General features: G+C 40.7%; 1 protein-coding gene across 2 annotated transcripts; it reads right to left on the reverse strand.

Moving 5' to 3' along the window:
* Positions 1 to 630: 630 nt before the first annotated feature.
* Positions 631 to 59,995, reverse strand: cabcoco1 (ciliary associated calcium binding coiled-coil 1). 2 transcript variants are annotated; one of them, XM_055647200.1, is made up of 8 exons: positions 59,562 to 59,989; positions 53,234 to 53,340; positions 42,156 to 42,325; positions 39,161 to 39,305; positions 18,792 to 18,864; positions 8,592 to 8,711; positions 6,807 to 6,938; positions 631 to 954 (listed from the first exon to the last, which is right to left on the reverse strand). In XM_055647200.1, the coding sequence occupies exons 1-8, from the start codon at positions 59,673 to 59,675 to the stop codon at positions 880 to 882; spliced, it is 936 nt and encodes a 311-aa protein (XP_055503175.1). In that variant the 5' UTR covers positions 59,676 to 59,989; the 3' UTR covers positions 631 to 879. The 2 variants fall into 2 exon arrangements, with proteins under 2 accessions (XP_055503175.1, XP_055503176.1); XM_055647201.1 differs by lacking the exon at positions 18,792 to 18,864 and having other exon boundaries at positions 59,562 to 59,995.
* Between the last annotated feature and the right edge of the window lie 12,094 nt (positions 59,996 to 72,089).

A 72,089-nucleotide genomic window follows, 5' to 3' on the forward strand; every position in this document is an offset into this window, starting at 1 on the left:
ATCATATTCAACATGGGCATGGTAGTTTGAAGTGCCTCTTCCTATGTTGTACTGTTCTATGTCTATCTAATAATAGTTAGGCTTGAACTATTGGTCTAGAGAATGTGATAGTTCGAGAATATCAGCTTAATATTTATGAATAAAACTTGTGTAAAATTTACCATATGGTAATGGGGAGGTGGATTATTATCCTGTGGGGCAGGATAACTGTTCATTGTTAATGATTCTGATCCCACATCAACCTGTGTGATCCGTAGCTACGCTTCACTGAAGTAACTTGGTTGAATCAAGCAGGATGGGCAACCTCTGCACAAACCAACAATATTTTTTTTTAAACCTATTTCCTTTTCTTTTACATTTTCTACTGTAACCGTGCCTTACCAGTCCCTCTCCCTTCCTCTTCATTCGGTAGTTCCCTTCTCATTGTAAGTTAGTCTGAGATTATGCCCTGCACATAGAGACTGTTGATGGAGCCTGAATGCATCTTGTTCTCTCGGCTGGAGCTGGTGTGTGATATGTGGTGGTGTCAGGGGATAAAATAACATCAAATTTCCACCGAAAGTACAGCTAAAATGATTATTAGTGTTTACACTTGAGCAATGAACGAAACAATTAACATGGGCCCAGCAGTATATATGATGGGCTTTGTCATCAGGACCCTTTATTGTCTACATGCACTACGTAGGAACACAAACCATGAGGAAATAAAATGCATTCTCAAACAAAACGTTGAATATTTCCTCATAAACACAAGGAACATTGTTGAGATTTGTCCTCCGAATCACCTACTTTCCAACTAAATAAGTGGCTCAGCAAGCAGCAACCTCCGCAGGGCTGTGGTTTACTGGGGAAGTTCAGCAGTTGCTCCTGTCTCAATGCTCAGGGCTTCTTCAGTTTATTGATTCTTGTAGTGAAGGCCTCCTCTTGCTTCTGCAGTTTTTCACTTATCTCGTTCTACGGAGATGACAGGACAGGGTTAATGAACAAACCGTCCTATACTTCACTGTCTCCTTCATGTTTAAGTTTGCCATTAGGCAGACCGTGGTTGACAAGCCTTGCACTCCTAGCTTCCTGTTTTTCACAAATGGAGGAGATATCTCTGCCCCTATGTGATAACTGTTTATCTTATAGTTTACAATTTTGCCCACGCATCCTCCCAATATGTATATCTATAGCAAACAGAAGGTGTAAGGAAGTGAATACCATGATTAACTATAACGCATGAACTGAAAATAGGAGATATGCTTATGTTAACTGTTTGCTGAAAATGCCTGGCACCTCACAGACAACAAATTACAACATTTTGTTCGAGATAAAGTGTCCAAATGCAAAACGTCTTGATAAGAATTAATCACAAGTATTATGTGCTTTTAATAAACTTTTCACAAATATGGGAGGAACCGTGCAAGGTATTTATTTTAATGTGTAGTTACTTAAATAAATTAATTGTTTATTTGAATTGAAACTGTGCAATATAGGCCCTCCTGTGCTATTCTATTCAATTTACAACTGAGCTACAGGATATTTGACTTTTATGTTTAAAGTTACAAAATATATTTCACCAGAACCATATGTTTCACCAGAACCATAAAGCAGAGCATAGAGATGGTTCAAGAGAATCAACTATGGGCATTGTGAAGAGAGCATGTATTTATCTAGTTCACATTAAAGTGGAGATCACAGGGACGATATTTGTGTGAATCTGTAGGTCTTCAGAGGTTCAAATTCTGCTCAATGGTACTGGCTTTGAATCTGACTGAATGTGTGAACTAACCCTCTAGCCTGCCCCCCAGGTGCAGTGTACAAGATCACAAGCGACTTGGCTTTTTAATTCTCCAAATGAAACCACTTTAGTAGAGTCTTACCCTACGGGAATGGAATGAAATGGAATGCTTTGAACATATTGAATGGCGGTGCAGGCTCGAAGGGCCTACTCCTGCACCTATTTTCTATGTTTCTATGCTTTATTGTCACATGTGACAAGGCACAGTGAAATTCTTTGCTTGCAAACCCAAGGTATGCAAATAGTCGCCACATGGTAACAAAGTAACCCCCTCCCGCCAGCTCCACCTTTGTGTGTCTCCCCCTCATCCCCCTCCCCTGCTCCGGGTCCTCCATTCCGGTGCTCCCCCCACGCCAGGTCCTCCATTGTTCATTGTTCTATGCAGGTTAGGAATCAGACTAGAATGCTGAAGTGCATATCCTTAAACCCAGCAGTATGAATATTGATTTCTCTAATTTTGAGTAATCCTTGCATTCCCTCTCTCTCCATCCCTCCCCCAGCCTGGTCCTCCTGCTAGGCTCACTGTCCGTATGTCTTTGCTATCGCCTCCTCCACAGCCAACAATGGACCATTGTGGGCTGCTTGCCATCAGTGCCGGCTCTGATTTGTTCTGTACCTTTTCATATCTCTAGTTTCCCTCTCCCTTGACTCTCATTCTGAAGAAGGCTCTCAACCGAAACATCACCTATCCATTTTCTCCAGAGATGCTGCCTGACCCGCTGAGTCAATCCAGCATTTTGTGTCTATCTTCATACGACCTTAGCTCAGTTCGAGTGCAACCCCTGACCGGGAAATGCTGACTCATCCGTCAATTTCCAGTCATCGGTAAAATGACAAAAGGTCAGACTGACTGTGGTGACAATTTCCAATATCCTGTTCACCAGTGTTCTTCGGTGCCTTCATATTTTAACCCAGCTCAAACATGAACATGAGCAGAATTGTAGAGACAAGATGAGAATGATCATATTTTTGACAACAAGGCAACATATGACTCGGTGGCGTGTAGGAACCCTAATAAAATTGACATCAAAGCAAATGAGGCAAGAACTCTTGACCAATAACCCAAAGCACAATGGGGAGTATATTTTTAAAATCAATCATGTCAGCCCCAGGGCATCAATGCAGGACGTTACACCTTCAGCAGCATTTACAGTAATCTTACCGAAGAGGTCTTCAGTTGGAAGCATTGATGTAGCAGGGCCTGGATAATATTTAGGCTTGAACCAATAAGTGGCAGGTAATATTCAAGCCAGGCAATTACCTTCTCTACAAGGGCAGAGTTTAACAATATACTGTTCATATTCAATATCAGTATCATCATTAAATCCTTCAATATTGTTATCATTCCAGAGGAGGGGTGGCTTATCAATCATACGTTGGAGATATTGGGACCAATCACATAAATACTGTACACACAGCAGCAAGAGCTAATTGAAGAAACACAATTTTGTGGACACTAACTCACTCCCAATCTCTCAAAGTCCTTCTACTATTTACTACAAGGCTCACACGTGTGTATTTGATAACTCTCCACTCCCCGGATGAATATAACTACAAAATCGCTCCAAAAAGCTGTACATTGTTCAGGCTAATACAGCCAGCCTGATTTCTCCCCATCTACCACTATAAATCTTCATGTGCACCCCCACCACAATGTGTACCATCTTCAAGGAGTTTCTGTGGCAGCATGCCTTTTTCGATAACGGCTCTCAATTTTTTAACATTAACCAACAAGTGTATGAACACACCACCATCAAATTATCCTTCAAGTCGCACACATCTTAACTTGGCAATATTTGCCCTATGTTTATCCCAGTTAGGTCAAGTTGCTCGAACAACCGCATCATGGGAAAAACGACAACTCATGATATGTCGAAGTTCAAGAAACAAGCTTACTACAATTTTCTTAAAGGAAAATCAGGTAAATCAGAATAAATGTTAGCCAGCAAAGTTCATATTGCACAGGATAATCGATATACAAGCAACATTAAATCACTGCTTAAAAATTCTATATTAATAACATACTGGTCTAAATGTATTTCGGCATGACTACATGAATCGGTAGGTTTGTGAGATATCAGTAACCCGATACAAGCCTGATATTTACATTTCAGCCTGCTTTCTTAAACTGCTGTCTCTGATATTAATCTAATTTGGTTCCCAAAATACCACAATCTTAGTTTATATTTTGTTGTATCTGAGAGTTTTCAACAATCTTGTTTTTTTAATTTTCTCTTAGGAATATGAATCTGCAGTCTGGCATTTATTCTCCATCCTGATTTTCCCTTTAGAAAGCAGTTTAAAGAGCGGCTTAGGCTTTCTTAATTAAATTAATGATTAAACGCAACATGTTATTTAAATGCAAATGTAAATCGCAGCCATGAAAATGGGTTTCTGATATCTTTGTTTAAAGAACTACAAATATTTGAGCTAATCTGCACTCTTGAAGTCCCCCGATTTATAATGTACAGCACTAAATTGAAGAATTTGTGCTTTCAGTTTTAGCCGTTTGTAAATTTACCATTTCAATCCACAGAAGCCCACTTACTTCCAATGGAAAACATGATGTGACTTGGGTTGTAGGAGGCTGGAAATTTACAAAACACCTATCAACCCCTTGACACATTTCTCTAGTTAGTCTGCAGTTGGAAACTTTGTGTAACATTTAGTTGTCAAGCTGGTCTGCCCTTTTAATAGCACTGTGCAGTTGCGGCAGATAAATGGTGAACAGGGGTCTCTAGTTTGATTAGGGGTGAGCTGGTGTTTCTCAAGGTTAAAAGCTTTTTCTCAGCAATCCTACTTGGTTACTTTAATATGAGCCCCCGAATTGTAAGAAATCAGTTTACTATTCATATTTCAGTATCTGCCCATCACTGGCTAGGCCAACGTTATTGCTCTTGCAAAATGTGGTGGTAATGGCATTTTGGAAGGAGATTAGACGAGTTTGCTAAAAGGAAGTAACATTTTAAAACATCGCTAAGAAGTAATGGGTGTCTTAAATAGTTTTGTGCCAATAACAAATTCCATGTCAACTGAAGCTTGTTGTTATTTTGAAATTCCATTCAGTTGGAATAGAATTAATTAATTGCCCAAAAATATTTAAGGCACCCATTACTTCCCAGTTAGTAAACAAACAATCTCCTTCCAAAATGTCATAATTTGTAAACAGTTTCAGTTGAAATTTAAAGAGGTGAAATATGGATGCAGTAAATAATTTCTGTGAACTAGTTATACCTGTACCTTAGTTGTGGAATTCCACAACAAAAACTTAAATAAAGGGATTACTCTGGTCACTTTTCATCCATTTGTGGTGCAAAATTGTGGGCACATAGAACTATGTGGAAATGGGAACATGATAAATATGCACTAACCATTTCATACTTTTCAGCCTTATAAACAACATGCATACCCTGTCTTTTCTCTGTAACACTGTTTGACATTAACAAACCTGTGGCAATTTATGAAATGCATTATAAAAAAAATAACATATCAATTGCTTCCTGGAAGGACTCTTCAAAATTTCTTGAAACTATTTGAATTTAGCTAACAAAAAGCTTTTTGAAATTATTTGAATTTTATAAATCCATATTTGTTGGCCTTAACAACTATGTATTTTGGGTGAATACAAATTTTATCCCATGTTATTGAAATTGGCAATTCCCCTATATTCGAGGGTGTTTTAGAAAATTATGGTCATTTCAGAGCTTTGCTATTTCCTGCATGATTTTAGCAGAATTCATGGGTGCATGCCAACATAGCCTGGCTTCCTTTCTTGACTGAGTGCCACTAATAGTTTTTATAATTGCCCTGTCTAATATATAATTATAATTGCCCAGTCTCTCTTGTATTCTTTCTTTCCCAATACCGCACTCTTCTGCGAACACCAAAGCTATTCAGTAGCAATGTTGTCCTCAAGATTTATTTCTTAATCTCTAATTAACTAATCATTGGTTATGTAGTTATAAAATCTTTTACCCATTCCCCCTTACTTGAAACACCCGTTTTCTTAGATTCTTCCTTTTGACCTACCTTGTTCTCGATTTGTTTAGTAAGTAAGTAATTTCTTTGTATTATTAGATTTATTATGACTCATTTTCAAATCAAATTTTAAATTCTCCAATCAAGTTATGAACTGGAGCTTTTTATTGCACTCGCATTTCTTATTATGGGAATACTGTATGTGCAATCTATAGAAAACATATCTATGGTTTTCATTTTGTTTTCATTCTTTCTGCAGTATTTAAAGAAAACCGGCCATCTGCTGGTATCCAGTCAATATTCGTCCTTTGTTTAAAGTAATAATAACAAAATCATTTTGCTGTCTGTGAGATCATGCACAACATTAATGCTGTACTCTGCAACACAAACTTGGTGTAAGAGCTGTGATTACTGGCAGCAAGGGCTGCATACTGAGATTCACAGGGACTAGAGCCATCTACAGGCTGCATGAGGTAGATATAAGATGTTGCCTTCTCTGAAAAATGGCAGCGATCACGAGATTTTGCAAAAATGCATTTTCATTCATGACCGCTATTTAGTGACAGCCCATAAATGACCATTTTCCCCCCTAAATGTATCCAAAAGCATTTCAAAGAGTTGTTACAAAGTGAAAATTGTCACCATGCCTCAAAAGGATGCTAACAGAGGCAAATAAAACGTTAGGTAGACAAAAAAGCTGGAGAAACTCAGCGGGTGAGGCAGCATCTATGGAGAAGGAATAGGCGACGTTTCGGGTCGAGACCCTTCTTCAGCGAAAACTCAGAGGTAGATTTTAAAGGGTATCTTAAAACATGATTTAAAAAAAAGTGATTTGGAAAGATAATTTAAATCTGAGGAACCAACAACTGAGACCATAACTATTAGTGGCAAGATGAAAGAAATCAAGGATGAATCTGGGGTTGTGTTCCAGTGCTCATGATCATTCAATATTTACCTCACTGTTTTTTACTTACACGTTTCCTAATATATAAATACACGTTGTTGATTAATAAATTTGAATTTTAAAAAGTAACAAACTGCAAACCTGAATATTACTGAGCATTTCGCCTGTTACTTGACTCAGCATTGATGTGACATCATCCATGTTATAACATGCCAGAGCATCCTCAGTTGTGGAGTCTTTAACTTCCATCTCTTCTTCAGTCTCTTGCACAACCTAGAAAAATATGTCTTTCGTTTAATTTCGAGATACAGTGCAGAAACAGGCCCTTCGGCCCACCGAGTCCATGCCGCCCAGCGATCCCACACACTCCCACTATCCTACAAACACTAGGGACAATTGGCAATTAAACCAAGCCAATTAACCTACAAACCTGTACGTCCTTGGAGGGTGGGAGGAAACCGGAGATCCCGGAGAAAACCCACGCAAGTCACGGTTCACAAACTCTGTACGGACAACACCCGTAGTCAGGATCAAACCCGGGTCTCTGGCAATGTAAGGCAGCAACTCTACTGCTGCACCACTGTGCCGTGAATCTATACATAACTAAAATCTCTGATTTTGTGCTCATCCGGTTTGCGCAGTTTTTCTATTTGCGCAAAAATGGTACGGGATAGCACTACGATTTTTTGCCAGGTTCCTCGCCGTTCTCCTGTGCTGTAAGTGCAACACATTTTGTTCTGGTCGGTGGTATATTGTAAATGTTATCGAGGTTTAAAGATCTTTACAACAGCGTGTGCGCAGATTCCTTCAGTCAGCGTCACGCAGATTGGTCGCTTCTCCTGTCAGTCAATGCCACGGCTGGGATGGCAACGCCCCTTCCTGCCCCACAGGTGGTGGCTTGTGCCACCTCACTCATAAACTCCTCTCTCCCCTCCTCACAGTAACTTGTCTATCGTCTCCCCCACCACTGGCGGCGTCCGCGGGGGTCAGTGGAGGCCCAGTGGAGCCCCTGGTCCCGTCTCTCTCTCCCTCATCACTCACCCCTCTCCCCTGCCCGCTGCGGCAATGGCGGTCCTGTCTACCCGTCCCCCCCGGGTCCGTCTCCACCTCCGCCGCCGCCTCCGTTGCGGTAACTCACCCTCATGGCCCTCTCGGAGATCTTCTCCACCAGCTCATCGAAACATGTGGTGCCCACCGTGACGAACACCGACTGCATCCCCCCTGCAGCCCGGCGGTGGCAACGAGCAGGCAGGCAGGCAGGTAGGCGGGTGGGCAGGATGGAAATGGGCTGAGCAGCAGCAATGGACGGGCGGGCAGGGCGGTGACAGGCTGAGCGGCAGCAGCGGGCGGTCGGACAGGACCGGGACGGGCCGAGCGGTGGCTGAGCCGGAGTGGGCAGAGAGAGGGAGGGAGAGTCGGGTTGCAGGGTGGGCTGAGCAGTTTGCGCGGACACACACACACACAATGCAAATGGGTCCAATCGTCAAGTCAACGGGATCTAAACCACAGCTACCAATGTACGACCCGTGGAGGAAAGAACTGCAGATGCTGCTTTTTATCGATGGAGGGACGGAGGGAGGGATTGGCTGAGGGTAGGGGAAAGAGAGGGAGGGAGAGGTGAGGGAAGGGAGGAGCAGAGGGGAAAGAAGAGGGAGGGTGAAGATGAGGGGGAGGAAGTGTTGGGGGATGAGGGGAATGAGCCGTGCCTGTGCAGTTGGGGCTATGTGTGAGTGGTGCAAAATTGCATTGGGGAGATGGATTGCGTTGGGGAAATGGGTAAGTGGTGGAATATTGCATTGGGGAATGGGTTGTGTTGGGGGACCAGACCAGGAACCCAACAGGTTCCACTTAGTTTAGTGCTTTATATAAATGTACAGTTGTGAACAAATTCTCATTTAACTGTGAACTTAGAAAATGGGGCCATACCTCAGGTTCTGCTTCCTCTGTTGGCTGCTGTAGAATGTAGGATGAATAGATATCCCAAAATAAACTCTCCTCCAATGGTGAAGGGAACGGATCTGCTGACTTGATAACTTCAACCTCAAGCTAAAACAAGGGGAAAATTATTTTGCATTAAGATACTGTGTCCAGTACTCCATGCTATGATAAAGGTAAATAAAGACAAAGTTCAGGAAAAACAAGTTACTAAACATATCTCCATATGAAAATAAAAAACACACATTACTGATCCTGGAAATCTGAAATGAAAACAGAAAATACTGGAAGCACTCAGCAGGTCTGGCAGCATCTGTGCAAAGAGAAGCAGAAGTAATATTTCAGTGCGTAGGTGCTGAGGAGTGGTGCACTGTCAGATGTGTCAATTAAGTGGCTTCACTATATTGAACCAAAATCACACGGTACAATTCAGAACATTCTGCATTGTGGTCTGGTAAATATTTATACCAAAAACAATATTTCCAAGTGGATTATCTGATTGTTTATCACAATTCCGTTTTTTGGGATCTTGTTGCGTGTAAATTAGATGAATTTCCAAGATTACAACAGTGACTAAGCCTTAGAAATATTTCAATGGTTTAAATGCACTTTGTGACTTAGCTATCTAAATAGCTATCGAATACAAGTAATTTGTTTGTGTAGGAGGAACTGCAGATGCTGGTGTACACCGAAGATAGACACAAAATGCCTGAGTAATTCAGCAGGACAGGCAGCATCTCTGGAGAGAAGGAATGGGTGAAATTTTCGGGTGGAGATCCTTCTTAAGGTTAGACTCTTTGTTCGTATTGGGACAGTTATGAAACATAGAAACATAGAAATTAGGTGCAGGAGTAGGCCATTCGGCCCTTCGAGCCTGCACCGCCATTCAATATGATCATGGCTGATCATCCAACTCAGTATCCCGTACCTGCCTTCTCTCCATACCCTCTGATCCCCTTGGGCACAAGGGCCACATCTAACTCCCTCTTAAATATAGCCAATGAACTGGCCTCAACTACCCTCTGTGGCAGAGAGTTCCAGAGATTCACCACTCTCTGTGTGAAAAAAGTTCTCCTCATCTCGGTTTTAAAGGATTTCCCCCTTATCCTTAAGCTGTGACCCCTTGTCCTGGACTTCCCCAACATCGGAAACAATCTTCCTGCATCTAGCCTGTCCAACCCCTTAAGAATTTTGTAAGTTTCTATAAGATCACCTCTCAATCTCCTAAATTCTAGAGAGTATAAACCAAGTCTATCCAGTCTTTCTTCATAAGACAGTCCTGACATCCCAGGAATCAGTGAAGAAGGGTCATGGACCTGAAACCTTAACTCTTTGTTCTTTTTTTACACAGATGCTGCCCAACCTGCTGAATGTTTCTAGCACCAACTGATCTCTTATTTCTTTTCTTGAATCATCAAATACATCCTATAATTTGTACCGAGACAGAAAATGCTAGAGTAACTGTGTGACAGCCAGCATCTCTGGAGAGAAGGAATAGGTGACGTTTCGGGTCGAGACACTTCTTCAGACAGGTATAATTTGTACCTACCTAGCTTGCTTCCCTCTTGGGGCCTCTGGTTTTCCTCAATTTCTGCATCCAAGATATTTTTTTACAGGATTTCCTTCGATTTGTTCAAATTTCCAAGTTCCAACTCTGGGCTGTTGTGGGCCAGGTCATTCTTCCAGAGTTACAGCCCTATTCCCCTATCATTTCTTGCCTGCATGTGTATATTGAAATGCAATCTGGTACAAGATGCTTCAAGCAGTTCTGAACGCAAGTGCAGAGCACCTTGCTCCAGTTCACAATCCCATACTGCCCTCCATGAGGAGTCAAGTGTCAAGTTGCAATCAGTAGCCCATTGGCAAACTGCTGACATGCCTACTATATGTTGCTGTGCAGAGTATGTTTTATATATACTCCTCTGCAGATGATTTCGTGATTTGAGTTCCTCAGTCAGTTTTTGTTTCACTATCTATAGTTCTTATATCGCTGTAAATAATAGAAACATTAGATTAGATCATCCCCATTTTACGAACGCCCAACCTATGTAAAGCCTTGAAGCTCAGGAGGCTGAGGATGATCTGAGAGAGGCGTTTAAAATCATGAGGGGAATAGATAGGGTGATTGCACCAAATCTTTAACCCAGGATAGGGGAATCAAGAACCAGACCACATAGGTTTAAGGTGAGAGGGACAATATTGAACTGGAATCTGAGGAGGTAGTTGAGACGGGTATTAGAACAGCATTTCAAAGACACTTGGACTGGACTGGAATAGTTTAAAGGGTGTGGTGGTGCGGATGACGGCAGGTTGACAATGACGACACCGATAATCACAGTGATCACGCATGATGTGGTTTATTCATAGTGAAGGACAGTAATGACGAGAAGGTCAGGGTATCTACAGGGGCACAGTCCCTCTTCATCAGTGTTCATGTGTGAAGACGCTGCCGATCTCGGGCTTGTTCCAGCAGCTCGGTCTTGACCTCACAGAGCAGATGCTGGTGGCTCAGTCTTGGCCTTGAAGAAGGCACTGGCAATCTAGAGCTTGCCCTGGCAGCTCAGTTTTGGCCTCAGAAGAGCTGCTGGCAGTCTCATGCTTGTTCCAGCAGCTCAGATTTGTCCTTGACAAAGAGGCATGGTGATTTCAGGTTTGTCTCCGCAGATCACTCCTGCCTCAAAAGGAGGTGCTGGCGGTTCTGGGCTTGTCCTGGCAGCTCAGTGTTTGCCTCGAGAAGCATGCACAGTAATCTCAAGCATGTCCTGGTGGCTCCGTTTTGGCCTTGAAGGATTACCTGCCTACCTTGTGCTTATCCTGGCAGTTCAGTCTTTGCTTTGAAGAAGAGACCTTGGTGGTTGCCTTGGTTTTTAAGGAGGAGGGTGATGAGGTGCAGATGGAACAGCTAATTGGACACACCAGTTGCTTCTTTGGCCTCTGCTCAATCTGGATCTGTATTTTCCAGCAGCCAGGCGTTGTTTGTGGTGCTGATCATTGATTTCTCCTGGTCTTTCTGCTAGTGAAGGGGATCAGAGCTTGGGAGAAGGGCTGTCACAAAGGATGTGGACCAAAGGCAGGCAAATGGGTCTTGCTTAGATATAGCATCTTGGTCGGCATGAATCATTTGGGCCGAAGAGCCTGTTTCCTTGCTGTATGGGTTCCATATATGGAAACGTGTTTGGGAGACGGGCAGGATGGATTTGCAGGCAACTATCCTTGATACTTTGCCACATTGAACCCAGGTAAAATACATTCTAGTAAAATACAAAACTTTTTCACCCAGTGAGTTGTGAATGTATGGAATACTCTGCCCCAGAAGGCAGTGGAGGGCAATTCTCTGGATGCTTTCAAGAGAGAGTTAGATGGAGCTCTTAAAGATAGTGGAGTCTGCAGATATGGTGAGAAGGCAGGAACGGGGTACTGAATGTGGATGATCAGCCATGATCACAGTGAATGGCGGTGCTGGTTCGAAGGGCCGAATGGCCTACTCCTGCACCTATTGTCTATTGACAGTCTATTGTGCTGTTGTGTTTAATGTGCCTGCAAAGCTGCAACAATTCAGGAAAGGTCTCGACCCGAAACTTCACCTATTCTTTTTCTCCAGAGATGCTGAGTTATTCCAGCTTTTTGTGTCTACCTTCGGTGTAAACCAGCATTTGCAATTTTTTCCTGTACAATTAAGCAATTAATTGTGGTTGTGCATGTGACAATCACTCACACATGGCTCTTGAATGATCACATTACAATTACTAATCAGAGATCTCCCTGCAGCAGATGTGTGTTTGTTCCAGTGGAGAATGGCTACACTTAGAAACATAAATGATCAGTTATTATCAGTCTATCACCATCACCAATTTAAATCTACAAGGCACATTTGCGTATAATGAAATTATTACTAAACCCATTGCACTAAAACCATCTGTAACAAATATATGTTGGAATAAACATAATCGTGATAATTTTATCTCAATCTTGGTATTGTTCTAATAAACATCACGGACAAAAGGCATGACTATTCCTATTCTCAATGTTGCTGACAATGTGCAAAGAGGTATTTCACAGCACTTAACCATTAAGTGTGTGCCAATCCTCAAACTGGGGTTAAAATAAAAGCATGGGTTAAAGCTAAATGTCTTGTAGGTATTTTAGTAAAAGATTTTGACAGTTTCATGGAACATTTCAAGAATTATTTTTTTCCAAATATGATATTTTGCCCTAAAACCATTTAACGTTTCCTGTGCACCTTGTGCATAATATTTAATCTGGAGAATATCCTAACATTTGCTCAATAGAAGTGTTATTTTTAAGATTTAAACAATAGCATCCTTCATTTATTCGTCAAATGAAGTCTGATAATTTATGGAACTATTAAATATCCTTCTATATTTAAAAGTTAATAAAACATCCAGCTAACAACCAACATTTTTTGATTTGTTGTTTTTTTAATTGTTAAACTGGGTTTCAATACATATTTGTCAAATGGTTTAATTTATATATTGACATTTTAGAAGAATTAACAAATATAAACTGGGAAGTCATAGTCTAGGTTGAAACAAAGACAGGAAAGACTCTGGACTATATCCAAAGTTCAGTGACCTTTGTTAAATTATCGGACTATTTCCTTACACTTCAGAAAGGCTGATTTCACGCACCATATGCTAGTGTCTCTCATCATCAAAAGAAAACTGCTATCTGAAAGCATGACTAATGTGGGTGCATTTACAAGATATCTTTCAATCAAAATAACATTAAAATGGTTTATCAAATCCGTTATATCAAATATAACTAAATGAAGTGGGTAACATTCCTGCTTTCACAATGACTGCCAGGAAGAATAAAATAAACAGTGGAAAACTATCCCAGGCTGACCTTTATGCCCACCATAAGTCTCTGCCCATCTTCATCCAATTCTGTCACAACAGCTTTAGACTTTATTTTTTTGACTTTAGAGATACAGCACGGTAAAAGGCCTTTCAGCCCACCGTGTCCACCCCGGCTAGCGTACACCTTATGCACTGGCCTACACACACTTGTCAATTTTATCTTACCGAAGCCAATTACTGACATCTACTACGAACCCACTGACCCCTACATTACCTTGACTACACCTCATCCCACTCTGTCTCTTGCAAGGAGGCCATCCCTTACTCTCAATATCTCTGTCCCTGCTACATCTGCTCCCAAGATGAGCCTTTCCAATCTAGGACATATGAGATGAATTCTTCCTTCAGTAAACATGATTTCATCCCTGATGTTGTGGACGGATCCCTCACCCATGCCTCCTCCGTGTCCTGTAGTTCTGCTTTCACTCCCCCTCCCCCCAGATGGAACAAGGATCGAGTTCCTCTGGACCTCTCCTTTCACCCACCAGCCTCTGCATCCAATACATCATTCTCCGAAATTTCTTCCACCTTTCCCACCACTACCAGTCACATCTTCCAATGCCCGCAGCTTGGATGTCCTAGTATGGAAGTGGATGATTGTTTTTCAGTTTGGAGGACTATCACTGGTGTACACTGCAGAGATCTTAGTTAGATCCTCTGTTGTTTGTCAAATAAATTAATGATTTGTTTGAGAGTGCCATGCTTGAGATAGCATCACTGGCAAGTTTGAAAATGACACTAAAATGGTGATAAAGTGGACAGTGAAAAATGTCTAAAGTTACAATAGGATAGAGATCAGTTCGGAATGGCTGATGGAATTTAAATGACCAATTGTGAAGTCTTGCATTTTGGGGCACTAAACCAGCCGAGCCATACACAGTGAATGGCATAGCCCTAGGATGCTGTTGAATGAAGAGACTTTGCAATATAATGACAATATTCCCTCAAGATGGCTTCACAGATAGACAAGATGGTGAAGAAGGCATATGGCATGCTTGTTTTCATCAACCAAGGCATTGAGTCAAGAGCTGGGTTGTATAAAATGTTGGCACACTTTGGAATTTTGTGTGCAGTTCTGGTTGCCACTTTACAGGAGAGATAAAGCGAGAGTGTGCAGATGAGATTCACAATGAATGTTACATCACCCGGCACGGCTTCATGGCCGTGGGACTCACCATCGCCCGTGGGGGTTCCAACCTTGGACTTTCAGACCGGGAGCGGGGCCGTAAATCGCCCCGCGCGGCCTAAAATGGCCGTGGGACTTATCATCACCCGCCTGGGGCTTGGACATCGGGAGAGACACGGAGAACAGGGGAGAGAAAAGACTTGCCTTCCATCACAGTGGCTTCACTGTGATGGATGTTTGTGTGAATTTAATTATGTGTATGTCTGTAAGACAGTGTCTTTGTTTGTATGGCTGTGGAAACAACATTTCGTTTGAGTCTCACTGGGGCTCAAATGATAATAAATTTGTATTGTATTGTTGCACTGATTGGAGGGCTCGAGTTATATAGAGATTTTAGATGGGCTGGGTCTGCTTTCCCTGCAGCAAAGTGTGACGTGATCGAGGTGTATGAAATGATGGCAGGCATGGATAGGGTAGATAGGTAGAGTCGGTCTCCCATCGTACGGGTGTCTAAAACTAGAGGGCAGAGGTTTCAGGTGAGAAGGAGGAGGTTTAAAGGCAAAATGAGGAGTAAATTTCTCTCACAAACACTTGTTGGCATCTGTATTGAGCTACTCGAGGAGGTACAGGAGGCGAGAACACATTTAAGAGGCACTCGGACAAATACTTCAAAGAGCATGAAATAGAGGAATATTGAATTAATGCAGTCAAATGGGATTAGTTAGATTGGCATGATAATGAGCCAATTGTGTATTTCTCGCCTGCACATTTCTTTGACTCGATGAGTCAATATCACAGAGAAAGCTGGAGAATGCCTACAATTACGACTGAAAAGACATTTGGACAGATATATGGTCAAGAAGACTTTACAGGAATATGGGTCAAATGTAGATAAATGGGATGACCCAAGCGTGCCAAGTGGTAGACAAGTTGGCCAAAGGGCTTGTTTTCATGTTGTCATGCTCTATGACATAAACAACAGACTTGCAGAAGGTCTTAAACACACATAGAAAGCAAAATGCCTTACGATGGAGAATTCAATGTCGAAATCCAAAAAGCTGCAAAGGGCTTGGATACAAATTGAGGTGCTGTCCCTCAAGCTTGAATTGGGCCTTCAAGTCAATGTGGTAGAAGGATGAAGAATTAAATTAGCAGTCAACAGGAAAGCTCAGGTTTGCTGACTGAATGCAGGTTTGCTGACTGAATGCAGACTATTGCTGGAAAAATCCTACTGATGAATGCAGAATTGGATTGGGATCATCGTTAGACAAGTCCTGTGCTTACTTTTGAAATTGCAGTTCCCTTTCCCTTCTCCCATAAGGCAGTAACCAGATTCCAGCACCGAACATTGCTCCCAGCCCCCACGGAGACCCAGGGCATGACCTCCGATGGCTCCAACCACTTGGCCCATTTAGTCTCTGAGGTCTGCCCCACCCACAACCACAAGGCCAACCCCAATACTGATAATTGCTCGCCTTAGAAACATAGAAAAATGGAGTAGGCTATTTGCCCCATTGAGCCAGCACTGCCATTCAATATGATCATGACTGATCATCTAAAATCAGTACCCCTTTCCTGCTTTTCCCCCATATTCTTTTATTCCTTTAGCCCAAAGAGCTAAATCTCTCTCTTGAAACATCCTGTGAATTTGCCTCCACTGCCTTCTGTGGTAGAGAATTCCACAGATTCACAACTCTCTGGGTGAAGAGCTTTTTCCTCATCTCAGTCCTAAATGGCTTAACCCTTATTCTTAAACTGTGACCCCTGGTTCCCCCAACATCAGAAACATTTTACCTGCATCTAGCCTGTCCAATCCTTTAAGAATTTTACATGTTTCTATAAGATTCCCTCTCATCCTTCTAAATTCCAGTGAACACAAGCCCAGTCAACACATTCTTTTATCATATGTCAGTCCCGCCATCCCTGGAATTAACCTGGTGAGCCTATGCTGCACTCCCTCAATAGCAGTAATGTCCTTCCTCAAATTTGGATACCAAAATTGCACACAAGTCCCTGTAAAACTGCAGTAGGACCTCCTTGCTCTTAAACTCAAATCCTCTAGCAATGAAGGCCAACATGATATGATTTATATGATTAATGCCCCATCCCAACCATCAGTTTCTCATCACTGCCCTAGTATATTAGTCACACCACCTCTGCTTCCCACCCACATTTTGTTAATCATACCGCATCTCCGTCCCACACCCAGGCTACTTAGCCTGGTGTCTGATCTAACTCCAGGTCCTATTTCTGGCTACAGCCACTGGCCCTCTCCTTCCGGGAAGGCAGATTAAATACTATGAGAAAAATGCAATAACCTAAACAAGCAACCTTGGGAATGTAAAACTCTCTTGGCTTCTCCCTGTGTCTTTATCACAGCCTCTGATAACCTTAAAGCTCTCTCTTGTATGATCACATGGCCTTATTATTTTTAGAGAAGACGGACTCAAGACTGCTCATCTTTTTATAAAAATGTTTCAAAATAAAATTAATTCCCCTGGCTTTCTTTGATAATTTTTTGTTTTGGACAGTTCACTTACTGATGAAATTAGGATGCTGTGAATGTTGCTTTCCAGAATTTCTGAACCAGCAGCATCATATAAGGTATATACAGAAAAACTCCAATAATCTGGCACATCTGAGACTTTGGTGGTGCCGGACTGCCAGATTATCTCCCACTATTGAAAGTTATTTCTGTTGATACCTCAAAACAATTTTATTTTTTTTCATTAGATGTTACACAGTATTATTATTATTATTATTATTATTATTATTATTATTATATTTTCCAATTAACCTGGTAATTTTAATGGGAGCACGGGATACAGTGCTTCAACAAGTTTAAAAGGAATGCTGGAACTGGAGCCCGGGCGAGATGATAAGTCTGAAGAAAGGTCTCGAACCCGAAACGTCCCCCGTTCCTACTCTCCAGAGATGCTGCCTATCCCGCTGAGTTACTCCAGCATTTTGTATCTATCTTCAGTTCAAACCAGCATCTGCAGTTCCTTCCTACACATGAAAGTATTCTGCAATTGCCAGATGCCGAACCATTGGGATTTCCACACAGATGGATATGGATTATTGGTCATACATACATGTAGTTTTGCTTTAACACGTGTTTCCACAACATTGGCATTAGATATTAAGTAATCAATGAATCAGGGAGCACTGTTTGTATTAAGCAGACATAGAAACAGAGAACATAGGTACAGGAGTAGGTCATTCAGCTCTTCGAGCCAGCACCGCCATTCAATATGATCATGGCTGATCATCCAAAATCAGTCCCCCTTTCCTGCTTTTCCTCCCATATTCCTTGATTCCTTGATTCCCTGATTCCCTTGATCCAATTGGTTATAATGTAATTTCAATCAGGAACTAGAGAACCATTTAAAAGTTACTTTGGAAATTGACAAGCAGAAAATAAATCGCTCTTGGGAAAAAGGACAATCTAGAGAAAATAACCTTGCTTCCATGTAACCTCCCCACAGAAATGAGACACCATTGTCTTTTAAGAACACAGCTGCTACTTTCACCGCGGGTGGCCATTGGAATTGACAAGCAGTCGTTTCCATTGATACTTGGGCAATGAAATTCTATGAAACAACATAACATACAGCCTTCAGCACTTTTAGTTTGCAGTAACATAAATAAACTTACAGCTATTGAAAATACGTTGATTTTTGAAATTCCTGGTGGGAATCAACTCTGTTATTGCAAGTCTGAAAAGGTCTGGCCCCTGACCCCCTTCTCTCCAAACCTCAAAATTCTGTCAGTTAGAAAACATTTTAAGCCATTAAACCGATTTTTAGTTTTGTAAAGCTGTCGCAAAGTAAATGGATCAGCAGTGAATGATTTTCTTTTATTTACCTCCCAGCTCTTAAATAATTAATAAATAAAATGTACTGAACTTTGCAAATTAAAGTCAATGCTGAAACCACTCCAATTTTACTTTTGTTATGGTTTCAGAGCATTTCCTTTCATGAGATATTAATGTTAAACTCCCTCGAGGCTGAATAAAGTTATTCACCGAACAACTAAACCTTATAATGCTAGACAATTTCACTTTAGATTTCCATCTATGAGAGAGAGCCAATCTCATCTGGGCACACAGTAAGAGACCTACATTAATTTCATTGTCATGGGAGAAAAATGATACAGGCATTTTTGAAGTTATATATTACTGACCTGAGTGTCTAGAATCTTTAGGTCAGGAGTATGATGGAAAAGAAACTCGTAAAGTCTGTAATGCTGAAATACACTAGGAAATAAACACAATCAATGCAAAATAGCCCAAGGCTTTTTTAAATAAAACTATCCATTACACAACATTCAAAACTGAAATTATATTAAATGTACATGAAATAAAGCCCAAATGCCAAAATCTCTCTATTGAAGACAAGTAATAAAATTAATGTTTTTGCAAATGTGACAAAATATGTGATCAATGCCAACCCTTAAGTAATTGATCTTATTTGCTGACCAGTAAATGCAAACTGAACGTTAAGACGGTAAGTTGCTAAACCTTGAGACTGGAAATTGTTATAGGTTGAATACCTACTCAGTGCAGTCAGTCATAGTTTAGGCGCAATAAATGGTCACAATATCCCTAGAAGGAAATTGTTCATGGTCCTCATTTCTGATTACTGCTCATTGATTCATGATCTGAGGATCCTAACATGAGGAGAGAATGGAGCTCATTTTGATGTACTCTGCAGTTCAATAATATTCCAAATCTCCGATTTACAATTCAATTTCCCATTAGCTGAAATTCTGTAGGATTCCGTTTTCTCATTCACTGTTTTTCATCGAAATTATGTCTTCACCCAATATCCTTCACCAAACCTTTGCTTATTATGGTAGGCACCCTCTATTTATTGCCTTCTTTCTTCAGTGCATATAATATTCATACGATTAAAGTAAGAGTAAAATTCAATAAAATATGAACATTTCAGAAAAAAGAAAATAACAAAATCAGTGAAAAAAAGAACCAGAAAATAAACAAGGTACATAAATGCCAACTTGACTTGAAACCAAATTGTGCACAAACTACAACTGGGAGAAACAGGGGTGGCATGATGGCGCAACGGTAGCGCTGCTTCCTTACAGAGCCAGAAACCCTGGTTCGATCCTGACTGCGGGTGCTGTCTGCACAGAGTTTGGTATAATTGTAAATTGTCCCTAGTGTTTGTAGGATAATTTTAATGTACAGGAATCGCTGGTCGGTGCGGACTTGGTGGACCGAAGGGCCTGTTTCCGCGCTATATTTCTAAACTAAACTAAACTATGAAGAGAAAGAATTCAAAAATAAATAATTGGATATTGATGGCTGTTATAGAACTATTTAGATGCAATGGAAAACTAGGAAGATGAGCAATTATTTTGTGTTTAGATTTTGTTGGGGAGTAAAAAGAATTCAGGTAAGAATAGGTTCAACATTAGAAAAAAAAACAGCCAGTTACTCATCTCTGTTTCAATTAAACCATTAAAAAATATATAAACAGAAAGAGATCAGGTTGAAAATCAGCATAAACTAAATGAATTCTTCAAACCAGAATGTGGGCCTCAAGCAGAAATTCCAGCCCAGTAGGAGTTGCAATAGAGTCATAAAACTGTACATTTAAGGGCCAAAGAGTAGAAGTCAATGTCATATGTATGCAAATTGACTATATTCTGATTGATGTAAGGTATTACTTAAATGACTATCATATGGAGAAAAAGTCTTCAGTTGGGAAGGATTTGGAAAATTATGTAAATTAAAATATAGTATAATTTCTGCCATTTTCTATTGTTGATTAGTTTTAAATATAGCAGTGCTTACTGTCTTTACTGTAAGTGCATACTGACTTTACTGTTGACTCTCAAGTTATCATTTTCAAGTTAACAACATTTTATCTGATAGCCAGATATGTTGTTTATATCTAGCTTCCCCAAAATTTTGTGCCTGTAGCTATCACATTTCCTCTCAAATCACGCTATCTCGGCTGTAATCTATCAATTGATTTTCCAATTAATGGTAGAGTTTCCCAAGAGATCTGTTCTCCCTCTCTCACTATTTCCTCTTTGTATCAATGACATCTTGCACTTATTATCCCAATATAATAAGAGGTTAGTGTGCAAAATCAAAGCTCACGGGTTGGGGTTTACACACAGGCATAGGTTGAGAATTGACAAACAGCAAACTCAGTAGGAATAAATGCCTATTTTTTTTCCACATAGTAATCACAGCTTGGGCTTCAGTTATTCACAATAGGTAACAAATTAAATATAACATCCACAATTACTGACAACACAAAGTTGTGAAGGAATGTGGGTGGAGAGGAGGATGCAAAAAGGATGCTCCATTGTGATTTAGAAAGGTTGGGTGAACAAAATGCACAGCATAGCTGCTTCATGTGGACAAGTGCGAGCTATTTTTCCAGTAGTATTTCCTTTGGTCCAATTTTAATGCATTTATAATGTTCACATTAATAACTCCATAAGGTAGTGAGTTCCAAATTCTCTTCTGGGTAAAAAAAAAAAATCACAAATTCCTCATTATATTTATTAGGGATTATTTCATTTTTATAAATTGTAAATTTTGCTTTCCCAAAAAGCATAGCCTCCAATTACCTACATAACCTCCTTTATCATTTAAATGCTTCTATTAAATCATTCCGCAAACAATTTTCTTTCTGCCACCATACGATTATCTTCAAAATAAATCATTATTAATGTGTACTTCTGATTATTGTGAATTAACTAGCATCAAATAATGAGGGAATATACATAATACATCAAGTTCAAGTTTATTGTCATGTGTCCCTGTATAGGACAATGAAATTCTTGCTTTGCTTCAGCACAGACATAGTAGGCATTTACTACAAAACAGATAAGTGTGTCCATATACCATAATATAAATATATACACACATGAATAAATAAACTGATCAAGTGCAAATAACAGAAAATGGGTTATTAACAATCAGAGTTTTGTCCGAGCCAGGTTTAATAGCCTGATGGCTGTGGGGAAGTAGCTATTCCTCAACCTGGTTGTTGCAGTCTTCAGGCTCCTGTACCTTCTACCTGAAGGTAGCAGGGAGATGAGTGTGTGACCAGGATGGTGTGGGTCTTTGATGATACTGCCAGCCTTTTTGAGGCAGCGACTGCGATAAATCCCCTCGATGGAAGGAAGGTCAGAGCCGATGATGGACCGGGAAGTGTTTACTACTTTTTGTAGTCTTTTCCTCTCCAGGGCGCTCAAGTTGCCAAACCCAGCCATGATGCAACCGGTCAGCATGCTCTCTACTGTGCACCTGTAGAAGTTAGAGAGTCCTCCTTGACAAACTGACTCTCCGTAATCTTCTCAGGAAATAGAGGCGCTGATGAGCTTTCTTGATAATTGCATTAGTGTTCTCGGACCAGGAAAGATCTTCAGAGAAGTGCACGCCCAGGAATTTGAAGCTCTTGACCCTTTCAACCATCGACCCGTTGATATAAATGGGGCTGTGGGTCCCCCTCCTACTCCTTCCAAAGTCCACAATCAGTTCCTTGGTTTTGTTGGTGTTGAGGGCCAGGTTATTGCACTGGCACCATAGGGACAGTTGCTCGATCTCTCTTCTATACTCTGACTCATCCCCATCAGTGATACGTCCCACAACAGTGGTGTCGTCAGTGAACCTGATGATGGAGTTCGCACTGTGACTGGCTACGCAGTCACGAGTATAGAGTGAGTACAGCAGGGGGCTGAGCACGCAGCCTTGAGGTGCTCCCATGCTGATTGTTATCGAGGCTGACACATTTCCACCAATACGAACAGACTGTGGCCTGTGAATGAGGAAGTCGAGGATCCAATTGCAGAGGGATGCGCAGAGACCCAGTTCTGCGAGTTTGGTAACCAGCTTGGAGGGGATGATTGTGTTAAATGCCGAGCTGTAATCGATGAATAACAGCCTGACATACGAGTTTTTGTTGTCCAAGTGGTCCAGAGCGGAGTGGAGGGCCAGCGAGATCGCATCCACCGTTGATCTGTTGTGGCGGTAAGCAAATTGCAGTGGGTCCAGGTTTTTGTCGAGGCAGGAGATAATTTGCGCCATGATCAACCTCTCAAAGCACTTCATTAATACATATTTACCACAGATATATTGAGGTACATTCTCAAAAAGGAAAGCAATAAATGTTGCCACCTCCAAAGTTAAACTACCTTTAGCTGCCACAGATGCAGTTACTCATTCTAACTGCCTTATCAACTATAGAAGCTAAATAACTTATTGCAGATTGTAAACTAATAAAATAATTGAAAGTCACCTAGTAGAGTATTGTTCCAAGTGGTAATGAATTTGATTGTCAATAACAATTCAAAAATGACATTCATTAATTACATAACTGAGTAAATTATACAGGGATGAAACACAAGAGACTGCGGATCCTGAAACATGGAGCAAAAATCAAACTATTGGAGAAACTCAATGGTCAAGCAACATCTATAGGGCGTTATACATCACCTCAAACCTGCTCTATTGCATTTGGTGCTCCCAATGTCATCTCCTGTACATGGGTGACACCAAACCCAGACTGGCTGACCTACGCTCTATCCACAGTAGCCATCCCAAGCTTCCTGTTGCGTGTCATTTCAACCCCTTTTCCCATTCCCACATCGACATTGAATTTTCCAATTCCAGGTTATTTTATTCCCTTGCGTTCCTCTCATTATCCTTCCAATTCACCTCTTGTCCTCCAATTTTTGTTCCCTTTTCCATGCCCCCACTCAATCCTCAATCATGCATTTCAATCCTCCCCCTCAACCTCCTCCTTCCTCCACCCAGCTACTATCCACATATATCATTCCCTAATCCCCCACCTCATCTCTCCCTTAATTGTTCTCACTGTCATCTTCCTTACTTACTTTTGTATCCTCACATATCACCCTCCAGCTTTTGTCTCCGCCTCATCCCCCCCCCCCCCCCCCCCCCCCCCCCCCCCCACACCTGGCTCCATCTGCCTATTTGTTTTCATTGTCTGCTTCCACCTTCCATCTATCACCCATCTATCGCCACACTCCAAGCTCCACATGGCTCCTTCTGCCCATCACTCCTCACTCTTCCTAAATCTACTTATCAGCTCCATCTCCTCCCTATACAGGAAACCTTCCACTTCCACTCTCAGTCCTGAAGTAGGATCTTGATCCAAAACGGCAACAATTCCATCACCAACAATTCCCCCCCCCCCACCCCCCCACACCCGCCGAGTATCTCAACAGTTTGCTTTTTTGCTCCAAATGGTATGGCTGATTTTTTTCATGGCTAGGTTCTTTCATCCATCTTGCAGTGTGCAGATGATTGAAATAAATTCTTATTAAATTACATCCAGTTAGAAAGAGTACCGTTTTTACAATCCACAGTCTAAAGGGACTACCAACAGTCTACAATTGTAACCTTATCACACAGACACACCAATATGTCTCCTGCTGGATTAGCAAATTATAGATGCAGGTTAATTAATAAGGGTTCTGGTTAATCCTGCAGTAACAGCTCAATTACTAGACATTTCTGATATAATTGTTTATTTCAGTGGTTCAAGTCATAATCTATTCATGCTTGTGCTCCTCTGGAAAAGAACAACATTTAATGATAGGCTTATTTAAAATTTGTGGTGTAAAATATTGGGCTCCTAAGCTAAAACCATACATTTGCGATACGAGGGTTTGCAGTGAAGGTTATACAGTTGGTTCCATGAAAGGCAGGTCTGCAAGGTGAAACCTTTTTTTCTTATGACGAGAAAAATTGGTCTTATTAAAGCATAAACATTTAGGGCTCAACGGGATAGATACAGTGTGCATGTTTCCCTTGGAGTTCAGAACTATGGGCCTCTTCACAGTCTCAAAATAAAAGATAGGCCATTTCAGATTGAAGTGAGGGGAAATATTTTATAATACAATACAATACAATTTATTTGTCGTTTGAACCCCATTCAGGTTCAAACGAAATGTTGTTTCTGCAGTCATACACACAAGAAAGAACCAAGACACAACACAATTTACACAAACATCCATCACAGCGCATCTCCTCCTCGCTGTGATGGAAGGCAAAGACTTATCTCTCCCCTGCACTCCCCATTCCCCTCCCGATGTCAGAGTCAAAGCCCCAGGTGGGCGATGGTAATTGTCCCGCGGCCATTTACGCCGCGCCGGGTGATGCAAGGCCGCGCTCCGAGTCTTGTTGTTGTTGGAGCCCCCGGCGGGTGCTAGCAAAGTCCCACAGCCATTCCAAGCCGCGCGGGGCGATGATGTAAGGCCCCGCTCCAGGTAATCTTCAACCCCACAACTCGGGCGGGTGAAGTCGCCGTTGCGGAAGTCCCGAAAAGCGGTCTCCCAGCTTTCACTCAAATATTGTCAAATCTTTAGAATTCTCTCGTCTGGATACTGTGGAGACAGTTGTGTTCACGTAATACAGTGAAGAGACCACTCATTATGGAGCCAAATTGCGTACTCCTGCTACTGTTTTGCTGTGTTTATGTGTTAGAATTTCTATGGAATTAAAACATATGCAGCAACCTGTGCACTTTTGCGCAATTAACACAATTAGCATAATTAACATAGAATATATTAAATACAATGTTGCACGGCAATATAGTTCATAATCACTCTACCTTGCGGAACTGAGTGGGCACAATGATGAACAAAACGAACAGGTCATTTTCTTTATTAAAGAGAGACTGATATCTGGTCTGTTATAGGGTTTCAAAATTACAAAATTTAGAGTCAATCTAAAAAAAGGCAACATAAATATCAGCTAACAAAACCAACAGAAAAATGTAGAGAGACTTTAGTATTCAGAGCAGTGAAAATATAGAACTTGCAGAAAAATGGAATGGCCAAGGTGAATAGCAATTAAAGAGAAAATGTTCTGATCATTACCAATCCAGGGGAGTTTTTTAAATGATAAATACAAGAGGAAGCAAGGAATAGAAGGAATCACTACTGAGTAAATGAAGCAGTTAGATAAAAAACAAAGTGGTGCAGCGGAACTGCAATAGTCTGCAGCATCCCAGTCAACCTTGACTTCTGGTGTTGTGCACATCGAGTTTGCCCATTCTCCCTCTGACCGTATGCTTTTCTCAGTCAGAGGAAGTTCCCCTATAGTCAAAGTCAAAGTCAAGTTTATTCATCACATACACATACACGTACAAGATGTGCAGTGAAATGAAAAGTGGCAATGCTCGCGGATTGTGCAAAAAAACTACAAAACAGAATGTATCCTGCTGAGCCTTTGAATACGTTTTATGTTTTAGCAAGGACAATCTTATGATCATGAGAAATCAGGGGGAGTTGTTGGGCATATGGGCAAGGATAAGCTTCAAGAAATAACTAAAGGAACAAGATTCATGGAATAGCTTTGAGAGTGGGCATTTAAGGGTCAAATAGCCCCTTTGTGTGCAAAATATGAATATGGGAATCTAAATGAAACCACAAGGTCTGTTTCTATGATGCAATTGTTAGGATTTTCTCTCAATCAGCATTGGACAATATTCAGTACTTACTATTTTGAAAGGAATCATAATTTTTACAAGGTCATGTTATTGATTATGAAATATATACATTGTAAAATCACAGCATTAACATAAAAAAGATAACAACCTTATTGTAACAATAACCTTGCTGCCTTCCTTATTTTCAAATGTGAAATAAAGACAGAAAATGATGGAAATACAGGTCAGGTTATATCTTAGGGAATCAAAACAGAGCTTATGTATCAGGTCGAATACCTTTCGTTAGAACAATGAGATGCAGACTTACATGGTGAGCATTTCCAGCATTTTTTGTTTATATTTCAATTTTCAATATCTGCATTAAACAAATTATTTCAAAAGTGCTTTGCATGTTATCCTATTTTGCAGCATAACTGAATATGTATAATCAGTATATATGAAAATATTAAAACTATCAATATTAATGTAGAATGCTATGTGAACAGCAAGAATACCGAAATATTATTTTATACCCTGATGTGTAATGCAATAGCATTAATTAGTAATCTCACAGCAAGGGATCCTCGGGGATAGATCATAACATGCTAGAATTTGAAACTGCTTTTTAATGAGGTGTATTTAAGACAAAAACTAGCTGTAAACCTAAATAAATCCAATTATAACGGTATTAGAAATGGGTTGAAGATAGAGAAATTAAAAGCTGTGATATATAAAAGCAAAGGGAAAACTGTTTCATAATACTTCACTTAACGTTAAAAATATTTGGGGTGGGTTAGTTCATTTTCCGTGGCTAACAAATAAAATTATTTTATAATAGACTAAAAAAGGCTTAAAATATTGTTAGGAAGAGTGACCAATTGGTCATTGGTTCTTTATGATGATCAATGTTATGGTCATAATAAAGAACCAGCAAATGATTACCATAACATTGGTAAAGAGGGAGAAGATGATAGAATATTAACTAATACAAACTAACAGGAAATATAAAACAGATTGTAAGAGCTTCTACAAGTATGTACAGGTGGAGATAGCAGTGAATGTAAATATCGGTCTCAAGTAACAGGAGAATTATTAAAAGGGATTTAAAAAAAAACAGATGAGGATTAACAACCATCTGTTTCTTTATTCACAGTGGGAGATCGAACTAATTGCCAGAAAAATTGTGAAACCAGAAATCTAACGAGTAAGGAACTTATACCAATTAATACTAGTAAAGAACCACTGTGTAGGAAGTGAAAGTGACAAAAAGTTAACAAAACCCCCCGAACAGTTGTCCTACATCTAATTTGCACTTAAAAACTTCCAGATTAGATTTGTTTTCATCAATTCAGCCCTGGTCCTGGTGTTGCTATGATTCTGTCTGCCAATAACCTGCACTGGCAACTGACTGTACCTGCAATTATTTCAGTTCTTTGGAACGCTAAATACAATATGTTAATTGTAACTTTTTCACCAGATGAAGGAAAGAAAACAACAGACCAGGACAATTGGAAATGACAGTACGAGACAAGTTCACTTTGCATATTTCAGAAGCACCACAGATTTCTGGGAAAAAGAGATTTAAAGTATTTCTATGATCCTTAGCTTATAGAATCATGCACTGAAATGGGATTGCCGTGCTTCATTTAATGAGCTGCTTGAAGAAATTCCAGCTACTGAATCATTATGATCAAAAGAAGAGACTGTTGCCTTACGAGTAAAACATGGGGACGTGAGACAAGGCATTTTCCTGTATGTGTCTGGTTGCTGTGTGGCTGATAAAAGTGCCAGTGATCGCAAGGTGTTTAGATTTCGGGTAGAGCCACTGCCTCACAGTGCCGGAGAACCGGGTTCGAATCTGACTTCGGATGCTGTCTGTGTGGTTTGAACATTCTTTCTGTGACAGCATGGATTTCCTCCCATATCCCAAAGATGTGCGGGTTTGTAGGTTATTTAATACTTCTAAGTTGCCCCTAATTGGCCTCTGTAAATTGCCACTAATGTATAGAGGATAGTTGAGAAAATTGAATTACCGTATTTCCCGGCAATGAAGACGCACCCCCATTTTGAGTTGCTAAATTTTGAAAAAAGGCTGGCGGGAAAGGATCAAGGGTTTGGTTTAGTCCAGGGGTCGGCAACCTTTTTTGCATAGGGACCAGGACCCATGTTTGTGAGCGGATGGCGGGCCACATCTATCGCCATAGTAAATAAATGGAGGTAATAATACATACTAACTAAATTAGTAATTATTCATAATATGTTCTAATAATACATAAATTAGTAATAGTACATACTAACAATACATAGTTTTCACGTGTTTTTCTATACGTTTTCTGCAGTTCTCAGATCCCTCGCGTCCCCGGGACTAGCTGTAGTTCCCAGTTCGCCTGCAAGCCCCGGGACTGGCTGTAGCGCCCAGGTCGCTTGCGAGGCCTGGGACTGGCTGCAGTTCCCAGGTTGCCTGGGAGCCCCGGGACTAGCTGCAGTTCCCACCTTCTCAACGCTCCTGCCCTCCCCGCAACTTTACCTCTGGCGGCCCAACTGTGCTGACCCAGGCTAGACTCCCCACACGCTGTGGAAGGAACTTCTCCCCCCCCCAGCGGTGCTGTCCTTTTATAGCCGCTGTACTGAGGGATAGCCAAGTCTATCTTTCTTGGCTAACAATCTAAACTCTGGCCTCCAAGACGCAGGTAAATTTTCTGGCCTTATTTTAGGGTAAAAAATAGTGTCTTCATTGCCGGGAAATACGATACATAAATACATGAATGAGCTGGTTGTCGGCATGGACTCGATGGACCGAGGAGCCTGTAAAAAGGGCAGTAGTGTTGCTGCCTTAGAGTACCAGAGACCCGGGTTCAATACTGACTGTGGATGCTGTTTGTACGAAGTTTCTACACTCTCCCTGTGACCGCGTGGGTTTTCTCCAGGTGCTCTGGTTCCCTCCCACACTCCAAAGATGTACAAGTTTCTAGAAAATTGGCTTTGTTAAAATTGTAAATTCTCCCTAGTGGGTAGGATAGTGTTAGTGTACGGGATGATCGCAGGTCGGAGCGGACTCAGTGGGCCAAAGGGCTTCTTTCCACGCTGTATCTCTAAAGTCTAAAAACAAATTTACACGCTATTGATAAATATCAGCTGAGGTAAGGTGAAATGTGTGAAGAAAAGCTTGGTCCAATTTCACAACGATTGTCATTTCAGAGCAACTCGTTGCTAACATATTCTATCTTGTGTCAAACCACTTGAGCAAATTGATCCAATTTCTCTGCCTTGAGCATAGAAACACAAATAGGTCATTTGGTCCCTGATGACTCTTCCATCATTCTATGAAACCAGGTCTGTGTAGTATCTCAACTCATCCATTCGTCTTAGCTCCATGACACTTGGTACTGCATAAAATTGATCAATTGTAGGTTTAAAATGATAACGTAAGCTCGTACCTTCTGTGAGAATCCTATGCTTCTAACATCGATTACGAAGCACGCAGTCATGCCCAGAAACCAGGTATTTTAATGAAGGCTTCCTAAGCACATTTACAATGGATTGACAAATTGAGCTGTATACTTTTGAATTTTTTTTAAACTCTCACAAATGAACAGGCAAAATAAAATGTATATTGAAGTTGAAAAAGGATTTGTGGCCTTACGACAATGAGCAAACCTCGTGCTTTTTGAGGCGTGAGATCCAGTCCAGAATTGTTACCTACAAATACACGCATGATTGACCATGCTGCAGGAGCACTGAGGCAATGCAGCAGCATAAACCACGGTGTAGAACGGTGTACTGTCTATGTGAAGAATTCCGAAAATGGAATTCGCAAACCAAAAACTAGTTTCTTGATTGATATTCTGAAAACATATTGAGTGCACTGCAACAATTTGGTTCCTCTGGTTAGCTCATTCATCTTGCTACTACATTGTGGTGAACAATCTGCAGTTGCGTAAAATATATACATTTTGACAGCATGGTACTCTCCTACCTCCTGGAGAACATTGGAGTAGATGAGGGTATTAACACCTTCAAGAGTGCAGTCTGAAATAAACCACAGCATGGTGAGAAAATCAAACCAGTTAGGGACATTAAAATACATATATTCAAGGGACTGGGTTGTGCCAAATAGGAGCGTGTTCCCTCTCTAGAGCCAGGTTGAAGTAAAGTTTGTGAAAGATTGGCAACAGCAAGAGATATCTCCTATGCTAGTGCCAATAACATCAACAGAAAATATGTGGCATGTTATTGGTAGAATTTCAGGAACTGGAAAAAGATTAAAGAGTACGATCTCAAAAGTGGTCATTATTGAATGCTTCCAGTATTTTTTTTTAGTTTAGAAATACAGCGCAGAAACAGGCCCTTCGGCTCACCGAGTCTGCACCGACCAGCGATCCCGGCACATTAACACAATCTACACAAACTCTGTCGACAGCACCCGTGGTCATGATCGAACACGGGACTCGGGTCTCTGCATGCTGTAAGGCAGCAACACTACCGCTGCGCTCCCGTTCCGCCCTCATGTTAATAAATAGAGAAGCAGAATTATTTTGCAGATGAATAATTAGCTTCAGAAGTTCTGCCAGAGTGGAGCTTTCAGATTCCTGGAACATTGGGACTATTCAAACAAATTACACCTGAACAGGACTGGGATTAATGTTTTCACGAGGTAAGTGGTGCTGTGAGAAAAGGTTTAAACTAATCTGAATGAGAAAGAGCAACCAGAAGCAGCATTCAAACAAAATGCCAAGAGACCCAGGAGATTCAAGCAGAAACAACAAACGATAATGTAAAAACAGCAGGAATTAATTGGGAATTAAGTTAATTAGGATTGCTTCAGAATGTATGTACGTTGATGTGAGAATTGATACAAATAAAAAATTAACATTGAACAGAATGGTATAGTGCAGGAGCAGACCCTACAGCCCACCAGTTACATTCTGACCCCAATGTCAATCTAAACTAATCACAACTGCCTGCACAAGGTTCGTATCGCTCGATTTCCCCTTGTCCATGTGTGTCTAAATGCCTCTTAACCATTGAAAAAGTATCTATTTCTTCCATCTCCCCTTGTAGAGTGTTCCAGGAATCTCTACGTCTCCTTTACACTTCCCCCCTCTCATTTTAAACCCATATGTTCTCTAATATTTAACATTACTACTCTGAAAAATGTCTGTGATTATTTACCCAGTCTGTGCCGTTCATGATTTTATAAACTTCCATCAAGTTTCCGTAGTCTCCGATACTCTAGTGTAAACAATTCAAGTTGATCCAATCTTTCCATATACAGTAGCTAATATATTCCACTCTAGGAAACATACTGCTTAACTTATTTTGCACCTCACCTAAGCCCCCACATCCTTCCTATAATATGGTGACAAGAACTGGATACTGTACTCCAAATGTGGTCTAACTAAACCTTTATACGACTGCAACATGACTTCCTGACTTTTATATCATGGCTCAAAAGGCGAGGGAACTAATGCTGCTCATGCCCACCCTTTCCCATCATTGCTTTCTACCAGCTAATTCTCCACTACTCCCTCAATCTGAAGAAGGATCCTGACCCAAAACAATATCTGTCCATTTCCCTCCACAGATGTTGCCAGACCTGCTGAGTTCCTCAGCCTTTTTTTTTTTGTTCAATGCTTCTGAGTTTTGGAATTTACAACACACTTTCCCCTCATGTTTAGCCTTCCAAAATGCAATACCTCACACTTGTCTGCGTTAAACTCCACCTGTCATTTGCCAAATTTCCAACTGAACTGTATCCCGCTGTATCTTTTGACAAGCTTCCTCTCTATCCACAGCTCTGCCTATTTTAGTATTGCCTGCCAATTTGCTAATCAGATCACCTACATTTTCAGCCAGACCATTTATGTAAATTACAAACAATTGAGCTCCCAGCATCGATCCTTGTGGGACACCCCTCCAGTCCTCCTGACATCCCTCCTCCAGTACTCGTGTCTTTTGTGACAATGAATTATGAATTACAAGTGGAAATTGCCACCAGGGATTATGTTACAATGGTTATAAATAGAGAAGTGGCTTATAAATAGCCAGGAGTCATTGTTAAACATTCCTGGATCCTTTGTTTACAAGACTCTGGGAAGGAAACGTAATCTGAGTTGAACTCCACATTGAACTGGGACAGCATTAGAGTTCTACAGAAATCTAGACGATTCAAGATCTGAATATATTTAGTTTATTTATAAACAGGAAGCACAAACAAAGCTATTATTTAGTTAATATCTATCATCCTTAAACAGTGAGGGAAATTGAGGAGCAAAATTTGGAGAAAAATAAATTGAGTGGAATTGCAATAAAAGGGAATGCATTTACCTTAATCTTTACCAAGAAATATTATGATGAAAGGATGATGAAAATGGAAATGAAAGTTAAAAATATTATGATGACAAGGATCAGATGAAGAAAGCCAGTCAAAAATAGAGAGTGGAATGTTAAAACAGAAATGGTAAATTTATGAAAACAAGTGATAGAAACTGTCAGAGAACACAGAAGGCCAAAGCCAGCACCAAATTCAAGAGAGTGGAATGATCATAAATTGTGACAGACCTGCACGTACCCCCAATCCCCTTAGCCACAAGGGCCACATCTAACTCCCTCTTAAATATTGCCAATGAACTGGCCTCAACTACCCTCTGTGGCAGAGAGTTCCAGAGATTCACTACTCTATGTGTGAAAAAAGTTCTTCTCATCTCGGTTTTAAAAGATTTCCCCCTTATCCTTAAGCCGTGACCCCTTGTCCTGGCAAATACAAACATATTTTATCCATGCACAGAATGCAAAAATTTAAGAAAATATTTCTGTGAAAGCAAAACCTATGACTGAAATATTTCTGTCATTTTAACACTCTTGCCTTGCAAGGTTTTCTTGCTTATATTCTTTGTATACTGGACCACTAATGCATGTCACAAAATATTAGAAAATCGCCATTCATTTTTTCATTCCTGGATCCTCTTGTTGATGAATAATATTCTTCTTCTTTTATACTTCTTTTACCCAGGGTAGGGGAATCAAAAACAAGAGGACATATGTTTAAGTTGAAAGGGGCAAGATTTAATACTGACCTGAGGAGCAACTTTTTTCACTCAGAGGACAGTGGGTATAAGTAATGAGCTACCAGAGGAGGTCGTTGAGGCAGGTTCTATAACAGCACTTAAAATTCACTTGGACAAGTACATGGAAAGGAAAGTTTTAATGGAACAGAGGAATGCAGGCAAGTGGGATGAGCTTAGATGGGGCATCTTGGTCGGCATGGACGAGTTGGGCTGGAGGGCCTGTTTCCGTGCTGTATAGCCCTATGACTCGTAACCTTTATATTTATTAGAAACTTTAGCTTTAGTAGTTTCTTCCGTTTCTGACCTTCCCCTTACGAATAAACCACTTATCTCTATCACTGTCTCATTCCTGAAAATAACTGTTTCTCTCTTCCCCATAATATCCTCACATCTTAACAACAAAAGCTGACATGAAGCCAATTGCTTCAAGATTGTTTAAATTACAGGGATTTCTTTTATTTAAAAGTAATTTGCCAAAATCAAAAGGAAATGCTCGGCAAGAAATAAACTAACATTTGTTTATTTACTGTGTTACAAATTCCTGCGTTGGTCTCTTTTTAAACCTCTGAAATCTTCATATCTAATGTAAACTGATAACGTGGTACATGAAGAAACATTCTTCAATGTGCCTTCTTAAATAAATTTCTATATAGAATGTTTCTTTCATGTCAATTTATAATAATGAGGACTTCTGTTTTCTATACTTCAGTCAAGAACTTGGAACAAAGAGTGATTTACAGAAATAAAATTGTAAGACAGCTAAAAATATTGCCAAAAATAAATGACAATTAAATGTATCTTGTATATAAACAAGCTACCATGGGAAAGCATTTTAACAGCTGCAAAAATCTTACTCAAAAGTGACAACATGGATTAAAATTATCAGATTGTATCTCAATAGTCCTGTTCTTTGAATTAGTTAACTAAAATTACGAAAGACACGTTTGCCTCGACAAAATGAACCTTTATAGTCACAAAAAAGATGAGTAACATAGAAACATAGACAATAGGTGTAGGAGTGGGCCATTCGGTCCTTCGAGCCAGCACTGCCATTCAATGTGATCATGGCTGTTCATCCAAAATCAGCACCCCGTTCCTGCTTTCTCCCCACATCCCTTGACTCCGTTTGCCCTAGGTGCTTTATCTAACTCTCTCTTGAACAGCCCGGCCTGACATACCTGGCCTTCATGAGTTGTGAAACTGTACCCAACCAAAGACTTGAAGAAAAATGGAGCTATGACAGAAAACACAAAAGGGAAGTTGAAAAGAAAAGGTTGAAAGTTGACAACAAAATCCCTATGTTGAATTATACATTACAAGATCAGAGGCAATCATAAAGTCCAGACAATTTTTACAAATGTTGCCCAAATAGTCTCACACTATTGCTGTATCACCATAGCCAAAACTGATATTTCTTTTCAAGTGAGCTATTCAATTGCCTATCAAAAGTAATTATTGCAATTTCTTCCACCATTCTTTTACGTATTATTCTAGAAGCGCAGAATTCACTGCATAAATATAAAATATTCTTCTCAGCTTCTGGTCTTATAAAGTACAGAAATTCTCCATGCAACAGACATCTTCAGCACAAAAGTTATCAAAAGCCACCCATATACCTAAAACTTTTACTTCTCCATGTTTTTATCTATTTTCCACTGTGTCGTTCTCGGGCGAAATAGTTAATGATAGTGCCCACACAGTTTTCATGAAACTTATCTTATGGTGAAACCATTTTTAAAAAATCCTCTCCATGGAATGTTTTCCCACAAATGATTACAACCCCTTTGGTCTTCTTGTGTGCTCAGCCTTAGCATCCTGTCTAAAGGCTGAATAAACAATATATGATTGAGCTTGGAGTGCAAGATTAGTTATCTTGGGTTGGTCAATGACACTGTGTATTTCTGTCAGGGAATAAGATAAAGGGAACATGGGAAGAGAATTAAAATAACAAGCAAAGATAGGTTTGCCCATCGAGCCTGTTCCTTACTTTATAGTGCAACTGAACAACATGACATCAATCATCTCCTTGACATTCAATCATGTAATCTAATGTAAAAAGAAAACCTGGGAATAACCTGATAAATACTGGTCGATTCCTCTCTGTTTCCCTGAGGATTTACAAAAGTTCTCATTCAAATGAAAAATATGGTGACCAAAAATCCACCCAGCTTTAGTACACCTTGTGTCAGTCATGGTATGTAAATTAGAGTACATTACAAAGCGTTGTTGAATAACTCAGCAGGTCAGGCAGCATCTGCAGAGGGAATGGACAGGCAATGTTTTGGGTCGGAACCCTTCGTCAGACTGCTGTCTGAAGCTTCTCCAGTCTGAAGAAGGGTCCCGACCTAAAACATTGCCTGTCCATTTCCTCCACAGACACCGAGTTACTCCAGCATATGGTGTTTTACTCAAAATTTGAGCATCTGCAGTTCCTTGTGCCCCATTGGTACATAAATTACCCAGCTTTCTTCTGACTATCTTGCCCCACCACACTTAAGGAAAGGTTCCGGGCTAACTAAAGATCTTAAGGATGGTATCAAAATGAAAGTAATGTCATATGCCCAAAAATATGGGAAACATTACTCTACTCTGTGTTGTCAATTTTCAAAGGCTTGGAACTATCTTCTCCAAACTGTGAATTAATTTCTAGCCATAGACACAGCAAAGGAATAGATGAATATGCAGAGATTGAGCGAAAGAAATCAACCAGGGAAATGCGGGGTTATCCACCTTGATTAGAAGGAAAGCAGAATATTGTTTAAATGCTGCTGTTAACAGGAATCAGGGTATGCTCATACATGAAACACAAAAAGTTAGGAGCAGGTACAAGTAATTAGAAAGGCAAATGGAAATTATCTTAATTGAAAGGGGAATAGAATATAAAAGCAGATTTGACCGGTGGAAGGTGATAACCAGGGGTTATTCTTACTCTGAATGGGAGGGAAAAGAGTGAAAGCAGAGGTACAGGAAATTGATGAGACACTGGGAGAATGGCAGGGAATCCCAACAGGATGCAGGTTGAGAGGGCCTGTAGAATTTCACAGATTCCTACAGCTATCTCATTTGAACCCCTCACATCCCCCTCCTCTCTCGACGGTACATCGCCCAACCTCCCTCTCCCCAACTGCCCCCCCAACGCTCATCCCTGTGGTGTGCTTACCATCCCCCCTGACCTCCCTCTATCCGATACAGAACGGTCAGTCCTTAACAGAGGCCTTACCATTGTACCCCTAAGCCATCCCCTCATTGAGGTCCAGGCTCATCATAATGTATTGCTCTTCGTCCGTCACCTCTGCCTCCAGGCAATTTTCTACGGAAAGGAGTCCTAATCTCTCCGTGATGATCTCTCCTCCTCCTCCCGTCTTCAACATTGCTCGTCCTTTTGCCAGCTTTCTACCCTCTCTGGACCGTTTTATTTCCAACTACTGTCACGACTTCTCTACTCCCCCCAGACACTCCAGTCTCACCCCCTCTGAATGTACAACCCTCCACACACTTCACAACAATCCAGACATTGTCATTAAACCTGCCGATAAGGGAGGTGCCGTTGTAGTCTGGTGAGCTTGCTTTTACCATGCTGAGGCTGGGCACCAGCTCTCGGACACCTCCTCATGCCTACCCCTTGATCACAACCAGCAGGCCATCATCTCCAAAACTCTCTCTGGTTTCATGCCAATCTCCTATTTTCACCACTTCCTTGAAGATTCATTAACAACAATAGATATTTCTATTGCTTTCACATACATATTATCATTTTGATTCAAAGAATCGCTAATTTGCCTTATTTTCCTCTTAAATATTTATAAAGCATTATATAGTATTCCTTGATTCACTTGACAATCATTTATCATTCATTTTTGCCCTAATTTATTTTTAAAATGTCACCATTTGCTCTTCTGCACTTATTGCATTGTTCAACGCTCCTAATTTGACAGGTTTCTCTTTTTGCTTAATTTAACCTTATGTGGTTCCTGATATACAGGTAATTGATTTGGGAGCTGCCATTTTGTTCTTAATACGTGGTCCGAGCCTCATCCACTCTGACACTGACTTACTGTACCTTAAGACAAAACACAGTGTAACAGCAGTTAGTATTGCTGTGCACAGACCCAGAATTGCGGGTTCGATTCTGAGCTTGAGTGTTACGTGTGTGGAGTTTCCACATACTCCGTGATCCCATTGGGTTGCCCTGGGAGCACCAGTATCAGCCCACATACCAAAGAAGTGCTTGTTGACAGGCAAATTAGGCATTGTAAATTTCCCCTGGTGTAGGTGGATGACAAGGAGAATGGGGTTGGGTGAGTTAATGGAGGTACAAGAGGGAGAAATTGGGATTGATGTAGATAGGTGCAAATGGTTTGCATGGACACTGTCTATTTTCTGTATGACTCTGTGCGCCTTATGCACTTTTGCTAAAGTGTTTCTTACCCATGTAAAATTGATCTTAACCTGATTTATAGATGTTACTACAGATGTATCTTTGTCTGTTCCAATAATTATGCTAAATCTAGCTGATTTTAGATGCTTTCCCACTACTAGCTCTTCTACATGTTACGATTAGCCCTATTTGTAAATCCAGTGGCGTATCCTCTCATTGGTCTTGCGTAATACTTATTAAAAACTTTTTGTATGAACTATGACATAGAATGATACAACATGGAAACAGTGGCGATTTACATGGATTTGAAGTGCATTTTAAATGTTCTAAACCTTCAAGAATGTTTTCACTGCTTTCTACAAGAGATGCCAACTTGGAACAGAGCTGCTACTGAGAACAGTTTACACTTCTGCTCGTGCTGGGAGCTACGATTGGAGCTGGGAGCTACGATTGGAAGCATGCTGTTTTCATCAAAAGGCAGACTACCGTCATGTAAGGGACGATTCTCTACATATCAGTATTTCTCATGCCACTATTACGTTCTCAGACCATACGTTCGGCCAGGTCACCAAGCAGCAAGCTCTCTATCCCAAATGCTGCAGTTGTCATCTGGCCCACAGCCAGACTTATGAGCTGTTGCCCATGAAGATACCTGCATTCTCCCCAACTCAGAGAGAGAGTAAGCATGGAATGGGACAAAAGGGCACTATGACAGCATGTTACTATGTGAGTGGCCAACAATTTTTCCCCAGCTGTAAACTTGCCTCAATTTTAGCCAGCAACGTTCACGACAAGGCTGAAATCCACTGGGGTTTACTTGCAATTTACAATGGGAATAGGAACTGGATGGTTTCTTTGATGGGCAGCCAACTGTAAAGGTCAGGTTAAACTGGGGAGACAAATTGAAACATCACACATACTACTTGCACAGAGCAGTGTCAGGTACAGCGATATAGCAAAACTTACTTGCTACACCTATTCTACCTTCACAAGTATCATTTTATTACTTTTATTCATGTAGGATATATTTCAACTGTATATATCACTATTTGTTGGCAAAGATAAATCACGACAGCAAGAAAAAGATAATGAAGGAGGAATGATACAAAAGTGCAAAAAGAGTACCGGTAATTAGAAACATAGAAACATAGAAATTAGGTGCAGGAGTAGGCCATTCGGCCCTTTGAGCCTGCACCGCCATTCAATATGATCATGGCTGAAATTGACACTGAAAGACAGAGGAAGAGGAGGCAATAAGCTATAACTTAATGACATTAAAATAGGAAATTAAGTTGTATATCTTCTATAATCTCCATTGTGCAGAAGCAGATTGGTTTTAATATTCACCTAGGTTACGTTATGTGATGACTTCTATTGTGATGACATCATAAATGCCCATGGTAACTGCAAAACCACTAGGCTACATTTGCTTTAAGACATGCCAAGGTATTTCAGGTTTAGTTGGTTTACAAGAAGATTTCGGAAGCTAAGGAGAGCAAGAAGAAGTCCATCTTTTTCAGTTTTATTTCAATTTATTCTACGGAAAATACAGAATGCCCCCGAATATGAAAGACTAAATGACTTTGATCTTGAGGAAAAGCCCCTCACTGTGGCTGAACAATTACAACTTGGGCGTTACTAACATTGAAGAAGAAAGATCACTAGTACCTGATCTTCATGTAATTAATAATGGCCTTTGACTGGTCGACGGTGAAGAATTCCACGCCACGAGTTATATCTGAACTTGACTGACTGACTTCAGTCATGAGTTTTGAGAGCTCTTTTAAATTATCCAGCAATGGCAAGTGTTTGTCTGCAATAAAACACAACACCAACTGAGTGAATTCCTTAGAAGAGATTCCATTTCCTATAGTTTGATGAAGTATTAGATAGAGAGCGACAAAATCAATTTGAATGTCTGTTTTATCTTCCGTTAAATTAAAGATGTTGCCTCTTGTACATATATATGTAGTATCAAAATCTTGTTAATTTAACTGTCAATTGGTAAGATTGATAAAACTTTAAACTTTCTCACAAATCATTATATTTTCTTCTTTTAGGAGGTTCTTTGACGTTGGAGATGAAACTCACACAAAAAAATTGCATCATTTCTCACCAATCCAGTGATTAGATGAGTTGCAGGTGAAATGTTCTCTTGTTTGGCTCTTTGTTTGTATTAAGTATAGAATCGACAAATGCAATGCAAGTGAGTCCAATGACTTTCTGGAAGAAAGCTTGCAATTTCCTGTTCTCAGTTACTATTTTGAAAATAATTAAAGTAGATAAATCCCCTGATGGGATCTATCCCAGGTCATTGAGAGAGGCAAGAGAAGAGATTGCAGGATGCCCGACGGAGATCTTTGTTTATTCTCTAGCCACAGGTGAGGTCCTGGAAGTCTGGAGAGTAGCCAATGTTGTTCCTTTGTTTAAAGAGGCAAGTAAGAGATAATCCCAGAAATTATAAGGCAGTGAGTTTTATGTCGATGGTAAGGAAACAATTGGAGGGGATGCTTTGCGATAGAATTCTTCGGGATAGGATGGAAGAGGATGGGAAAATATAAGGATAGTCAGCATAACCTTGTCCATGAAAGGTGGTGTCTTATGAACTTGACAAAGTTTTTTGAAGAGGTGACGAAGGTGATCGATGAACGTAGGGTAGTGGATGTTGTCTACATGGATTTTAATAAGACATTATTAATAAGGCATTTGAGAAAGTATCTCAAAATAGGCTGATCGAGAAGATGCAGGGATCCATGGTGATTTGGCCATTCGACTTACTCATAGAAGACCAAGGGTTGTGTGGATGTTATTCTGGCTGAAGGACTAAAAGTGACGTTCTGCAGGGATTTGTGCTGGGTTGACTGTTGATTGTGATATATAAAAACAATTTGAAAGTAAATGTAGATGGGTTGGTTAATAAGTTTACAAACACCAATCGTGGTGGATTGAGGAAGGTTGTCAAAGTATACAGAGGGATATAGATCAACTACTGAAATGTATGGAAAAAATGGCAGATGGAGTTTAATTTAAGCAAGTATGAGGTGTTGCACTTGGGAGGATGAATACAACGGGTAAGTATACAGTTAATGGCAAGATCCTTAATAGCATTATGTACAGAGGGATCTTAGGGTCCAAGCAATCAGTCCTTGAAAGTACCAAAACATATAGCTGGATTAGTAAAGAAGCATTATGGTATGCCCGCCTTCATTGATTGGGGCATTTAACATAAGAGTGAGAAAGTAATAATGTAGTTTTTAGGACTTTGGTTCGGAGTATCATGTGCAGTTCTGTTCACTGCATAAGAGGAAGGATGTGGAGGCTTTGGAAAAGGTGCAGAATGAGATATAGTTAGGGTAGGCAGTCAAAACCTTTTTCTCAGGATACAAATGAAAAAGACTAGATGGCATAACTTTAAGGTAAGGGGGCAAAGTTTAACGGAGATGCGTGGGGCAAGATTTTACAGAGAGAAGTGGGTGCCTGAATGAGCTGTCAGAGGTGGTGGTGGAAGCAGATATGATTGTGGCATTCAAGAGTCTTTTAAATAGCACATGGATATGCAAGGCATGGAGAGATATGGATCACATGCAGATAAGGGAGATTAGTTTAACTTGGCATCATATTTGGCATGGGCATCGTTGGCAGAAAGGATTGTTTCTCTGCTGTACTGTACTGTTCTTTGTTTTTATGTACAGAACATACTTGTGTTTGGATCAGGTCAACAATGAACATTTTATTAGGAGAGGGAGCAGGATGGGAATCCAATCCCATCCTGTTTCTTGAACCAACCTACCAATATACCCCCCACCCCCCTCACTACTCTACAAGGCATGTTCACAACTGCCCAAGTACCCATTCTTTTTTATTGTAAATTTCCTGTATCCCAGTTTTTCCACAAGCTAGGATCCAAATACCTCCATGCCCCTCTCCTCAGCCCCCTGATCAAACAGTGTGTACTCACAACATTGAGATTTCCCTCATTTCATAGTGATTATATGTCTAGTTCTTAGTCCCTCGGTACAACCAGCATGACAGTCCGTGAGCACATTTAGTAATTCAAAACTGCAATATTCCCAGATATGAAGTCATACAATTACCCACATATGGACAAATATTCTGCATAACCTAGCTCATGCTGAAATTTACCATCCTCAATGCGGTGGCCTTAAATTAATATTTTGATCTATAATTCTATATTAATTCCTGATCTGACTGTAAATATATCAAGATAGAAACATTATCTAAATGACCATGAATAGATTAATCATTTTACTTATACTTGATGCTGAAACAGTATGCATTAAAATGTGAACCACATTTTTGCAGTGCAAAAGCACTATCAATATAGGCATCATTTTTGTGAAAATCTATTTGTTTTAAAATTTAAGAAACTAAATTCAACTTGAAGGAAAATTACTTCCAGAAATTATTTCTATGAAGATTCTGGCAATAAGCCATGCTACATATTAATAAATAATCAAAATAGCATGCTGGTGAAAAGAAAAACCAAAGTTCCAATGATGTTTGTTGATTTACAGATGTACATAGCGTCTATCAACCAATGTACATTTTCCAATGTTATGATACCAACTTTCTCCTGAATTACTTAATTCTCTTGCGATTAATCATGCATTCATATATGAGCTGCACTAAGAATTATACTTACCGTTGATGTTCTCCAAAATGACATTTAATAGAGTCATGAAGGCAGATATTTGAAGTATTGTAAAAGTTTGCTCTTTGGCCCACAAAAATCCAGAGACATAATAATCCAAGAGGATGCCTTCCTTCATGGAATGTTCGTACTGTTTGAGTTGCAAAATTTCTGCTAATGCTCTTTAACGAACAGAAAGAAATAGGAAAATTACATTCCCTGGTAACAATTTCATGGTGACATGCAGGTATATCTTTAAAACACAATGCTCTAGAATGCAATAACATCAAATGAAGTGCTCAAAGCAAATATTATCAGAATATAGTGGTAGTTAAATTGTCCAACTGAGAAATTGTTTTATAATTTTGAGTTGGGTGAAGAATGTTTACATTAATAATCACTGGAATTAAACAAATTAAGAATAAGGCATTTATGCAGAATCTTTCCCAACCTTGGTTCCTCAGAAGAGCAATGAGGTTCAGCATGTCTCCAATGCCCCTTATTAACTTCTATAAATGCATCCTAGAAAATATTCTATTTGGACGCATTAGAGCTTGGTCTGCCAGCAGCTCTACCCCAAAAATTGCAGAGCATTCTGAATGGAAATTTAGGACTTTAACTTGTGGACGTGCCCGATCTCTTTTCCTAATTATTATGTAACTAATAGAATTATGTCCATTAATCTCAAAATGCTCCCCCACTAGAATTTTATTTACTTTCCCAGTCTCATTTCCCAAGAGGAGGTCAACGGTTTTGCATTTGGGATAACCATAACAAAATAAAAAATTGATATGATGAAAGTATAGCATGTTTGAAAATCCGAAAGCTATTCCATAGTGATTGCCTTCTATGTTGACTTCACTGTTCAATGTTGCAGTAGTTCCCTAATAGCTTCCAGATAGGTTCTGGTTGGCTGCTCCTTTCCTGTGATGGTACAAACAGATATCCATGGAAAATTTGGCTGCCAATTACTCCTGCCGCAGTATAAGAAAGCAGTCGATGGTACATGGCCTGAGACTTTGTTGAGGGAGAAGAAATCTTGACATTCCGAATTCCTTCAGAACATTCAGATCTCCACAATATCAGAGGATTGTGCATACAATTAATGTGAACAGATCGCACAACTATTGCAAATGGTTCTAGACCCTTGCCAATCCTAAGCTCATGCAAATGGGTCGTCTGCTCCAAATCCTGTAGTGTGTCCTACAAGGCACACAGTGGGGCGCTGCATCACAGTTAGTAGAACTTTGGTGAGTTAGCCTGATATTCAGTGCAGACACAAACAGTCTGAAAATCCTTGGCTGATGTTCCCATGGGAGCTGTTGCTAAAGGATTGATGGTAGCCATTAGTAACTTTTAGGTTAGAAACCAAGCTGAAAATTCATCCAAGAAAGAATTTATTCAGCAGTATGACACCATAACTGATGGCTTGGATCTCCTCTTCAAACTGTGCATTTGTCAATGGATGTGAATAAGCACAAAGCAAATGCCATTAATCCGAGTTCATGATCTGAGAGATACCAATGTCAACCATTAAGTTGGAAGCATCACAAGAGAACCTACGTTTGAGATCATAATGAACAATAGCTATTACTGTAATTGGTCTTGCACCTCCTCCATACTGTCTGCTGTTCTTCATCCTTGTGCCAAGGCTCAAGTTTTTGCAATAAACTATGCAGAGGGATCGGAGTAGTGGAAAGATCCAATAGAAAATAAGCACTGTATTGAATAATCCATAGATAAATCTGAGGGCTCTAACATTCGTTGCCTCATTTGCATTCAATACAGTGACCAACTTCTAGTATTCATATATACGTTGAGGCCCAAGCATATGATTTTACATTGCATTCAGTCCTATTTACTTCTCCTATTGTGACAAGGTAGTCTTTTTAACCCATGTTCCAATACTTTCAAGGCCTCCTACTTATAATATTGTCCTGAAAGCTGCTGGGAATCACCAGCAATTTTAGGTGTAACCTTCTACAATGGCTCATCTTTTTGCAATAACCTATGCAGAGGGGCTACTCCTCGAAATATCTTTGGCGCTGATTTCACCCCAGTGGCAACTCTGTACATTCAACTAGTTAGTCCCTTCTGAATGTTCATTGGCAACACTGATTCACTAGGTCTACATTTAACTGAGTGGGGCAAGTAGAGCTTGGTAAACATGTTGGTCCTGCCAGGTCTGTGTCCAGATTCTGTGACATGGGCAAGTGGAATAGCCAGTCATTGATATTTTCAAAATATCCCTGGAATAAATGTATCATTTTGTTTGACTTCAGGCCCACGTTAAGTGATTCCCATTCACACACTGAACCTTAACCAGCTGGTACTGTTCAAGATCCCACAAGCTTTCCACACCTATGGCATCAGGGAATAGGGAGGTGGTCTGGATTAGTTGGCATCTTGGTGGAAATGGATATGGGCATTTGTACTAAAGTTGTTGAGTGTGTCATTTAACAAAATGCAAATTGTACATGTAACCAATCTTTACCCAGCAGTGTTAGTTAGTCACTATATATAGTTCGTAAAAGCATGCACATTAACTAACTAACTTCCTACTAACTTGGAATCTTGCTGAATTTATTATCATGAGCTGTATGCCCTAACGCTATGTCAATGATCGTTTATAATTCAAAATAATTCACTATAATGGTAATTTAAAATCTTAATTCTTTCATGTGGCCACTACTAATTATGTGAACGTGATTTTTGTCATGTCCACTTCCTAGTTTTCAGGAGTCACTATAATAGATGCAGCAGCGTTCTCTAACTGCTTCCTTTGATAACTGTGGCCAAGCTTTCCATATTTCAAGACAATGTGACATGATAGTTTCCTGCCAGAACTGACCTCTGCACTCACAAGACCATGATTCAATTAAGATAATGATGAATGACACAGCTATTTCTGCTTCCCTCTGCATCCTGGAGTCCTGCACTGGCCAAGATTGCCTTGTACTCTTCAGTGCCATTTCTACATCAATAGCAATCCTATACATTTTGACATAAAGTGTGCTTATGTAGCCGAAAGCAGCCGAGTCTGTCCCACAGAAACATTGTAAACATAGCCTCATTAAATACTGAAATCCACAATGTAACTGTTATTTGTATCCTCTGACATTTGATCATGCATAGCACATATGTGGCGTTGTGGTATCTACTACGGTATTAAGAGGAGTTGCCAGTGCTTGAATCATCTCAAACAAAACGCCATTTTGTTGGATCGTGTCAATTCGCTCGTGTTGCATATGTGTCCATGCTCATTCCTACTAGTATGGGTTAGAAAGCTCAGAAATCACTGAGTTTCATTAGTTGGAACTTTTGCCTATCACTTCTGAAAGATTATTGACTTTGGAGAACAGAAACAACCATCCCAAGTAAATCCTCAGCGACTCGTGATTTTTCAAATGTATCATTATCTCAACATAGCCCATGTGAACTACTTTTGCCATCTGGTTTTAATTCCATTTTACACATTTAAGTTACTTCAGTGTTGAGAGATTCGCCATCAGTTTTGTACTACTTTATTGATGTCACTGATTAACAATTGTCACTTGAGAACAATATAGAACCTGTCCAGTGGAGTGCATTTGGGTTCTTCTACATTAGTAATTTAACCCAGAGAATCAGAGAAACATGACCATTTAATATAGCAGACAATATTTAGCTGCCGATCAAAACCCTCTCACACTTTGATTATATGTTAAATCAGAGAAAGAGAATAAAAGAGAAATAATCATATCAACGACTTCTCAAGGTCTCATGGTAACTAAATAGCACTCCTATCCATTAATTCCCTCTCCCTTGCACACACACTGATATTTCATTTCTATTATTTCAATATATTTGGACAGCACCCACCATGCCTACCATTAAAAAAGCTTGGCTCTAGTTGGCTAGTCCGCAGAGACCGCTCCAACCACAACTCCTTGGTTCATTCATCCTTTTCCACCCAAATTATGCCCTCCCCAGCTACTTTCCCCTGCAATGGCAGGATATCTAACCCCTGTCCCTGTACCTCCTGCCCCAACCTTGCACGGACCCCAGCAGCTATTACAGGTGAGGTAGAAGTTCACATACACCTCCTCTAACGTCATCTATTGCATTCAGTGGTCCCAACGTGACTTATTTTATATTGGTGAGACCTGCTGGATCCCCCGATTGCTAACCATATTAATTCCCATTGCCAACTCCCCCCCCCCCGACCTTTCTGTCCTGGGCCTCCTCCATTGCCAGAATGAAGCCACGTGCAAACTGGAAGAGCAGCACCTCATATTCTGCTTGGGTTGCTTACAACCTAATGGTATGAAGATTGAATTCCCAAATTTAGCTAACTAACCAACATTAACCCTTTCCCCCCCCCCCCCCCCCCCCCCCCCTCATCTTCCACGCATATCCCTTCCTCTGGCTTCACATTCTGCACCCCTTCACTTCTTATCTTCTTATCTCTCAGTCTTTCATTTTCTTCCCATATCTAGCCTTTGTCCACTCATCTACCAATTAACCCTCCCTCACCTGTACCAACTATCACTTGCCAGAAGTTGTCCCATCCCCACCTCTCTTCCAGCTTTCTCCCTCTACTATAATCAGTCTGAGGAGGGGTCCCGGTTCAAAATGTTGCCTATCCATGTTTTGCAGAGATACTGCACGACCTGCTGAGTTATTCCAGAACTTTGTGTCTTATATGGAATGGATTACTCAATGGTCTTCATTTCCTCCATTTAGGGTGACAGTGAGGGATATGAGGAAGACCACATGCACAGGAGAATCATCCTCTGGACTGCAATGCCTCGCCAGACTTGAGGGGACCATCCTTGTTCTCTTATGCAGAGGAATCAGAGAGATACAAATCTCAATTGAGAATATGGAATCTTCCAGGTATGATAATTAATAATGCTTCTTTGTGATTACTAATCCCCTTTAATATGATTAACGTCTGCATTGATGCATCACCATAAAGATGTTTGGATGCAAAGGTGTTTCTTTTATCATCATTCCATTTTTGCATACCTTTCATTCATTGTTCTTTATCTCTCTACTTCATCGTCTATATCTCTTGTTTCTCCTACCCCTTATCAGTCTGAAGAAGAGTTTTGACTCAAAATATCACCCATTCCTTCTCTCCAAAGTTGCTGCCTGTCCCACTGAGTTACTCCAGCTATTTGAGTCTATCTTCGGTTTAAACCAGCATCTGTAGTTCCTTCTGATTTGTATTGACAAGTTACCAGCACAGACCCAGCTTTCTCCTGCTGGAGCATTACTCAAAGCACACAGCAAAGTCTGGAAAGGAAGGAGAAAGAAAATGATACTCATAATGACTATAATGTGTCACTATATCTGATATCGTTGAGAACTGGGCAGAATAATTTAGAGGCAGTTTGTCACAAGAGATGCACCGAGACGCAGACGAGGTCCATGATTGGCATGTTTTCATGATGTACTAATGTGGATGCACAAATAGATGGTTAACGAGTTGTTTGGGCTGCCCAGCCAAATGCAGAAAGTGGCAAGGGGCCTGGATAAATCCATTTCCATGTTCTTGCAAGGATGTTGTGCGGTATCAGGAAACCATGATCTCCTTCTGGAGCTCATGTGCTTCTTTTTTGCTGGGACTGGGCAGCATTTCTGTGACACTACGCCAGCTGCTGTTAAGTGATAGCTGCTGCAGAGATGTCGACATAAACTGCACAACCCTTCTGCTTCGATGCAATCTATCCTGATCTAGTTAGAGGCCTGCCACATGAAAACAGAATGTGACTGAGGAAGAACACAGTCCTCACTGAGCACAGAGATATTTTTCATAAACAGACTGTTGTTCTGAGAATCCCACTTGAGAAGATACTGATCTCAAAGAACAAAGGTATGTAACCCATGAGCGCATGGTTCTATAGGAGCTTGGGGATGCCAAGGATGTGCAGCTTTCTGTATTCCTTGAAAAGGATGAAGCTGCATGTTGCTAGGTAGTTCAAAGATGCCAGGCATAAGCAAGTTGCTCTCCTACTGAATCAGAAGGATGGTACTTGGGAATTAATTTCTCTTCTGCATCTACATATACCAATCAGCCATACACTTACCCCCACTTGCATTCTTATTCATTGTAAACAAAGTACTGCTCGTGATGCTGGAAAGGATACAGAGAAGATTTACAAGGATGTTGCTAGGGCTAGAGGGTCTGAGCTATAGGGTGAGGTTAAGTAGGCTGGGTCTATTCCTTGGAATGCAGGAGGATGAAGGGTGATCTTATTGAGATGTATAAAATCATGACAGGAATAGATCGGATAGATGCACAGAATCTCTGGGCCAGAGTAGGTGAATTGAGGATCGGAGGATATAGGCATAAGGTGACGAGGAAAAAATGTAATAGGAATCAAAGGGGTGAATTTTTCACAGGGTGGTGGATGTATGGAAACATTACCAGAGGAGGTAGTTGAGGCAGGGGCTATCCCAGCATTTAAGAAACAGTTTGACAGGAACATGGATAAAACCGTTTTTTTGGAGGGATATGGACCAAACGCGGGCAGGTGGGACTAGTGTAGCTGGGACATGTTGGCCAGTGTGGGAAGATGGGCCGAATGACACTATTTACTGACAACTGACTTGAGGGAAATGAGTGATGTCAACAGGGGCAAGACAACGTACTCTGGAGTGTCAGCAAGCTCCAGGTCTAAAGATTGAAATAATGTTCGAGTCTGAATACTAGCTGAACATTGCACCAATGCCTACCAGTCTTCTGAGGGGTTGCCTCGTGTGCTGGTTCAGAAGAGCATGAATTAGAGCTTCTACCAGACTATCAGACAGCACATTACTCCATGTACCCATGCCCCATAGCCAGCCGTCCATTTGATACCTCCGGTGTCAGGGGTTATGGGGAAAAGGCAGGAGAATGGGGTTAGGAGAGAGAGATAGATCCACCATGATTGAATGGTGGAGTAGACTTGATGTGCCAAATGGCCTAATTCTGCTCCTATCATTTATGAATAAGACCAGAGCAACATTAAGGGACCAAATGCTGGCCTATATGTGCAAATGCTGGCCTATATGTGCTGGCCTATGTGTCTGTATACATGTAAATAGATTTATTTATTGATATCATATTCTATGTCGCTCTTCCAGGGAGAGGCTAAGTGCATTTCGTTATCTCTGTACTGTACACTGACAATGCCAATTAAAGTTGAATCTGAATCTGAAGACCTTTTTCTGGGTCAATAAAATGACAACAGTGCAGGTTCACAGGAAAAGGAAGTCGCCTTCAAGTAGTGAGATTGCAGAAACACAGGGACACTGATATACCACTAGGATACCAAACCACACCTACAATGTCACCAATCAGGAGAGATATTCTGCTGTGAAACTTTACAGATAAACGTCACAATCCTTCATTTGTGTATTAGTTCAGTTTTAAATTATTCTCAAGTTATGGGACCTATTTCTCATCCAGGGTAAATAATATCCTTCCTCGTACAAATATTAGTCACATTAGCATGACAGGCCCCATCCAACCTCATCAAGAAAGATTGTTAATGTCATGCATTTTGGGTCAAAATGCAACAGGAGAGTTTACATTGTCACCATCCATTGAATTATGCATTCCCCTTACAAATTGTCGCTTCAGTGTAGTGCAGCAAATGACTGGAAAATAATTAGACTCATGTCATAACTGGCCTGCTATTTGACAATGATTGCATCCAACCTCCAATATGGAATTTATTATATTTATCACAATTTTGATCCCTTGTTTGTTCTGCTCTTATAATATTTATCATGGCCAATTCTAAGGAAAATATGAGTGGGATGAAACATCTGGTCTACAGTCCCTGTTTTCCAGGAGCCCTCCTTTATGTGGAGGATTAAAATTAATAAGAAGGTTTGAGGCAGCTTTAGTGAAAAAATACAGATTGCGCATGGAAGTGTTACAATCAAATGATCAAATCGAATTGTTGCCAGCTGAAAGGTTTTTCACTGATCTTAGCACACGTGGCATTAATAAACCAATACCATTACCGATGATATTTAATTACTTCTGTCCCACTATATATCATGATATGTTCAATTCACACAAAAATGTGAACATCACCTGGGCAGTTGCTAGGAATTCCTTCCTGCTGAATGACTGTGGATATCATTGGATTGAAATGTTTGTCGCTCATGTATCTCTGCAGCCAATGAATGCCAATCTGATCAATAGGTTTTTATGTGCATTATTCCCAGTTGTTGTGGCTACAATGCTGTCTTGTCAAAATCAATGATGCGAAGCATTCGAGAAGGTTCAACGATTTCAACAAAGTTCAATTTTGAATCGGACACAGATCGGAAGTGAGTATATCTTTGGGAAGGTCAGAGTTTTTAAAACTAGATGCCGCTCATCAGGAAATACAGATATTTTGCATCGCATCATTCAAGTTATAGTTTCAAGGGAATCATTCAGTGCATATAAAGGAGCATTGCAGGATACAGAAGAATTTTATGGCTCGCTGAGCAATGTTGATGTGAGGGATTGGAATGTGGCAACAGACACTTGGCTAACACTTGGGACTATAACTTAGAAGGTTCTTTTTGAAAATTCCCTATGAGGGAATTCTTCATAATCCATGCAGACCAGACCTCCCTCCTCTATTCTGCTGAGAACCAAAGTGTGCATAGTCATCTGAAAATGCCTGTGGTTCTTTTTTGCCCTCCTCACTTCAGATCCTTTTAGTTTTAGTTTTAGTTTTAGCTTTAGAGACACTGCGCAGAAACAGACCCTTCAACCCACCGGGTCCGTGCCGACCAGCGACCCCTTTTACAAAGGAAATTAGCCTACAAACCTGTACGTCTTTGGAATGTGGGAGGAAACTGGAGAAAACCCACGCAGTCTCAGGGAGAACATAAACACTCCATACAGACAGCACCCGTGATCACACGTTCTAAGCCAGCAATTCTACCACTGCACCATCGTGCCATTAGTTTTAAGTTGTGCCTCATGTTGCTCTTTATCCAGCATTGGCTACAGGCATTGTGCAGCATGCAGCAAGACAATATGTTTAATTGGCATATACTGGAGGCCACAAAGATACACTGACATTTCATATTTAAGAAGACCAATGGCTTTTTCATAATGACTGTGGTATTTGTGTAGTTCTCATTGTGTTTTTTCGTAGGAATGTTGTGGTTGGACAGTGCATTGGCGTGAGAAGCCAGGGAAGGAGAGTTGGCCTTTAATCCCCAAGCCATCCATCAGGCAGTGCTGGTTGGGAAGGAAATGTGCAAAAGAGCCTGGGTGGGAGTCTTTCTGCAGATATTGCGGATTATGTTGTCAGAGGCCGTTTCACTGTCTCCATCATAATGTCTCTGATTATCACGAACATTTGGAAAGAGTTCAAACATTTAAATAAATAAAACTTCTTAAATTATTCAATGTAATATATCTTTTAATGTCAAAGTAAATGGTTACTAATTAATTAAAGTCAAAAATATACAGCCAATGGCAGTGGCACAGTTCCACTGCCCAGCAATCCAGGTTTGTTCCAGGCTTCATATGTGGAGTACATGTTCTCCCTGTGATCTGGGTAATCCCGTTTCCTCACACATTCCAAAGACATATGGATTGGTAGGTTAGATAGACATGAAGTGCTGGAGTAACTCAGCGGGTAAGGCAGCATCTTTGGAGAAAAGAATGGCTGATGTTTTGGGTTGGGACCTTTCTTCAGGCTACCCGCCTTTTTTCTCCAGAGATGCTGACTGACCCATTGAGTTACCCCAGCACTTTGTGTTTATCTTTGGTATAAACCAGCATCCGCTGTTCCTTGTTTTTACCCTGGATTGGTAGGTTAATTGGCCCCTGTAGTTACCCCTAATGTGTTGGCGTGTCGCAGACTCTATAATAATAATAATAATAATTTTATTTATAGAGCACTTTAAAAACAAACATAGCTGCAACAAAGTGCTGTACATCACTAATCATTGACAAAAAAAACTGAGGGGAGTTGGTGGGAATGTGGGAAAATAAACAGGTTAGTGTAAGATTAAGTAAATTAATGCTTGATGGTTGGTGTGGACTCAGTCTGGCTGAAAGGTTGGCTTCCATGCTTTATCTCTTTATGACACTAAGACAAATCACTTCTGGTCCATTATTCGTCAAAGAAGTCTAAGTAAGATGTGTTCTCTCTGAAGATTCTCTGAGAGTATAATCTTTGTAGATGTCCAAATTGCTTTCTTCTGTCCTAAGACTTCTCCAAGTACTAACCATGTAATTCAGTAGTGTAGTACTGTTAGTGGCACAGCACGGAAACAGGCTCTATTTACATTTAAAAGAATGTTACAGCATGTTATTTTGCAGAGGAAGTATTTCCTGCGATAAAAGCTTGTTTGAGGAAATCAGCTGGAGTTCTGATTTTATTTGCATTTACATAGGGTAGCTGATAGAGCTGCTCCTTCCTCAGATCCAAAAGAGAGAGAGGGATCAGAGACAATGTTGGTGAGATGATCAGTAGTGTAGAGTATTTGAACTCTGAATGATTAGGGTTAAAGACTTAACGTGGAGGAAAATGGATGCCTTAGTCTCTCCAGCAGCTCAAAATAACACCAATGCAAGTCTCGATCCTATAGTATGAGTTATTTCAGTATTCCTGTGGGCTTGGTATAAATGTTAACTTTTGTGCAAGTGATATCAAACTAATATTGTTCACCATGTGACATTGATATACAAGCAAATGTTCCCTGTTCTCCAGCACAGTATCGCATAGAAGAGCTACATCGATTTTAACGTGATCTTTTGCTCCAAAATGAAAATGGCCATCCAAGCAAATGTTTGGTATCTCTGCTCTCCAGCATGTGGTGACCTACCCAATACTACCCTAAACTTCAATTTTGACTTCTCCTGTATTGGCTTTACAAATTCCATTTTTACAGGCCAAACCAAGGGACACAACTAAGTCACTTCACAACTGGGATTTGCAATGGGGGCTGAGTGAGAACGATGGATAAATACAACTCTCACAAACCTTCTAAATAAATTGTTTTTTAAGTAACATTTGCAAAATGAGAGTACAGGTACTATTGAACCCAAAACATTTCAATGTGTTTAAGATGTCCTTGCTCTACCTATTACTTACTTCTGAGCCAAATCCACTGTTAATGGTTCAAGGTCAGACATCTGGGATGAGGAAATAAGTTTCCAGGCCAATGGGTTTTCTTTTTCCTTTACGGTGGTCTCTTCATTCTATTTAATAAACAGAAATATGACTTTCAGTAAATCTCTAATGATTCACTACAATGGTGGATTTATTGATGATAAATATGGATTCCAAGTCAACACTGGATGTTCCTTTATTTTCACTCCTTTTTCTCTCTCGAACTTCTTACTTTGCCTTTCCCTCATGAGAAATGTGCCTACACACAACTATATAGCAAATCAACAAATTATCTGACTACAGAGATAATGTTCAGGGCTCTTATTATCACAATAACAATAATAATCACCTAAAATCTAGAATGGTTTCACTCTCAAACAAAACTCATTGGGCTTCATTGTAGTACCTAAATGCCATCATGATTTCTACATTGCTATTGCTGGTCTGGCACTGAACCAAAGACTTCCTGATCATGTATTGAGCCATGATGGCAGCTCGTGTTTTCTTCATTTGGCACAATATAAAATTGCAGATATTTACTGCGCAAAAGGAGGCTATTCCTCCCATCTTGTCTCTAATGCACATTTGCTAATCCTACTATTATACTCTCACCCCACTGCTTCTGTTGTTGCTGCTAAATACTCATTCTGCTGAAGTACTGCACTTGCATGTTAAAGCTTGTGCAAACTGAATAGATTTGTTCTTAGCATAATTATAGTAGCCTTTACAATTGTCTTTACAGTGTCTAATAAATTTATAACATGCATGAATTAAATGTAATAAGTACATAATAGTGGAGGTCTAATCATCAATTATTTAGTTCACTATGTAATCAGTGAATGATGAAGGAAACTTTTATGAATATGATATTGATGGAAAAAATAATTAAATTAAAATATATGCAATGTAATATCAAAAATGAAAAAAAATAGATTGTGTAAGTTTAGGAACATTATATATATATTTCCTTACTTCAAGTACTTACAATGTGTACTAACGTAATATTTTACAGTTGCCAAATACAAATGTGCAAACGTAGCAAACTTCACCAGACAAAAAACTGAGCTGTACTGCTTGAAATAAGTTAATCACACCACAGTCTATTTAAAATCAGAAAGAAAAAAATGGCCAAAGATATTGGGCTGCAACAGGGAATATTTTTGTAAGATAAATAAGAACTAAATTACTTTTTCTGAATAGTGTCAAGCTGGTTTCTATAAGATTTATATTTGCATAAAAATCGGATAGCATGAATACCAAAGTAATGGTTGATTAAATAGATAATTATTAACTATCAGATATAAAGCCAAGTATCTTGAGATGTCATGTCATTTTGGTACTGTATGAAAGAATATTAAAATAAAGGAAGAGGCAGAGAGAATAAGACAATGGAAAAGGAAAGAAGAGACGAATAGGTATGAGGAGAGTGGAGGAAGACTGAGTTGGGGTGAATGAAGCATACTTTCTAGGGGAATAGAACAGTGAATAGAGGTAAGAGGACATCAATAATATCAAGCTTGAGTTCTGTAATTTAAAAATGAACATGTGCTTTTGTTTTCAGCTGTTTCCTGCTTGATGGATTTTGGGCTGCCACGGACGGAGCATGTTTTCAGGAACTTATATCCTGGGAAGTTTGTCGTTGACTAGTTGACAACTACGTCCTTTGAATTGCTACATTAATTGACTGTTGGTTGTGAGTGAATCAAAATATGATCTAGCCCAGGCAGCGGCTATTTGGCCCTTTCTCTACGTGTTGCCTTCAAGTTATAAATGACTAAAAATATATATTTTGAAACTATTCTGGTACACCTGGAGTTCTTTAACCAGAGTAATTGAGTGCACACAAAGTAAATAATGTTTAAACTTTATTATTCACTTGATGAGCTCTACCTGGAACACTAAAACTGGGCACCACAAATTGGAATGTGAAGATCAAGGTGATGTACTGGAAAGGTAATGTCAGAAGGATCACTAACCAAAGAACGCAGATTTAAATAGTCGAATAATCTGTGTGATATGTGTGAGGATTTTGTTTTAAAACAAAACAAGCTCTTGTGTTGTGGAATGTATTGCCTAAATAAGTGGTGACTCAGGGATGAATTTCAAAAGAGAATAGGATTAATATATGAGATAGAAGAAAGTTCAAGATAATTGCATGAGAAAGGTAGCACATTGAAGCTAATTGGATATATTTTTTAAAGACCCAACACTGGTTAAATGGTCTCTTTCCTCAGCTGTCAATGGATAAATAGAAAACTTCAACGGAGTTAATAGAATCTCTTTTCAATACAAGAAAATACATGTTTCAATGGTAAATTTCTACTGCTCTTCTGGCAGAAATCTTGTCATGCAAAAATATGTTCTGTCATTTTATGCCCCGCAATCAACAACTCTAACATCATATCATAATATCAATAATAATCATAAGGTCAAATATCATAATAATCTTCCTGTAATTTAGTTAGGCTGAGCCAAAAGCATTCTTAACCTCAGTGCTTCTCATGTCACGCTCAGTTATGAATTCACAGGCACTGTTTGGCACCAGCCACTATATAGACAACCCAACAACTTGTAGCTGAATGGAATGAATATACATCATATCTCTACTCACTGGTGCCCTATCCTCTTTTATACCACTTCCCCAATACAAACAATGGCAATTAGTTCAAAAAATTCACTCTGCAGTTGATTTACCTCCACATGATTTTTAAAATCCATGTACCCACCGAACTCCAATAACAACATCCTCCAAAAATCAGCCAGCCTGACCGGAATATGTCTCAATACTCCAATTGAAACAGAGAATGGGAATCAACGAAAGCAAGGAACCAATTCCCCATTCTCCCAATAGCTTTAATAATAATAATAATAAATTTTATTTTTGGGCGCCTTTCAGAAATCTCAAGGACACCTTACAGAGATTAACAGGAATAGAAAACATATAATCAGAATAAAATAAATAATAAAGAGATCACAGAAACACAAATTAAAAACAATATTCAGTCCAAAAACAAAAAATCAAAAACACAATGTGAATTTTGAGCTTTGAGTTTATGCATCTGGAGTAGCCTTTGCTAACAGATTTAGGATAGAACAGCAACAACCGAAGTGATCTTTATACATGCACGCCCTGCATGTTCTCAGTTGCTATTGTTATTTATCTGTAATTTTTTTTTAAATATGTATATATTTTTACCTTTTCTTATATATTTAAAATTGCTCTTGTGAATCGCACCGTGGGATTAACTTTTAAATTTCGTTGTACCATGTGCAATGACAATAAAGAGATTCATTCAAAAAGAGATTCATTCATGTTCACCTTTTTATAGCTGTGGCAAAAGACAGAGAATGTTGTTTGCGTTAAGGTTATCCCTTCACCAAATTTAGAAGCAGTGCAACAATAGTGAACTCAGCAAATAGACGAATGTCATTTGGTTCTGTTGAATAAATATATTGTCGTATATCTGCAGCTGCTTTGAAATATTGAGATTACTTCCCATTCTAACACACAATAGCTGAGTAAATAAAATCATAAAAGTAAATTATCTACGCATTCTTGTGCAGCATAGAAGTCATATACCAGGAGACGGTGAAATTTATAATTGAAACATATTTTCTTGCAATAAAAAAGAGATTCTATTAACTCTGTTGAACTTTTCTATTTGTAGATTGACACCTGAGGAAAGAGGTCATTTATCCCATTGAATCACTGCTGGGTCTTTGAAAAACCCATCCAATAAGCTTCAATTTGCCACCTTTCCCATGCAATTGTCTTGCAAATTTCTTCCATTCCATATATTTACCCAATTCTCTTTTCATATGTTAAAATGTTCTCATGACTCACTCCTTTATCTCAAGAAGTACCTTGTTTTTTGTTAGCATGTTTTCAAGCAGTAGCAACTTAGATTCTTTTTTTAGAAAAAGCTTACCCCTATCAAACCTTTTCATTCAAATTATTTCAATTTTTTAAAATGACTGTATTTCTCCCTCCAGGCACTGTATTAACACTCTAGTTAAAGGTCCTGTATGAACAAATTGATCCAATTATTTTTCTTTGGTCCTGCTTTATTGTTTTTACTTCAATATTAAAGAGATATTTCACATTTTTGGACTTCTGTTAGAGAACCTAATCTTCAAAGGAATTAAGAAGATTTTCCCATGTTATCGATCTAGTATTGATTTTTTTATGTAGGAACACTGCAAGCATTAAGCATGATCTATTGGTGGAAGTAAGACCAAGAATTAAAAGCAAAGCCAATTGCCTGTGGCGATATACAGTTTCATCTTTCAGTGTTACACAATTAAATGTTAATACTTGCATGATGAAAGCATGATGGTGATCGCTTCCATCATGCAAGTAACTCAATAGAAAGGAGGTTGGTTTGCATGATGGTCTGATAATTTCTTGTGGTCTTAGATCGAGCTGTTCCCAAACCATTCTGTGATGCATCCCGATAAAATACTTTCTACGGCACATCTGTAGAAATTGGTGAGTTGTTGGGCGCAAGACGAACTTACTGAGACTTCTAAGGAAGTACAGTAAGGGCATTGGTGTGCTTTCTTGGCCATTGCTTCGATATGGCTAGTCCAGGACAGGTTGCTGGTGATATTCACTCCAAGGAACTTGCAGCATCTAACCATCTCTACTAAGGCTCTGTAAATGTATACCAGGTTATGAGTACCATTGCGCATCCTGAGGTTGATCACAATCTCCTTTGTCTTGCTGACATTGAGGGAAAGGTTGCTGTCTTGGCACCAGGTTACAAGGTTCTGAATCTCCTTCCTGTACTCCGTCTTGTCATTATTTGAGAGCTGGGCAAGGTGTGGGGTCAGATAACAGAGTACGGAGTATGAAAGGGAGGGCTCCGGGAATGGGACATTGCTGGGAGGGAGGTAGAAGAGTAGTGCTTGGGGTAACTTGAATACGAGGTCAGACAGAGGTGGGGGGGGGGGGGAATCATGGTGAGAATGGCAGCCGAGCAAGGAGAAAACCTAGGCTGAACGTTATGAACCTGGAACCAAGCAGACGAGTGTGGAAGTCCTGGCAGAAAATTGGAAGCCTGGGCTGGTTGGAATGGCTATGGAATTGTACATATTAAAGTTCACAATTTGGTTTTAAAAGCATTGTAGCGTCCAGCAATTTATGGTAGCTTTGGGAGGCATTTTTTGAATATTCTGAAAATTGGCCATTGTTAATTGATCCAAGCAACTAAAAAACCTTCGGACGTTCAGCATTGTGAAGTGTAGTGCTAATAGATTAAGTTGCAATTATATTGAATAGAAACTGGTGCATTGGAGCCAGAAGAGATTGGATCGCTTCCTGCAATTGACTGAAGGCTAGTCTTTTAATTAAGACAGACTATCTTGAGATAAGTGAACACGACTTTAGTTCTTTAGATCAGTCTGAAGGAATATCAGTATTGCATCAATGGTTAACCAGATCTTGTTCCCTGATCCTGCCAAGGAGGAGAGGGTGAAGGTGGGAAGGGTGAGGAAGATCAGGGCGGGAAGGGCGAGGGTGGTGATGATGAGGATGAAGGTGAGGAAGGTGAAGGTGTAGTGGGCGAGGGTGGGGATGGCGAGGGTGGGGATGATGAGGGCGAGAGTGGAGGTGAGGGTGGGGATGGTGAAGGTGGGGATGGTGAGGGTGGAGGTGAGGGTGGTGGGGGTGGCGGAGGGTGGGGTGGGGGAGGGGGGGGAGGGTGGGGATGGGGAGGGGAGGGAGGGTGGGGATGGTGATGGGATTGAGGGTGGAGGTGAGGATGAAGTGTGTGAGGGTGGGGATGGAGAGGGAGGTGAGGGTGGAGGATGGGGAGGGTGAGGGGGGGGGGGAAGGTGTTGAGGGTGGTGAGGATAGAGAGTGTCTGAGGGGAGGATGGTGAGGGTGAGTGAAGGTGGAGGATGGTGATGGGATGGTGAGGGTGCTGAGGTGGGTGGTGAGGGAGTGTGTGAGGGTGGGATGGATGAAGTGTGTGAGGATGTGGGATGGAGAGGGAGGTGAGGGTGGAGGATGGTGACGGTGAGGGTGGAGGTGAAGGTGTTGAGGGTGGTGAGGATAGAGTGTCTGAGGGTGAGGATGGTGAGGGGAGTGAGGGTGAGTGAAGGTGGAGGTTAGGATGAAGTGGTGAGGATAGAGTGTGTGAGGGTGAGGATGGTGAGGGGAGTGAGGGTGAGTGAAGGTGGAGGTTAGGATGAAGTGGGTGAGGGTGCTGAGGGTGGAGGTGAGGATGGAGTGTGTGAGGGTGGCTAGGGATGGTGAAGTCTCCATTGCCTGCTAAAGGACTCTCGTTGCCACAGACCCACTCCTTACCGAACTGCTGCCGGTCACCGCCTTGTCGGCGCCTCTGCGGGACGAGTGCGAGTCGTGCTGCGACCTTCCCGTTTTGGGCTTGTGTCGCGGCATGGCCGTATCCTGGGTCACCATGGAGACGGCCAGGGCCCGGGCCCGGGCCCGGGCGCGCAGCCGCAGACGCAGACGCGACTGGGCACTCGCCTGCAATGTTGCTCCCTCCCGGCCCGGGACAAGGCCTGCACCAGACCACCTGTGATCTGCTTCAACTGTGCTGTAGTTAGGGGCAAATCCACAAGCAGATGTTTTCACTTTCACTCCCGTTTCAATGGGGGGGGGGGAAAAAAGGCGTGAGCCTGATTCTAAGCATTGCCCACCACGTGGAATAGGTTTTAAGATTATGTGAACTTGGTGGCAAACTTTTTTTTTAAGTTGTCTGAAGCAAAGATCTTATAGCGGAGCAAGAAGATAGGCTACTCCTGCTAAATTGAATAGGCTGACGTGTAGTACGCTACGGAGGGGATCCTGGGCACTTTTCCCCGCCCATTTTAGTAACCGGAGCTTACCTGACCCAACCCGACTCGCAGTGTAATCAATGAACAGTTTGTGTGTGTGATATAGGGTGATTTCACTAAAGGTCACTAGAGCGTAGATCCGCACCCAAATGACCAAAAATCTCAAGTGGAGGACACTCTAGAGTTCCGGTACATGTTAGTGGATGGGAAAACATGCATTTTCCCACCCGTTAAAAACATAGAAAACGGCCAGGTTTTGATCTGCAATTTATTGTGCCAGTCGGGGTGACCGTGAGGCACAGCTACCTAGATTTACAGGGGAAAAAAAAGATAGAAACTAAGGTAAATTAAAGAGGGAGCTGAAGGTGCCAATCCAGCGGAAGTGAACAGCCGACATTTGCCGTGGAGATTTAAAGGTCCAAAATATCGGGAATTATCGCGTTTGCTCGCTGAATTACATCAAAAGTAAGGCATTATTGACTTAATTTAAACCCCATAACGGCAGGGAAAATACTGCCGGTTCATATGGGGCCTAAATCACCGTTTTGCAACGTAAAATGTGAATCTTAAGAATCACTTTTATACATAAAATAAACGGTTTACCTTTACCCGTCCCGTATGTGAAATCCGTCCACATTGTCGGCATTGACGGCTTTAGAAACTGATTTTTAAATTATTCCAGCCCTGAACTTGTCGGGCGATTAAAAAAAAATTCACAGAAAGGCCGTCGGAACAATTCTTCAGCAAAAGCTTGCACTCCGAGAAAATATATCCAGGATAGGTAGGAGAAAAAACGCATTTTAACCCCGCCCTCCCCATGAAAGGCGCCAAAGTCGCGCACACGGCCATTGGCAGAACTGCAGCGCCGCTGAAGGTAAGTTTTGTAACATATCTACGATAAGGAGAATATCTGGTTGCCGGTATTAAACCCAATCCTTCCCTGCTCTGAAAAATTAAAGCGTAAATATAAAATATTGAGCAACACGCGTGTTGGAGTAATTCAGTTAGTCAAACAGCATCTGTGGACAAAATGGACAGACGACGTTTCGGTTTGTGATTGATGAAGGCCCTGAACTGAAACGTCGCCTGTCCATTTCCTCCAAAGGTAGACTCAAAATGCTGGAGTGACTCAGAGGGACTGGCAGCATCTCTGGAGACGTTTCGTGTTGTGACATTTCCTCAAAATGGACATCTGATCATCTATTGCATCCGCTGCTCTTGGTGTCAGCTGCTCTACATCGGTGAGACCGAGCGTAGGCTTGACGATCGCTTCGCCCAACACCTCCACTCCGTTCGCATTAACCAACCTGATCTCCCGGCGGCTCAGCATTTCAACTTCCCATTCCGATACCAACCTCTCAGCCCTGTGCCTCCTCCATGGCCATAGTGAGGCCCACAGTAAATTGGAGGAGCAGCACCTCATATTTCACTTGGGTAGTTTACACCCCAGCAGAAAGAACATTGACTTCTCCAATTTTAGGTAGTCCCTGCTTTCTCCTTCTTTCCCCTCCCCTTCCCAGCTCTCCCACGGCCCACTGTCTCCGCCTCTTCCTTTCTTCTTCCCACCCCCACATCAGTCTGAAGAAGGGTCTCGACCCGAAACATCGCCTATTTCCTTTGCTCCATAGATGCTGCCTCACCCGCTGAGTTTCTCCAGCATTTTTGTCTACATGCTGAGTTACTTCAACCATTTATGCCTAGGAAGGAACTGCAGATGCTGATTTACACAAAATGTTGGAGTAACTCAACGGGACAGGCAGCCTCTCTGGAGAGAAGGAATGGGTGACGTTTCAGTTCGCGACCCTTCAGACTGAGAGTCAGGGGAGAACGAGACTAGAAATATGAATGGGTAAGGTGTGAAAAATACAGATCAAAGCAGACGATTATAAGGAAATGTAGAATAGTTCATTGTTAGGTGCGGGGAAGGTGACAACAATCAGTAAAGTTAAATAGAAGGACAATGAAACTAGTTGGAGAACTATGGTGGGGGAGGGATGGGGAAAGCAAGGGTTACTAGAAGTTAGAGAAATCAATATTCATACCGCTGGATTGTAAGCAGCCCAAGCAAAATATAAAGTGCTGTTCCTCCAATTTGCGATCCTCCAAGCTTTCACAGGTGAAGTTGTCTCTGGCCGTTGGATTGTGGGGTCTGTTACCCATTTTCTGGGGTTGGTGCCTGGCCTCTAGCACCTTGAACCATATGCTGTTGTGGTACTTCACACCCTTTCAATGTCCTGCCAATGTCCTGCTAAAACTCTCAGGATGCGATGAAGACAGCAGATGTGAAAATTATTCAGTTTCCATTCTTAATGTAGGTAAGTCATAGAAACATAGAAAATAGGTACAGGAGGAGGCCTTTCGGCCCTTCAAGCCAGCACCGCCATTCATTGTGATCATGGCTGATCATCCCCAATCAATAACCCGTGCCTGCCTTCTCCCCATATCCCTTGATTCAACCAGCCCCTGGAGCTCTATCTAACTCTCTCTTAAATCCCTCCAGTGACTTGGCATCCACTGCCCTCTGTGGCAGGGAATTCCACAAATTCACAACTCTCTGGGTGAAAACATTTTTTCTCACCTCAGTCTTAAATGGCTTCCCCTTTATTCTAAGACTGTGGCCCCTGGTTCTGGACTCGCCCAACATTGGGAACATTTTTTCCTGCATCTAGCTTGCCCAAGTCCTTTTATAATGTTATATGTTTCTATAAGATCCCCCTCATCCTTCTAAACTCCGGTGAATACAAGCCTAGTCTTTTCAATCTTTCCTCATATGACAGTCCCGCCATCCCAGGGATCAATCCCATGAATTAATTTGTCTAAGCTTCACCGCTGTAGTCATTGCAGATCCAAGGTAGGTGGTGCTGACTGTGGTCTTTCGGTTTTACCTCTGTACTGTGCCTATAGTTAAACTTAGCTTAGTTTTTCAGCATTAGTTTCTCACCTTGGCTATGGACTCCAATAGGATTTAGTTTGGTTTTAAGTTTCGAGATATAGCACAAAAACAGGCTCTTCTGCCCACCGAGTCCAGCGATCCCCACACATTAACATCATCCTACACACACTAAGGACAATTTTACACTTATACCAAGCCGATTTACCTAATAACGTGTCAATCATTGGAGTATGGGAGGAAACCGAAGATCTCGGAGGAAACACACTCGGTCACGGGGAGAACTTACAAACTCCGTACGGACAACATCCGTAGTTGGGATCGAACCTGGGTCTCTGGCGCTGCAAATGCTGTAAGGCAGCAACGATACCGGTGCGCCACCGTACCGCCCACGCGACAGTGTGAGTTTCTCTAGATTTCCCAAGTATCAGGCTGGGAAAGCTGCCTGCTGACCTGTTCCCTACGTCAACCTGACATAAGTACAGCTGTTCAATCAAATGGGAGATATTAGATTCCAGAGGCAGAACACTGTTTCACTTCACTGAGATGGTTTCAATGTTCTGGTTGTGTTTAAGTGGACCCTTTAATCATTTAAAGAATTTGTAATTTTTTTTGTGTGTGTATGTGTGATTTGTGATTTCTGACAGATGGCGAATTATTTTAAGTGTATCTGTCAAGTGTTCACAGACATTCAATAACAATAATAGATTTGAGGATTGGTGAGCTGAAGGCTGGGACCCCATCAGCAATCAAAATCTCTGTGTGAATTCAACTAGTTACACTCCACCAGGTCATTGTGGTTAGTGCTGGGCCCCTGATGATAGACTGTTTCTGGCCCTAGGCTAGGCAGAATTCTTTAATAACAAGACACTTTTATACAATAACATCTGGCCTGGGCTTACAACACATATTGTTGCTTTATTTCAACCGGTACAAAGTTCATTACTTTCTCATCCAGCGAGACAAGAAAGTAAAAAAAAAACAGAGCTGGGAAGCTTTCACTCACTGATGCACGTTTCTCTGTTGTACATTTACAAATGCAATAACCATATGAATGTTTTTGAAAAATGCATCCATAACTTTTGGAATAGATTGGATTGATTGCCCACCTTGCATGGATCATGGTTTATCCAGTGTTTTATTGTCAAAAGTCCCAGATAGAACAATGAAATTCTTACTTCCAGCAACAGAACAGAATATTTAAACATCGTACACTATAAACTATAGAATAAACGAGAGAGAAAAAAAAGTTCAGTGCACAAATACACACACACATATATATATATATATATCACAAATATATAGATCAAATATGCTCTAAAACATAGAAACATAGAAAATAGGTGCAGGACTAGGCCATTCAGCCCTTCGAGCCTGCACCGCCATTCAATATGATCATGGCTGATCATTCAACTCAGTATCCCATACCTGCCTTCTCTCCACACCCCCTGATCCCTTTAGCCACAAGGGCCACATCTAATGCCCTCTTAAATATAGCCAATGAACTGGCATCAACTACCTTCTATGTCAGAGAATTCCACAGAACCACATAGACTATTGTTGCACTGTTACTGCTTATTTTGTGTGTGTACATATATAGTGCAATAATAACAATAATATTCTATGTAGTTCAGAGCTTATTTGAGGTTGTAGTGTTTAATAGCCAAATTAAGCTGTTTCTGAACATGTACGTTGCAGTTTTCAGGCTCCTGTACCTTCTCCCCAATGGTAGGGGTGAAATGAGTGTATGGCCAGGGTGGTATGGGTACCTCAGTAATTCACTTTGCTGATGGGTTTCATTATGCGTGTTCCAACATCTAATTACTTCTCCTCTTGTTTGACTGTGCCAATGTAAATGGCCTTGGGCTCTCTTTTGTATTAAGTAGGTTATATTGATAGAAGTTCACAGCTGTGAAGTAGACGTCAGTGTTGTAACACCATTGGAATAGCTTGGCTGGTGGTAAGGATAATTCTGGAGCCTTCTCTTCTTTTTACCTCTTTAATTGGCCATAGTCATTCATGATTGAGTGCAGCAAGTCTGCAATGTTTTGAGCTGTGGCTCAGAATTTCCCCCTCCCACGATATACTGAGTTTGATTAGATTGGGAATGATCTGCACCAGTCGTGCAAATTGGAAGTAGCTTTCTGTGGGAACAGTGTACCACTGTCAATTATGTTTGAACCCATTTCACGCATCTAGCATTAATAAGATTCTCCACCTAAATATTGACCTTTTTTTAAAACTTTTATGAATAATTTTCCAAATCATTCATTTTGAAAATATTTTTTTGCAAATGATTCATTCTTCAAACCTAACCCATGAGTTATATTAAATGGCATTTTTTTTGCAGTATTAAGGATTTTCAGTCCTTATATAAATGGCTTTATTACTGTTTCACTATGAGAAAACAATCTGCTTTGGTGAAATTTGAGCCTCCAATCTCTGCCACGTTTTTTACACAGCGTTATAGCAATGGAAGCGTGCCATCTATTTTAGTGAACACGGTCCAATGTTTCAGAAGAGGAATGCAACATCAATATTGATATTTTATTCCAATTTATTTTTTATTTGAGCCCCCAGTGGTGCAGCACAGCGGACAGGGATGATGGTTTTTGCTTCAAATACTTATTAACTAATGCAAAATGAACGTGATATCCATAAAAGAGAGTGGAAAGCCCCAATTACATGGATATGCGTGAGCACATATGGCATCAAAAACATTTTATATGTAGTTGTTTCCTCTTTCTCAAGGGACAGAAAGTAATTCAATGTAATCAGGAAAGTTTGAATGAGCAAGGTTTGGCTCACATCATTAATAATTGAAAGATCTGGATAGCACAGAGGGTTTTTGAAATTGGCAGTCGAAATGCTGAAGTTAATCTGGGATACAGCCTTTTCAATTTACCAGTTTTTATGGGGTGATAAGGAAAGAATGTCAAAATAATTAGTTACGTATGATCTAGCTTAGCGAGATGCCCATCTCTCATTCTCTTCTCTCAGTTCTCCCACTCACACTAAATCTCTCAGCTTGCTTGAAGACTCACCTTCTGCTCCTTGAACTGTTTCCACTAAAACCATAACCACCCACATTCCCTTCCAGGTCCCCATATTATCTAATATTTTTGAACATTCTCTCTGTTCAGGTATAATCCTCCTCTCCTTTAAATCACCCATCAAAATCCTTCTCCTAAAATAATCAGGATTCTCTCCAACCTGACAAACTATTATCCCCGTCCTTTTCGACTCAAAGTGTGTGCGCAACCTCACATATTCATTTTATCCATAATCCCTCCTGGAAGTTGAGATGGCAATTTTAGCTGCTGCCAAAGTACTGAGATAACTCTTGCTAAATCCACTTACAAAAAGTTGTAATTCTGACCAAGATCCTCCTTGACCTATTGTCCCTTCTCTTACTTTTGGTACATTTGAGCCAGTTTCATACTATACCTTTTTACCAATATCATGTATCCCTTGTCATACACTGTAAATGGCTCGATTGTAATCATGTTTCGTCTTTCTGCTGACTGGTTAACGCGCAACAAAAGCTTTTCACTGTACCTCGGTACATGTGGAGGCCAAATCACTGGATGGATTTAAGAGAGAGTTAGATAGAGCTCTAAGGGCTAGTGGAATCAAGGAATATGGGGAGAAGGCAGGCACGGGTTATTGATTGGGGACGCTCAGCCATGATCACAATGAATGGCGGTGTTAGCTCCTCCTGCACCTTATTTTCTATGTTTCTATATTGCCTTATTATCATTTTTATATAATACTTGAGATGTTCCTCAGGGCATTTGGTAACATTTGCATCTAAGTGAAAGTTTTAATCAAATTTAATGGGATGTGATTCATCTTGCAGGGCAATTCACAACAGACAGCTCATGTTTTTTGTACTTCGACCCCTTTGATGTCTCATTTTTCACACCATACTCTTCCATATCTCTTCTTTCCCTCTCCCCTCAATCTCAGTCTGAAGAAGTGTCTCATCTTGAAATGTCACCCATTCCTTTTCTCTAGAGATGCTGCCTGTCCCGCTGAGTTACTCCAGCTTTTTGTGTCTATTTTTGTTTTAAATCAGCATCTACAGTTCCTTCCTACACATTTTGTTTGCAGAAAGTATAGTTCTCTTTGGTCAGTTTTGATCAGCACTCTACAAGTTCGATATATGATTCTTAAATCTGGTTGTCAGATGAATCCCAGCCTAATCATTCTGATGATTTATGAAGAAAGCCTGGAAAGTGGGGTTTATGTTCGTTATGATAAATAAATATGGCTCAACATTCTTTCACAATAACTATCAGCTACAAACAAGTTTGTAGCAATTACTGGCAAACCAATGCAGAGGAATGCATTAAAAAAAATTATATTATAAATATTCAGAATGATTGATGAAGGGGAAAATTCAGCATTGAAAGCTGGTAATAAATCCTGCTAGTTCAAGTATATCATCAAAATATTTATATATCAAGATAATATGACATTATGGGATGTGTTCAATATACAGAAGCATGGAAACATTTCAAATGACACCACAGGTGTCGGGAAGGCCTTGGAATGCTAGCCTTTTCAGTAAGGGCTTTGAATGTAGAAGTTGGGATGTTATGTTTCAGATTTACAAGATGTCGATAAGGTCGCATTTGCAGAATTGCAATTGTAATTACTTTATTAGCCAAGTATGTAAAAACACAAGGAGGTAGACAAAAATGCTGGAGAAACTCAGCGGGTGAGGCAGCTTCTATGGAGCGAAGGAAAAATCCTTCGCTCAATAGATGCTGCCTCACCCGCTGAGTTTCTCCAGCATTTTTGTCTACCTTCGATTTTCCAGCATCTGCAGTTCCTTCTTAAACATAAAAACACAAGGAATTTGATTTGCCATACAGTCATCCCAAAAAAGCAACAAGACACACAACTACATCAAAGTTAACATAAACATGCACCAGAGCGGCTCCCCTACGTTCCTCACTGTGATGGAAGGCAATAAAGTCTTATCTTCTTTCCTCCTTGTTCTCCCGCGGACAAGGCAGTCAAACCATCCCGCAGCCGGGGCAATCGATGCTCCTGCAGCTGGCGATCAAAACTCCCACAATCGGAGTGATCGAAGCTCCCACGGTTGGTGCTCCCGAAGTCGAACCCTGACAAAGGGATCGCAAGCACCACGATGTTAAGTCCGCAGGCGCCTGCGGTTGGAGCTCCCGAAATCGAACCCCAGCAAAGGGATCCCAGTTTAGGTCACCCTGTTGTAGGAAAGGTGCCACAAACTGGAAAAAGTGCAGAGAAGATTTACAAGAATGTTGCCAGGACCCTAAGTGATCTTACAGAGGTATATTGAATTATGGGAAGCACTCATAAGGTGAATGCACACAGTCTTTCTTTTCCCATGGTAGGGATTCAAGAACTAGAGAGCACAGGTTTAAGGTGAGAAGGGAAAGTTTTAATCAGAACCTGAGGGGAAACCTTTTCACATAGCAGGTGGTGGGAGAATGGATCAAGCTGCTAGAGGAAGTGGTTGAATCTGGTACAATAGCAATATTTACCTATAAAATACATTTGGACAGGTACATGGAGAGAAGTGTATGGGGATGCAGGTCAAATGGAGGCAAATGGCGCCAGCTGAGATGGGCCTCTTGGTCGACACAGACCTGTGTGACTCTGTGACAATGCATGCACCACTGCTGCAGCAGGCAACCATTGGCTACACATAAACAGGGGAAAAGAGGCCAGTTCATTGGCTATATTTAAGAGGGAGTTAGATGTGGCCCTTGTGGCTAAGGGGATCAGGGGGTATGGAGAGAAGGCAGGTACGGGATACTGAGTTGGATGATCAGCCATGATCATATTGAATGGCGGTGCAGGCTCGAAGGGCCGAATGGCCTACTCCTGCACCTAATTTCTATGTTTCTATGTTTCTAAGAGGCAGGGGAGGATACACAATCCGGATTCACAGAGACAGAGATGTTGATGGAGAAGATCTCTAGGAGGAGAGTGGTGTAGTGTGCTTGGGAGGTGAAGAGCAATATCGAGGATAGGAGTGGAGGCAACTCCACCAGTGATGTGCCCTGAAATGATGGAACATAGGATTAAGTCCATTACCTCGTCAGTAGATTACGATACTATACCCTACGCTTGTTCTAGAGTTTAGCCAATCAAGAACCCACTCTCCCTCTATCCAAGGTATTGTCAGCCAGTCCATAACACACAGTGTGCAAAGCACTAGAGGAACTCTCGTGGCCTGACAGCATCATTTGAGGGAAATAGGCAGAGAACATTTGCGATCAGGGCTCTTCATAGGACTCAGTTCCTCCAACACATAGTCTTCTGCTAAACATTCCAACATTTACTGTCTCCATAACACATGTTCCCCCCCTCTCACACACTCACTGGCAGCCGGACAGAAACACAAATTCCCTCCCACTCCTTAACTTCCAGACAAGAAAGCAAAGGGCACTTGCTTCAAGTGAGGCAATTACATCATGATTCCACTTCATTTTATTAAAGCTTTATTTCAGACACATCAAACAGTAGAAAGAATTACAAAGATACATTAAGAAATTGCATATTAGCCTAAAATATATATAAGCTATTGCACCAATGCCATCTTAGCCTAGAAGTGAATCTATAGCAGCTTTTTGCCTTGTATTCAACTGTATCTTTTTGCCTTGTAGGTCATATCTAAATTGAACGACTGTCTGTCACAGCAGACAAGAGAGGGACCTTCTCAGGCTGAGAGGTTGATTAATCTACAGGAGAGAGTCTTCCTGAGACCACGGGGATCATAGAATAAGTTATGCGTAAGTGCTTTATGGTAATGGCGTATGACAGCATCTCTCACTGAAAAAAACATTCTGCCAAGTAGATGTGTTGAATATTCCCTACAAAGAAACTAGGTTTCAGACTTTAGAGATGTAGCATAGAAATAGGCCCTTCGGCCCACCGAGTCCACGCCAACCTGCGATCACACCTGTATACTATCACTATTCTGCACATTAGGGACAATTTACCAATTTTACCAAAGCCAATTAACCTACAAACCTGTATGTCTTTGGAGTGTTGGAGGAAACTGGAGCACCCGGAGAAAACACACACGGTCTCAGGGAGCTCCAGTTTCCTTCAACACTCCAATACGTACATGTGTGTAGGTTAATTGGCTTTGGTAACATTCCGTACGGACAGCACCCATGGTCTGATTTGAACCCAGGTCTCTGACACTTTAAAGGTAACAACTCTACTGCTGCACCACTTCACTGCCCTTTGAATTTGGGTGCCTGCAAGATATCCCATATTCCCTGTGCCATGTAAGGCCAAGGCAACAATCCCCCTCCCTTACATATGGGAGATATATTTCCCATATTATATATAGGGAATTATATATTTAATAAAACACTCTTGATTCTTGACTCCAAACACACCTTCCTCCTTCTGACTCCACCACCACCACCACCGTTTCTTCACAAGCCGTCTCTTTTCCCTCCACCTTCCTCTTTCTCTTGCAATTTAAACCATGTTTCCTTTCTACCCTTTCCCTTTTCTGACAAAGGTTAACTGTTTTTCTCTCTGCCTGAGTTGTTGAATATTTCTAGCATCCTCTGTTAGCAGTTCTGAAGTATATTGGATACATAATTAAGTGTTGTTTTAACACAATCTGTGAAATGCGGAACAAAGGAATTAATATCAATCCATTTTCTTTCCGAGGCTGGAATACATTCACATGAGTTCTTTTTCACATTTGATCTATTCTCAATAGTAGTCAGTATGTCCAAACAGCAACTTGAAGATTATTGATCAGCAGGGAGATCCCCTCAAGGTAAGAACCAGCCTTTCCAAATGAGTGGGTGAGGAAATTCGAGCTCTGAATGATTTGTATAAATGGACGACCACGTTTCTTTGCTGCTTCACAAAGATTTTTCCACAGGAAGTGTTACCAATGCTCAGTGTTAGCTAGCTACGGGGTTGTAGGTCAGAGGCAGTTCCAGACTGATGAACAATTGTGCAAGAAATAACTGATAAAAAGCCATGAGAATAATTCCCCTTGCTTCTTTGGTTGGAGGCATCTATGATTCATGGTCTTCTGATTGTAAGATTGTGGTTTTTAGGTTTCCTCTTTGCTGTGTTGAGATTGCTCGGTTTTCAATATTTGTGCATTGTCCAGAACACTGTACAAAAAAGTCAGTTTAATGTAAACACGCCACAGTTAATTGCTCAGGAAGGGCCGTAGCGTTAACTAAATAAAAACATTCCGAGTCAACCCAATTATTCGCTGCTGTTGATTATCTCAAGATTGCACACATGAAATTCGAAAAATGTTTCGCTTTAATCAGTTGTGGAAGAGAGACAGATGATCATTGAAAAAAAATACTAACCACGTTCACGCCATCCGCAGCTTTTGTTTTAAATGTTACAATCCTAACATTCCTTAAAACCACATTATTTTTCTCTGGATTTCCCATCATTTTGTTACTATGTTCTTGTACACAAGCAAACTTGCCTCTGCCTCTGGTTTCCTTGGATCTGAAAGCAAATACTGCTCCAGATTCCTCTCACCCACTCTGCTAACCGAAACATCAGCTTTTTCCTTCCTGTCCAGCACTCTGATTTATTACAGTTCTTGATGGTTTGAATGCACGATAGTTCTGTAAGACCTCTTCCCGACCTCTCCCACCCTTCCCCTCAGAGAGCTGGATTACAGAGGAAAGCATACACTGTTGAAAACAAATGAAGCAGGCACAAGAATAGGCCCTCCTGCCACTGGAGCCTGGCTCTGCAATTCATCAACATTACGGCTGATCTTCCACCTCCAGCACGACACCTACATTCCAGGATTTCCTTAATGTCCGGTAATCTGTTGCATTTTGGTTTGAGTGAACTTAGTGACTGTTTCATCACATCCTACTGGGTAGAGCGCTCCACCCTCTGAGGGAAGAGGTTTCTCCTTGTTCCAAAGTTAAATGATCATCCTCATTCTCAAACTATGCCGCTAGTCCTAGCCTCAGTAACCAGGGGAAACATCCTCTCTGCCTCTAGCCTGTTAAGCCCTTCAAGAATTTTGTGAATTAAAGTAAGATCTCCTATCATTTTTCTGGACTCTAATGAATATAGTTTCAGTCTACCTGGTCTTTCCTCATACACCAAACCCACCAACTATGAAAT

Source organism: Leucoraja erinacea, chromosome 15, assembly GCF_028641065.1.
Source record: "Leucoraja erinacea ecotype New England chromosome 15, Leri_hhj_1, whole genome shotgun sequence".
Taxonomy (NCBI): Eukaryota; Metazoa; Chordata; class Chondrichthyes; order Rajiformes; family Rajidae; genus Leucoraja; species Leucoraja erinaceus.

Coding starts and splice junctions, on each gene's coding strand:
- cabcoco1 (XM_055647200.1), bottom strand. CDS start 59,675: ATGGTGACCCAGGATACGGCCATGCCGCGACACAAGCCCAAAACGGGA. Junction 42,326..53,233: donor ACAGTGGATTTGGCTCAGAA/GTAAGTAATAGG, acceptor TGTTCGTTAAAG/AGCATTAGCAGAAATTTTGC. Junction 6,939..8,591: donor CAGAGGAAGCAGAACCTGAG/GTATGGCCCCAT, acceptor ATATTTTTCTAG/GTTGTGCAAGAGACTGAAGA.